Genomic DNA, 72,089 nt, shown 5'->3' on the forward strand with positions numbered 1-72,089 from the left:
AGTGTGTCTATTCCTGGAGCTCAGCTCTCATGTTATAGTCTGAAGCACAACAAAATACGATCAAAAAGAGACATGTCAAGATTTCAACATTAATCTGACAGTTTTAGTATGAAGCAAAGAGGGAATAGGTTTGTTTTTACGCTATAGCTGAGTGTTCATCACAGCATTACTTAGTTGTCAAAGGCTAAGTAATGAAAGTAGGAGTGAGAGGAATTCACAAACGATAATTTAACAGCAATGCTAAACTGATGAATTAACCCATATTTCAGTTAGTAAGTGCTTCTCCAACAGCCACTTTTGGCCCTGTGAAAAAAGAAAAAAGTAAACTTTCTTTTTACGCATTTTTTAAACACTTTTATAAGCACCACAGGAAAATACTGTATTTTTTTCCCCAACTTTTTTTCTAAAGATTTTTCCAACAAATATCTTTAACACTACTTATATTGGCCTACATATTATCATTTGATAGCATTCTGTGGTGGAATTTTGAAATGTCAGATGCCTTTCTCTTGCTACAGACTAATTTCATAGCAAGTATTTTACATGTATTATGTAAAGTACTATGCACAAAAACGTTTGCATAATTATATTCAAATTATTATTAAAGGTGACCTATAATTCAAAATTGAATTTACCTTGGTATAGTCAAATAACAAGAGTTCAGTGCATGGACATGACATAGAGTGAATCTCAAACTGGACTGTTTTCGCGTTCTCATTTAATTCACGTTTATGAAAAACACCCCTGAAAAACGGTCGGTTCTCCACACAATACCGACTGTGATGCAGTCGGGATCATTAATATGTACGCCTCCAAATATTTGCATAATGCCAGCTCTCAATGCCAGGCGGAACTGCGCAGCCGAAGCATGGCAGTTGCTCAGTGTGGATGTACACATGAACACAAAAGTATTTTTTAGTTCCTTCATCTGAGCCTCTGAAGAAACAATGAGTTAATTTTATTTTCTCTGGAAATTTCCAAACATTTCACCGACTGTTTCCTCAACTTGGGCCAATACAGAGCTGGCCTCGGATCGAGCTACCAAGCAACACTTTCTGATGTGTAATTGTTCAAGTTCAGACAGGTAATCTTTCTCTCAAAATCGTTCAATACTGTTTATGCATCAGTAAGTCAAGCCAGTGACTAAAATATCAGCTTCACATCGTTTCTTTTAGTAGGATGAAAATATTCGTATTTAAATTGTGAACAAATTATATACAGAAAGCGATCAAAGAACAATCTTTCCACACAGCGCGAGTTTATCTGGACACTTGCCAAACTCGTTATGAAATCAATGACGCACGTTACTGCACAACGAAGCTCTTACTGTATTTACATCATCGTGTTTGCATTGGTGAAAGCAGAGAGAGTGCAGAAACTGCTTTGCAATGATAAGATCTTCATTCTCGCGATCAACACACTGTCATCTGCTCAATGCTCATCACGGCAACATTTTATGTGATGGGAATAGATCTAAATACTTTAAAAACATCTCACGATTCGTTAATCTCGATAGCTGTTATGGTAAAAACGTATAATAGCAGTAGTAAAGGTATTCGGGAGAGAGTTTCACATGTAATGCGTAGCTATTTCATATGCAAGCATGTCAGCCAATCACAGCAGTGGCCGCGGTTACACTGAATCCCACAGCAGACACGCCCCTTCAAACAGAGTGTTCAAATCAGAGGCTAAAAGCAGGCTAGGAAAAATGCCATTTATTTCTAAATTATGATTATTTTTTATCTAAAAAACATACTAACATTATAAGGGTAACCCAGGAAACATTATAAAATAATTAAAAAAAAAACATTCTAGGGCACCTTTAAATCGTGCAGTTATTATTATAGACAGTTATGAACAGCACATTTTGCATGATTTGAGAAAAATCCAGCTTTGAAATGCACATAAAATATTTACCTTCATATTTCCTTACACATCACATTATATTTAACATATAATAAATTACTTTTTTACTTATATTTAATAATATTTTAAGATTTATATGTGTGGCTCTGGGACAAGGGACAAGGGTAAAACAATCAAATTAAAAATACAGTATGGCATTTGAAAAGAAGCCAAAAAAAAGTCTCCATGGCAGTTTTAAGTTTGAAATATGTTCATTTTAATAAAAATAAATCCTTGGGACATAAAAGTGCCTGACGTTGATAAAATACTTGAGTGCTAACGGACAGGGAATATTTACCATGTCCTACAGTAAATCATTCATCAAGACCAAGAGGGTCAGAAAAAAATCATTTTAAACATCATTATGTATAGTAAACTAAACATCATGAGAAATGCCAAATCCCCATGCTAATAAGGCATTTAAGCTTATATCTCGGTTCAGAGGTATAAGGCACGTCCTCTTTCTCAGCTCTGGTACTTTCCCCGTGGCATAGAGAAGGTGATTCGTTCCTAGTTCCCACAGTCTCATGATTTGGGAATTAAAAAGTCCCTAGCATCAGTAAAAAGCTCACTTCTCATCTGTGCTTAAGCCTGACATGCTTACATATTTCAAAACCAGAGCACAGACTACTGAAGTGATATATAGTTGTCTTGCTGTAAACAAGCAATCTTGCGACTAGCAATCAAACTATTCTGCGAAAGAACACAGAAGGTTCTTTTTTTAATCAAAAATACAACCCAGTTTTGAAAATGTGGCAGGACTACTTCCCTAGTGAAAAAAGCCTATGCCAAAATGTATTTAAAATATATTTCATGCATAGTACAAATAGGCAAGGCAAGGTTTATATAGCACATTTCATACACAATGGTAATTCAAAGTGCTTTACATAGAGGAAATTAAAATAATTAAAAGAAATAAGAATAATTAAAACAGATAAAAATTAAAAATAAAATAAAATACAGTACAAACAGTCAGACGAGAACAGTGGCACTGTGCTCATTCAGTGAATGCACAGCTAAACAGATGTATTTTGAGTCTGGGTTTGAATGCGACTACTGTAGGAGCACATCTGATCTCCTCTGGAAGCTGGTTCCAACTGTGGCTGGCATAATAGCTAAAAGCAGACTCTCCATGCTTAGAGTGAACCCTTGGTATTTCTAGCTGATGTGATCCTAATGATCTGAGTGATCTGTTAGGTTTATATTCAGTGAGCATATCTGCAATATATTGAGGTCCAGTAATAATACTTTAAACTCAATCCTAAATATAACTGGGAGCCAGTGTAAAGACCTGAGGACTGGTGTGATGTGTTCATATTTTCTTGTCCTGCTCAGAATCCTGGCAGCAGCGTTCTGTATGAGCTGCAACTGTCTTATGGTCTTTTTAGGAAGGCCAGTGAGGAGTCCATTACAATAATCCACCCTGCTGGTGATAAAAGCATGCACAAGTTTCTCTAAGTCTTGATTGGAAACAAAGCATCTAATTCTTGCAATATTTTTCAGATGATAGTATGCTGATTTAGTTATTGCTTTGACATGACTACAGAAACTACGGTCTGACTCTAGAGACACACCAAGATTCCTGACTTGATTTTTAGTTGTTTGACCCCTAGCATCAAGTTGCGCATTCACCTTGAGAACTTCATCTTTGTTTCCAAACGCAATGACTTCAGTTTAGTCTTTGTTTAACTGAAGAAAGTTTTGGCACATCCAACTGTTGACTTCATCAATGCATTGGCACAGGGAGTCAATGGGGCTGTAGTCGTTAGGCGATAGGGCTAAGTAGAGCTGTGTGTCGTCTGCATAGCTGTGGTAAGCAATTTGGTTCTTTCTCATTATTTGGCTCATTGGGAGCATATACAGGTTGAATAGGAGTGGCGCAAGAATTGAGCCTTGAGGGACTCCGCAAGTCATGGATGTCCACTCAGACTTATGGTCTCCTATACTCACATAATAACCTCTCCCTTCTAAGTATGACCTGAACCATTTTAGGACTATCCCAGAAAGCCCCACCCAGTTTTCCAGCCTGTCAAGTAGTATGTCGTGATCAACAGTGTCAAATGCAGCACTGAGGTCGAGTAGTACCAGCACTGATAATTTGCCTGTCTCAGTATTTAAGCGAATATCGTTTATTATCTGTATGAGCGCTGTCTCTGTGCTGTGATGCGATCGGAAACCAGATTGAAAATTGTCAAAGTATCCATTTGAGCTTAAGAATTTGTTCAGCTGATTGAAGACAACATTTTCAATGATCTTGCCTGTGAAAGGAAGATTTGAGATCGGTCTATTTTCGCTTAAGATTGCTCTTTTTCAGGAGGGGCTTGACAACTGCAGTTTTCAGGGAGTTTGGAAAACTCCCAGAGAGAAGTGAGGCATTTGCCACTTCTAGGAGATCTGCTTCTAAGCTGTTTAACACACTTTTGAAAAAAGATGTGGGAAGTGCGTCAAGGGTGCAGGTTGATGTTTTAAGGTGCTTTACAGTTTCTTTCAAAATTTTGCCATCAATTTATTCGAAATCAGACATAGTAACTACTTTCTCAGATTGTGGTCTGATCTGTCTGACCCCAGAGCAACTCAAGGATGTGGTGATCACCTTTCTGACATTATTGATTTTCTCAGAGAAGAAAGAAGCAAACTCACTGCACTTGCTGTCTGAGACCATTTCACTGGGAATCTGGCTTGAGGGGTGTGTCAGATTATCTACAGTAGCAAAAAGAGTGCGTGTTTGTTTAAGTTGCTGTTTATAGTATTTGTGAAGAAAGTCTGTCTAGCTTTGCCTAGTTCCATATTAAAAGCATAGATGCTGTCTTTGTAGATGTTATAATGGACTACACGTTTTGTCTTCCGCCACATGCGCTCTGCTCTTCTGCATTGTATTTTCATGTTTTGCACAGCTGTTGAGTTTCTCCAAGATGCTTTTTGTCTACCACTCTTCTTCCTGACTTTCACTGGAGCAATATCATCAATTACACTTTTAACTTTTGAGTTAAAAGAATCAAGGAGAAAATCAACAGAGTCAGCAGATATGCTTGTTTTTAAAGATATAGCCTTCATAAATAGTACACTAGTGTTCTCATTCACATTCAAGCATCTCTTCTTGACAGACACAGATCTAGCTTCAATGGTAGGAGAGATCAATATATCAAAGAAAATACAGAAATGATCAGACAGTGCTACATCCTTAATAACAATATAAATACATGATACTGATACTGTTTTTTGTCCCTTGGTCAGTATGAATTGTCACTAAAGATGAAAAATTAAAAAATAAATAAAGGTTTTGTGTCCCATGGACAAGTCACACGGCATAAGGGTGAGGAAATGAGGACAGGCTTTTCATTTTTTGGATAAACTATCCCTTGAAGAGTCCATGATTTGATGAAGAGACTACGATTTGATCAAAGTTTATTCTGTCCGTGCTGTCGTTCTCTCCTGAGGCTTTTAAGTCAGTCAGTCTATTTCCATTTAAAGCTACTCAATACCTGAACTCTATATAAGACTATGTTATGTGAGCAATGCTTAGAAAAAAGATTATTTTCAGAGTTCTCTCAAGGCATTGTAAACTGATTTTAAGTGGATGGATTTGTGTTCTTATTTCAGGGCACCAGCAGATGCCATTGGGTTTGATTAATAACCAGAAAGGTCAGGAGGTTGTAATGTTCCCTTGCTAAAGAAAACGCCTTCCAGGTGCTTGGACAACCAAAAAATCTCTATCTGACTATGTTCTCTGAAAAAGGACATACTGTGTACATGGACCCTCATGCCAAGCATCAAATGTACATGATAGTGTCTGGCTGCACATTAAGTTTAGTTGAAAATATTCTCTTATCAGGACTCAGATGCTTCATGTCTACTGAAACCCCCAAATCATAATAAAAGCACTGACATGAAGAACAACTGGAGCTTAATTAATATGTATGGGCAAGTTTCCTGGAAAAAGATTAACTCTCAGTATGGACTATTATTACACTGTCAAAGGAGATTATACACTAAAAACATCTCCGACTAGGATCAATCTGTATTAGAGAAACAGCTCTTTGTTTTATTCATCTCATTCCCAAGCGCTACGTTGAAAAGAAGAAGCAGAATCTCACCTGTCAAACTAGTCTCAATTTGGTGAACTAATATTATTGTTCTAGACAATTTACAACACAGCAGGCATGAATGGAGAATGGCAATTTGTCGACATTTCGAAAAGACTAATAATATTTAGCTAATGCTAGAGAAACAAAACCAGAAACATACACATAAGAGCTGACAAATAAACTTGAATGTGTGACAATGCATAAACAATGTAGCAGTAGGCCTACATGATTTCCATTACACGAGAGTAGATGTTAAACCTCATGCTGATTTGTACTCGGCTTTCGCCAAGATAAGCACAAACTAAGACGTAGCTTTACAGTAACCTATGCTTCTCTCTCTCCATCTCTCCATCCATTTACGCTTCTTTCCATATGGTGATGTGAATCTCCTTCTGTCCGGCGTTAACGGCTGCAGTATACTTGGCGCGTCGGTACACACAACGGCGGCAACTACAGTGTGGTCTCCCCAGTGGACCAGCACGACAACCATCTCTAGGGTCTTCAAGTGGGCACCTTCCGTCCTCAGTGTTTCGTCGACTAGCCCACGACACCTCAAGAGAGCTCGACAGTGACTCTGGCGTCCCAGAGTCACCCCCCTCCGTCCCCCACTCAACTCAGCCCAGCTTACTGACCTTTACATCCCTCCTGCTGCTGAGGTTGCTCCTTCCTCGGAGTTCACATGTGACCTAACCACAATCTCACAATCTCTCCGCAACCCAACCATACGCGCCAACCCGTTTGACTAAGGCTGTCGAGCCCCACTGTCTTCGTTAAAGTAGTTTCAGTGGCAACGGTTCCGTATGGCATACTACCAACCGCAAAACACAATATTTGCCCAAACACCAACCCTCATTCACGCAATATACACAGGAACGTAATAACTGTAATTACTATGCAAACTAAATAAACCAACAGACTCTTCGAGTTTTTCAAGAATTCTTCTAAACCGTAGCGTGGCGGCTTTTACCCAGCCAGCCAGAATCTTTCCGGCTCAACCACAGCCAGTTGCTGCTCCTCTCTGCTGCTTCAGATAAGTTCTTTACTGTGCGACGCTACTCTTGGCCACTGAATCCGACGTCTCTGAGGAACCGGGTTGTAGAGTGTGCCACAAATCCTCGACAACTCACTTACACTGGATAAACCTGGACCCTCCATCCTCGCTGTTCTGCTTCAGTGGCCAGATGAGCATACCGCAGTTTCTTCCTCTCATATGGCTCATCTACCGCATCCTCCCATGGCACTGTTAACTCTATCAGTTGAACAATGCGTGCTGATCCAGACCACAAAACAATATCTGGTCGGAGGTTAGTGGTGGCAATCTCAGGTGGAAAAATAAGCCGTTGATCAAGATCAGCCAGCATCTTCCAGTCCCTAGCAGCTTCCAGTTGTCCTGGGTGAGAATGGTGTTAACACCTTTTCTTGGTGGTTGCTCGCCTGGGCGGAGGAAAATTGTCTTCTGTGCGTAATGTTTTTCTAGAACAGGTGGCAACTTATTGGTCATGTTGCGCTTGCCTTCCAATGCTAAAGCCAAACATCGCAAGTACTTGGTCATGGCGCCAAGTAAACCGACCTTGGCTAAGAGCCACCTTACATCCTGTCAAAATGTGCCTTAATGTGGCAGGCGATGAACACAAAGGACAAGTGGGATCCTCTCCTACCCAGAGGTTTAGGTTATGTGGTGATGGGAGAACATCATATGTTGACCTGATAAGGAAACTGATCCTACTCTCTTCCATTGACCAAAGGTCTTGCCAGCCCATCGTGTGTTGTTCCACACTCTCCCATCTCATCCACTCTCTCTGCTTGGCCTGGGAAATGGCCTTTATACACCTAATCCTCTCCTCCTGCTTTCGCACCTCGTTGACTACCAGCTTCCTCCTTTGAGCTGGGCCTGCCTTGTGCCATTTAGGAGGAGCTAAACTGAGCCCAAAACCCCCTCTTCCATGCTGTACCTGTCCCACAATATCACCAATTTGAAGGGCAGCCTTTAAATAACTTGCCATAAGTGGCAAGTTATTATTGCAATTCTGGTGTAGGAAAATCATTATTAAATTGCATACAATCTACTATTATTTTTTTCTAATTACTGTTCAGCAGCCTGCTATTAGTGGTTTCTTTCTACCAAAGAAACTCACCCTTTAGTAGCTTTTTTTGCAACGCAGCTGCTAGTAACTCATTGCTTTCAACGGGAAAGCCTAGACCTAACCATTTCTCAATATAAAACACGATCAAGCACGTAAAAGTTAGATAAAAGTAGCCCACAGTTACAATAATTGACTTAAAAAATTACAAATCAAAAAAATTAATGCCTGAAGAACAACCATTATATTAGCGTTTGTCACGTATGGTTTTGGTTTCTGTTTTCATGTCTTTTATTTTGTAACTCTCACTGTCATGCTTCCTGTTTGTCATGTGCTTCCCTTGCCCTCATGTATCTTCTTCTTCTTTTGATTTTTATGGCGGTTGGCAAACCAACTTAACGGTGCATCACCGCCACCGACTGGGCTGGAGTGTGAATCAGGAGATATTGGAACTTACCTAAAAAAAAAAAAATAATAATAATAATAATGTATATATATATATTTTTTAAATGTAATCCTTTTGGCTAAGTCTGTGTCTCTCAGAAACTTAATAACAAAATGATAAATGTTACTGGATGTTTTCCCTAATAAACCTTGCATTGTAAAATTATTCTGATTGACCATTCTGAGAGACTGAAAAAGCTGGTTTCTTTCTTGGCTGTACTTTGCGCATTGAAATAAAATATGCTCTACAGTTTCTAAATGACTACAATGTTGGCATTTCCCTGTTGGATGTTTCCCTATTATATTCAATGAAGAATTGAGCCCTGTGTGTCCTATTCTTAACCGTGTAATTATACTTTCCTCTCTTCTACTCCTACACTCTATATATCCACTTCTGGTTGTATATTACATAAATGTCTCCCTTTATCATGATCCACCCAATACTCCTGCCATTTTGATCTTGCATATGCTTTAATTAATATTTTAGCTTCAGATTTGCTATATGGAACTTGTAATATTCTATTGTGTTTCAGTGTTTGTTTTGCAAGTTTATCAACCTCCTCATTCCCTTTCACTCCAACATGTGCAGGTACCCAAAGAAACCTGCTTTTTAAATCCTTTGCATTTAACTTATGCAAAACCATACACATTTTATGAATTACATCATTTCTTATAGATTTCCCAGATGTCATGCTTTCTAAAGCTGAATAACTGTCAGATATAATCATTATTTAAATAATTTCCCTCTACCCATTCCAAGGTCAACAAAATTGCAACCAGCTCTGTACTGATAAATTATCTGTTATTCTTTCCTGACATATTACCCCATTCTTTGGAATATATACTGCTGACCAAGCATGTCCTGTCTTTGGATCCTTGGAGCCATCTGTAAATATGAATGTATGGTTAAAAAAATGCATATCCATATAATATTTAACAATATCATTCACTGCTACGTCCTTTGATTTATTTTTGATTTCCTTATGAATGCCTAAATCTACATCTGGTATAGGGAAAAACCGAGGTAACCCTATATTCTCAGCTTTCACATCGGCAATCCACCCAAAACTACTGTAATTGGACTTACTGTGTTCCCAGCAGTCTTTTAAGATAGCTTTAGCTGGGTGGCTATCAACTTGTCCCTTCACATTAATCCAGTATGCTAACATCAGTTGTACCCTTCTGATCCTCAAAGGCATCTCACCCATTTCCACTTGCATTGAAGACACTGGGGATATTTTAAAAGATCCACTACATATCCTTAGAGCCTGAGCTTGCATGACCTCCAATGCTTTGATATTAGACTCTGCTGATGACATATATGCTATACACCCATAATCAAAGACAGACCTCATTAGTGCCCAATATACACTCACCTAAAGGATTATTAGGAACACATGTTCAATTTCTCATTAATGCAATTATCTAATCAACCAATCACATGGCAGTAGCTTCAATGCATTTAGGGGTGTGGTCCTGGTCAAGACAATCTCCTGAACTCCAAACTGAATGTCAGAATGGGAAAGAAAGGTGATTTGAGCAATTTTGAGCGTGGCATGGTTGTTGGTGCCAGACGGGCCGGTCTGAGTATTTCACAATCTGCTCAGTTACTGGGATTTTCACGCACAACCATTTCTAGGGTTTACAAAGAATGGTGTGAAAAGGGAAAAACATCCAGTATGCGGCAGTCCTGTGGGCGAAAATGCCTTGTTGATGCTAGAGGTCAGAGGAGAATGGGCCGACTGATTCAAGCTGATAGAAGAGCAACTTTGACTGAAATAACCACTCGTTACAACCGAGGTATGCAGCAAAGCATTTGTGAAGCCACAACACGCACCACCTTGAGGCGGATGGGCTACAACCAGTGTTGTGCAAGTTACTTCCAAACTGTAATACATTATATATTACTTGTTACTGTTATTTAAAAGTAATTCATTACCTTACAATATTACTGTCTCAGAATTGTAATGCGTTACATTACTTCTGTATTACTTTTGAGTTACTTTTACCAAAATAACTATACAGAATTAACATTCTAAATGACTAGGGCTGTAACGATATGCGATATGAAACCGAAATCGCGACACTCAGATCCACGAACCTGCAGAATCGCGACACACCTCTTCCAACTCCCAGCGTTATCCATACCGTCCAGATCCAATGCTACCACATCTTTAAATTACTATTAGTATTATTTGAAGTTAACTTAACATTATAAAATACGTAGACCTACACCACACAACTAGTTGAGGATAAATTATTTAAAATTTGGGAATTCCAGCGTTATGGACATGAGATTTGCAGTCAAAACTTGAAATATAAATTCTCAGAAAATGCATTAATACCAAAATATTGAAACGTCTGTTTATCCATAGGCTCCTCCCTGAAAGGAGTCCAGACATTAGAAAAATATCAGTCTACACATGCGTTTTATATTTAATATTAGGGAAATAGACAGTCATGCGTGACAAAAAAAATCTTTAACTTTTAGGAGGCAACGATTTTTTGTTGTTGTAATTCTGTGAATTACACTGCAAATCGGACGAAGAAGGGTTGGCTCTCCACAGAACATAAAATATTCATTTTATTTTATTTTCGTGTTCGCATTTATGAGGAAAAAAACAATGTTACAGACGTGACACAGTTCTCCATTACGGACGCGACCGCTGAAGCGGCACTAAAAGACTGCTTTAAAACTTTCACAGAGACCTTACACAGAAGACACAAAAGCCTTTCTTTAAAGTGAATTTCGTTTTGTATTAATTGTATCTTAATTGTAATCAATGTTTCATCAACCAATTACTTGGATAAGTTGGCCTATCTATAATTGTCTGCTATATTTAGCCTACTTCTTATTTATTAAATCCATCACGACACGGAGGTGAACTGGAGCGCGTCTCATAAATGAACCGAAAATCAGCGAATAAGGTAGTCTATTCACGGACCTGAAAGATATATCTATATTGAAATGTCTACTTGTAAACAGAACAATTCAAAACGAAAGAAAACAGACTCTGCTTATGAAATGAAATGTGCATTTCTCTCTGGTGCATTCACTAGCTGCGAAGATCGCGAGTTGGCATCGTCAACTTCATCTTGACTTTATTAATAAACAATTAAAATGTCTCTTTGCTATAGCCCATTTGACATATTCATAATCATTGCTTTTGCCGGTTCTTTGTGACAGCTTTTAGGTGCATTATCGGCAGCGCCGCCGCCCTTACATGAACGCGTCACCACCGCATCAAAAACATGATTGCGTGATGAAAACATGAAAAATACCACATAAACATTGCCTAACTGTTTAGAAAGGAAACACAGAACGAATAGCATAATGTGCATACGTCCATCTCGCGAATGTATAGTCTTCTTCATGATGAAGAAGACTATACATTCGCGAGATGGACGTTCATGCCATCTTCACCATTAACCGATTTTCCACTGGCCAGCGCAAGCACAGAGGCCGAAATCATACTTCACGGCACTCCTGTAAAAAATTAATCGCTATACAAATATATCAGACGCTGCCATTTAGTCTTTATTTACAGACTTGGAGACCACACGCGGCTATTGACTGACCACGAACAGGTAATTTAGCCTACTTGCATTTTTCATTCGTTAATGTCTCGCGGTCTTTTTTTTTTTTTTTTTTTTTTACAATTAAAACTAAAAGTCTGTTGTAACGCAAGCCTTACTGAACATGTACCGAGTAAAATATTACTGAAAATTGATTAGTAATGCCTTACACTACTGCGTTACAGCAAAAAGTAATATGTTACTGTAATGCATTACTTTTGTAACGCGTTACTCCCAACACTGGCTACAACAGCAGAAGACCCCACCGGGTACCACTCATCTCCACTACAAATAGGAAAAAGAGGCTACAATTTGCAAATCTTCACCAAAATTGGACTGTTGAAGACTGGAAAAATGTTGCCTGGTCTAATGAGTCTCGAGACATTCAGATGGTAGAGTCAGAATTTGGCGTAAACAGAATGAGAACATGGATCCATCATGCCTTGTTACCACTGTGCAGGCTGGTGGTGGTGGTGTAATGGTGTGGGGGATGTTTTCTTGGCACACTTTAGGCCCCTTAGTGCTAATTGGGCATCGTTTAAATGCCACGGCCTACCTGAGCATTGTTTCTGACCATGTCCATCCCTTTATGGCCACCATGTACCCATCCTCTGATGGCTACTTCCAGCAGGATAATGCACCATGTCACAAAGGTCGAATCATTTCAAATTGGTTTCTTGAACATGACAATGAGTTCACTGTACTAAAATGGCCCCCACAGTCACCAGATCTCAACCCATAGAGCATCTTTGGGATGTGGTGGAACGGGAGCTTCGTGCCCTGGATGTGCATCCCACAAATCTCCATCAACTGCATGATCCTATCCTATCAATATGGGCCAACATTTCTAAAGAATGCTTTCAGCACCTTGTTGAATCAATGCACGTAGAATTAAGGCAGGTCTGAAGGTGAAAGGGGGTCAAACACAGTATTAGTATGGTGTTCCTAATAATCCTTTAGGTGAGTGTATATTTTGTAAAGATGCCCTGCTTGCTCCCCATACTTGTCCTGATAGACAGCATAGGATATTAACAATCTTTTTAAATTTATTAACCATTTTTTTCAAACATCGCAGTACTTGGTCATGACGCCAAGTAAACCGACCTTGGCTAAGAGCCACCTTACATCCTGTCAAAATGTGCCTTAATGTGGCAGGTGATGAACACAAAGGACAAGAGGGATCCTCTCCTACCCAGAGGTTTAGGTTATGTGGTGATGGGAGAACATCATATGTTGACCTGATAAGGAAACTGATCCTACTCTCTTCCATTGACCAAAGGTCTTGCCAGCCCATCTTGTGTTGTTCCACACTCTCCCATCTCATCCACTCTCCCTGCTTGGCCTGGGAAATGGCCTTTATACACCTAATCCTCTCCTCCTGCTTTCGCACCTCGTTGACTACCAGCTTCCTCCTTTGAGCTGGGCCTGCCTTGTGCCATATAGGAGGAGCTAAACTGAGCCCAAAACCCCCTCTTCCATGCTGTACCTGTCCCACAATATCACCAATTTGAAGGGCAGCCTTTAAATAACTTGCCATAAGTGGCAAGTTATTGCAATTCTGGTGTAGGAAAATCATTATTAAATTGCATACAATCTACTATACTTTTTTAACATTACTGTTCAGCAGCCTGCTATTAGTGGTTTCTTTCTACCAAAGAAACTCACCCTTTAGTAGCTTTTTTTGCAACGCAGCTGCTAGTAACTCATTGCTTTCAACGGGAAAGCCTAGACCTAACCATTTCTCAATATAAAACACGATCAAGCACGTAAAAGTATTTTTTTTTTACAATTTTTTTCCAAATGAATCGTAAAAATGATTTTTTTTCCAAATGAATCTTCCATGTCAATTTTTCATCAAACCACATCCCAAGAAACCTAATAATCTTCGTTTGCTCAAGAGGCTGACTGTACAGTTTTAAGGATACAGGTGTGATCTTATGCTTTTTTGAAAAACATATGACTTGTGTTTTAGACACTGGTAATCTAAATCCCCATTTATTTGTCAATTTTCCCACTTCATCAATTGCATCTTGCATTTTTGATTTAACATAAGATTCATTACGGCCTCTAAACCATAATGCTCCATCATCAGCATACAAGGATTTCCCAATTTTCTGGTCTTACCTGTATATTTCTATTACACAAAAAATCCAAAATCCAATTGTATACTTTACCACCAATTCCTAATCGTTGTAATTTAATTAATGACCCTTCTTTCCAAATCATATCATATGCTTTCTCAACATCAAAAAATACTGCTATTACCACCTCCCTATTAGTCTGTGCTTTCCTAATATCTGATTCTAAACATAATAATGAATCCATTGTACTTTGGCCCTTACAAAACCCACTCTGATATGGGGAAAAAGGTCATTGCTTTCTAAATAATGAGTCATTCTATCTGTAATTATTCTTTCCATTATTTTACACAACTACGATGTTAAAGCAATTGGTCTATAACTAGACGGGTCAGATGGGTTTTTCCCTAGCTTTAAAATAGGTACTATAATTGCATGTTTCCACACTAATGGAAGCTGACCGATTTCCCAAATTTTATTAAAAAAAAATTAGTACTATTTCCAGTGTCTCATCTTTCATATTTGCTACCATTTTGTAACATACCATGTCTTTTCCTGGAGTAGTTTGTTTTGAATTAAGGACTGCTTTTTTCAACTCAAACATATTTAAAGGTACGTCTAATGGATTTCCTGAATGTCCTTTCTTTCCTAAAACATCTGATTCATTCTTGATTCATTCTTATCATTTACATTTATAATTTCATAGCTTAAACCATTTTGTATGAAAGTTACTAATCCTCCCCCTCTACCATTCTCTCTATCTCTTCTAACTGCTGAATATCCCTTAATAATAAAATTTAACTCTGATTTCAACCATGTTTCTTGCACACATATTATATTAGGTTTTTATTTTAACTCATCTACATATTTCTTAAATTCTTGGCCGTTTGCTTTCAAACTTCTAGCATTCCATTGTAGTATGCCTACATTTACCACCATTTAATCTACCAGCATTGTGCTGGGTAGACGCTGTACTTAAGTTATCCCTAACTGTTTCCCAAACCATTCCTTTTATCCACAAATATTTTTTAGCTGCTTTCACAATAATTTTAATCCTTTCGGTACGACCCATTGTCTGTGCAGAACAAGTGAAAATTTCAACCATAAAAATCACAAAATCATGTTTGCTGACAACTAAATTGTCTTTCCTTATCTTTCCATCCTTTTCATTTATTATGTCATTTCCAATGCCCTCATTTTGTTTTGGTATTACATTCACTCTGGGGACTAACTTTACTGCTTCAGAGTAATGCCTTCAGTTACCTTAATCCTTTGTACCTCTTTGGCTCTTTTACTAAATTCACAGCCCTGATATGCTGCACTGTGCTCTCATGTATCTTTCTTCTTCTATTAAAGTTTTTTGGCGGTTGGCACGCAATGAAATGGTGCATTACTGCCACCCTCATGTATCTTGCCATGTGCTTCCCTTTCTATGTGTCATTGTCTGATTGGTTGTTGTAGCCATGTGTCCTGTGTTCTCATTGGTTCATTGTTTGATTGTTCTCAGGTGTTTATTGTTAGTCATACTGTCTCTGTATAAATAGCCCTCATGTTCCCATTGTTCTCTGTCGAATTACTTGAAAAGAACTGGAGACATGGTTGGGAGAGATGTCGAGCGGGGATTCAAATGTTTCTTCCTAACCTAAAGACATTTATTTGGTAGTGGCGAAACGAAACACACAGGAATATTACGAGGAGATCAGTTGGTGTTCTTTGCTGTAAGGTCCTTGGTTTTTTCCCCATTTTCTTTTATTAGTAGTATAAGTAAATTATAATATTAGATTAGTGTTGGAAAAGGAGGGGGGTATTGGAGGCCCATGGCTTCAGGGAGTGGAGGGGATGAAGATGGTGGTGGGTGGCATATGGTGGTTAAGGAAAAAGGGGGCTCTAAGAGGGAAGCATCGAGTGAAAGACCTGAAATGTCAGGGGATGAAGGAAATAAAGTTAGGAGAACTGGACATTCTGAAGAGTTAGTTGTGCTGTTTAAAGTTAAGGGAGCTAATCAAGGAGATGCAGGATTTAGAGCAGTTAACCCATTAAAGATTACTAATGCTTTGGAGAGTCAGATTGGCAAGGATTTTCAGGCCAAGATATTATATAATGGAATGTTAAGAGTTTGTTGCAAAAATAGGAAACAGTATGATGATGCTAGAGGTGTTGGGAAGTTGGTGGTTAAGGTGGAGACTTTGGTCCCTAGAGGAAGCAATCAGGGAGTTAAGGGAGTAGTATATGGAATGTTTGCTGGCTTGTCTGAGAAGGAAATCTTAGAAAATGTTAAGGGGGCCCAAGTAACTGAGGTGGTAAGATTTAAGCGTAGAGATGGAGCAGGGGATCCACCCATCCTGTTAACGTTTAAAGATGGTGTACTACCACAGAGAGTGTTCCTAGGGAGTATGGTGTATCATGTGAGGGAGTACATTAAACCACCCTTGCGCTGCTATAATTGTCAGAAGTTTGGACATGTTGCTGGATCATGTCGGGGCAAAAGAAAGTGTGCAAAGTGTGGTGGAGATCATATCATACAAAACTGTAAGGCAGAGACTCCTAAGTGCCCTAACTGTGATGGGGATCATGCAGCAGGGTTTTATGGTTGTGAGCACTTTGTCCAAGCTAGGCGGGTGCAGGTTGTGAAGGATCAGAACAAAGTAACATATGCAGAGGCGGTTCAAAGAGTGACTAGAGAAAGCGGAAATGGAAGCTCTGGGGAAAGGCCGGTTCTAGGATGCAAGATCTCTGTACCAAATCTACCATTTGCATCTTCATCTTCATCTGACATGTTAATATTTAGTAAGGAGTCATTTTTGTCTTTTGTGTCTGATGTGTTGGTGGGAGCCAAGAAAACAACTAACCGGTCAGATGTCATTAGGTTAGTGGTGGGTGCAGCTGAAAGGTACCTGAGTATAAAGCAGTTGCCAGAAAAGTTACATCAATACATGATGGAGAGGCAGTGTATAGACAGATCACAGTTGTTAAAGACTAGCAGTATGGAGGACGTTAGTGAGGTGGATGATGAGGATCCTCATTAACATTTTAATGTGGTATATTCTTCAATGGAATGCCCGGAGTCTGATTGGAAATGGTCAGGAGTTAAAAAGGTTTGTAGATGATTTTAAAGAAGCACCAGCTTTGATATGTATTCAAGAGACATGGCTAAAGCCCTGTCTAGATTTTGTAATTCCAGGTTATGAATGTTTGAGATTAGATAGGCCTGATAGATCAGGAGGGGGTTGTGCAACCTTTGTTAAGACTGGGGTACAATATAGAAAAGTTGACATTAAATCTGATATTGAATGTTTGGCTGTGGAGGTTTGGAGCAGTCCCAGTTCTATTACTGTGATAAATTATTATAACCCCTGTCAACCTTTGGTATTATTAGATTTTGATGAGATAATGGAGAAGGTAAGGTGTCCTGTTATATGGATTGGGGATTTTAATGCGCACAATCCAATATGGGGGAGTGACCACAGGGATAAAAATGGTGCTATAGTAGAAGAATTTTTAGACAAGTACGAGTTGGTAGTGTTAAATGATGGAAGGCCGACTAGGTATAATATTGGGAGAAATACATGCAGCCATATAGACTTATCAATTGCATCATCAAATTTAGCCAGAATTGGTGAATGGCATGTTATAGATTCCTATACACTGGGTAGTGATCATTGTCCAATTTTATGCAGGTTTGGTAGAGATTTGAGGAGAGAAGTGGAAAAGAATGTTCCTAGATATAACTTTTCTCAGGCCAAATGGGATAAATACCAGGAGAAAGCTCAAAGCTTAGTAGGAGGTGTTGATAGTGAGGGTTCTGTAGATAACTGGAATACTTCAATTAGTCTCATGATGCATGAGGCTGCATGCTGTACCATTCCTGTGAAGCAGGAACCTAGGTCACGTAGGCTGGTTCCTTGGTGGAATAAAGAATGTGATGAAGCTGTAAGGAGTAGGAATAAAGCATATAGAAGATTAAGGAAGTATCCAATGTTGGTTAATGCAATGGAGTACAAGCGTCTAAGGGCAGTAGCAAGACGAGTTATAAAGGATGCAAAAAGAAATAGTTGGAGGAAGTTTTGTGGTACGTTAGGGCCTGAGACTCCAGTAAGGCATTTGTGGTCAGCAGTACGTAGAATGTCAGGGGTATATAAAAGAAGATTGATACCAGTGTTACAGAAGGGAGAGGTGGTAGCAGTTTCCAATAAAGAAAAAGCAGACATGTTTGTTGAAAGTTTTCAAGCTGTACATAGATCAGAGAGAATGGGGGTTGAGAGGTGTAAGAAGAGGGATGAATTGATTGAAGTTAATCAGTGGAAGCTGGAGAGGAGTTTAGAAAATGAAAATCCTATTAATCTGTTTTTTTCTTTAAAGGAGTTGAAGGATGCAATTATGTCTGGGGCAAATACTACCCCAGGGAGAGATAGGCTATCTTATGAGTTGTTTAAATATCTAGATGATTTTGTACTTGAAGAAATCTTAGCTTTGTTTAATACTGTGTGGGCAGAGGGTTATTTGCCCAAGGAGTGGAAACATGCAGTTGTGGTCCCTGTCTTGAAACCAGGGAAAGAGGCATCTGACCCTGGCTCATACCGTCCTATAGCGCTCACAGCAGTGATCTGTAAGATTATGGAGAGGATGGTAACTAACAGATTAGTATATTTTTTAGAAACAAGAGGACACTTTGTTGATGTACAGAATGGATTTAGGAATGGAAGGTCTACAATGGAGTCAGTTGCAGTTTTAGATCAAGATATTAAAAGGGCATTTAGCAATAAGGAAATAGTAGTGAGTGTATTTCTGGATATTGAGAAGGCTTATGATTCTTTGTGGAAGGAGGGATTGATGATTAAAATTTTTGACTTGGGAGTTAGGGGACGAATGTTTAATTGGATAAAGGATTTTTTAATGAAAAGAACAATTCAAGTAAAGGTTGGTAGTGTTTGTTCAAAGACTGTGGGCATAGAGAATGGAACCCCACAGGGAAGTGTAATTAGTCCAGTGTTATTTAATATAATGATTAATGATATATTTGGTAAAGTAGAGAGAGGTTTCGGGCTATCTTTATTTGCAGATGACGGGGCCATTTGGAAAAGAGGGCGTAATGTAGAGTTTGTTTTAAAACAGATTCAAAGAGTGTTAGTATCTATAGAGGAATGGGGGAATACATGGGGCTTCAAAATCTCTGCTTCTAAGACTAAATATATAATATTTGGTTTTAAAAGAAAGTTACCTAACATAGGGCTATATATGTATGGGTCTCCATTGGAGAAGGTAAAGGTTTTTAAATTTTTAGGTGTTTGGTTTGAAGAGCGTATGACTTGGGCTGTGCATGTAGATAAAATTGTGCTGAAGTGTGAAAAAGTTTTGAATGTAATGAGAAGTCTGGCTGGGTGTGAGTGGGGGGCTAATAGGGATACGATGCTGCTAATTTTTCAGGCCATGATTAGATCTGTCCTAGATTATGGGTGCTTTGTGTATGGGTCTGCTTCCAAAACTGTTCTGGCTAGGTTAGATGTGGTGCAGGCAAGGGCTTTGAGGCTTTGTTGTGGGGCCTTTAGAACTTCCCCAGTCCCTGCCCTACTCATTGAAATGGGAGAAATGCCCTTATGGTTAAGACGCATTAAGTTAGGGTTACAGTACTGGGTAAAACTTAGTGGGTGTAATCATACCTTTCCAGCAAGGTGTCTGTTGCAAGAGGTTGCTGGAGCTAATAGATATAATATATTTTTTGTCATAGTAAATCAGTGGGCAGGGAAGATGAGCATGGAACAGGGAGGTATTGTAGAGCACACAAGTTGGTTATCAATACCATATTGGGTGCTGCCTGAAATTAATATTGAGCTTGGTTTTCTTCAGGGAAAAGATAAGTGGGAAGTGGCACCAAAAGTAGAGGAATATCTTAATTCAGTTAGTGGGAGCACAATGATTGTTTTTACAGATGGATCTAGAGATCCAGTTAGTGGGAGAGCTGGATTTGGGGTGTATGTGGAGCAGCTAGGGTTGGAAATTGGTCGGCGTATTTCTAATGGAAGCTCTGTCCTCACTGCTGAATTAATGGCAATTTTATGGGCTCTATGGTGGATTGAGGAAGTCAAACCTGGAGAAGTCATTATCTGCTCTGATTCTGCAGGTGCTCTAGAAAATTTAAAAGTAGGAAAATCTAAAGCTCGTCCTGACATTGTCAATGACATCTTGAATGTGGTTTTTAGAACTAGGTTTATTTGCAGCATTAGTTTTTGCTGGGTTCCCGGGCATGCTGGGGTGAGGGGGAATGAATGGGTGGATAACATTGCAAAGGAGAGTTTAGGAAGAGAAGTAGATGTCCATGTATTATTAGGGAGAGTGGAATTGAGAGAAAGAATTAAAGAGAGTTTAATAAGAGAATGGCAGAGAGGGTGGGAAAAGGAAACTAGGGGTAGACACTACTTTTCTATACAACCTGAAGTTAGGAAAAGATGTTCATGCAACATTTTGTCCCGTAGGGACTCAGTTAAAATGTGCAGATTGAGGTTGGGACACTGTGGGTTAAATTATTCTTTGTGCATTGTAGGGAAGCATGTTTCTGGCTTGTGTGAATGTGGGAGTCTTGAGACAGTAGGGCATGTTTTCCTGGAATGCAGAAAGTATAGGGCAGAAAGAAATGTACTTTTTATTAAATTGTCAGGACTTGGTGTTAGGGCTTTTTCTGTTTTATCTTTGTTTGGACACAGTGACGAGCATAAACTGATCTCCAAGGCAGTTCTTCAATTCCTGCATGACACTGGACTGTATGTAAGACTTTAGTTCAAACTTTGACCTGTGGAGGGCAGTAATACGCTCAGCAGCGTCTACACTGCCGGAATCTTACAAGAAGAAGAAGAAGAAGAAAAGAACTGGATTAATTAACAGAATTTAAGGACTTTTTTTTTCCTATTCTATTTGGGAGGTAATGGGCGTCGGAAGGCAAAAAAATGTGGCTGGATCATCCTCCAGAATTTTTTTTACTGGAGTAGATTAGGGGTGTTCTCGAAGCCAAATACCTTATCTAAAATCTCTATGCAATAATGAGTGAAGGGAACGAGTGAGAGTAAAAATGAAACGAGCGCAAATTCGTCTATGCCTGCATCTCTCAGAAACCAGAGTTTGGCAAGAGTAATATCAACTCAAATAGGCTACATCATATACATGGTCTACGATATGATATTGTATATTATTGTATGTATATTTAAATGATTTAAGCCTTGCACAATATGATAGCCTACTCGAATGAATGGAATAAGCACAGCACGATCACAAATCAAACAGCGCGTTAATTTCCGTCTCTCAGCAAACAAACCAGCTCTAATAGCCTCAACTAAGATTCATATATATTAATTACTACTTGATGTCTATTTAAATGTTTTAAACTTCGTATGATGTGATAAACTACATGATATATTTCTTTGTCTCACTCTCTCTTGAAGCTGATCCTCGCTGTCTTCGTGCGTATTTGGCGCTCGAACTGTGAGTTTTTTTTCCACTGCAACTTTGCTGGCTGCGCAACGTCTCATTTTACGACTCTCAACTGTGTGGTTAAGTAGGCCTAGGCCCTAGGCTATATTACAATGGCATCGAACACCGCTCAGCCAATAATAATCAAGAACTGGAAGTGTCCGTTTTTATAACATGTTTTGACACCTTTGTACGGTGGCCGAGACAGCTCAACGCGCTGCAACTGAAGCAAACACATGCAAATGTACGTGTGCAAATAGAAAAAAACGCATGCAAATAGAAAAAAACACATGCAAATAGAAAAACACGTGTGCAAATAGAAAAAAACACCAGCAAATTAAAAAAAACATCTTCATCAGTTTCACAACACACGTGTGCTCCAAATAAGGAAACGCGCTGCAAAAGTTCACAACACAACCAAATACAGAAAACGCGCTGCAAATAACACAGACCACAACGGAAATGTTTCCAGGGGAACCAAATAAGTGACGAACCCGGCTGGGACGTGCTTATTGCTCGTGAGCTTCCCTATGCCATACTCCCTTCGAAGGGCAGATTGCAGAGCCCTTTTGGAGTGAGCGAGGCTCTAGTGTGCTGTTAGGCAGCCGTGTGGAACGCACTTGATGAAGGGAGCAACTAAAGACAACGTGGGATGTTCCCATGACAACGCAGCACGGTGTCCATCAGCTGGTCTTAACACAGAAATATGATGCTGTTAACATAACGGATGCAAATACATTTTTATTTTTAGTTTACAAAAAAAGCTTTTAAAATATGCGTTATATATCTGTGTCTCAACTTTAAAATTTTGGACCCTACATTACCTAACATTTCTTACGAAACTTTTCTTTATGAAAATGTAATAACATGAGACAATTTGTACAGTGTAACTGATGTATAGATAAATATCTTTCCTTAATGTTTTTCTTCTTTTTCTTTTTTATTTATTTATTTATTTTAGTTTCCAGCTCATTGTTCTTTTCTCATTTGTATTCTGATGACATTGAACATATTGTTAATACATTTTGTACATTGTATACAAGTTGTATGTCATAAAAAATGTAATCTCTGTATGTTTTGCACAAACAAATAAATAAATAAACAAATAAATAAAGTATAATTTTAAGCTGTAAGCACCAGCACGCATAGATTTATGGATATCTATGCCGGCACGTCCCAGCCGGGTTCGTCACTTATTTGGTTCCCCTGGAAACATTTCCGTTGTGCTCTGTGTTATTTGCAGCGTGTTTATGTATTTGGTGGTGTTGTGAGTATTTGGAGCACAAGTGTGTTGTGAAACTGATGAAGATGTTTTCTTAATTTGCAGGTGTTGTTTTTTTTTTTTTGCACGCGTTTTTTTCTATTTGCATGCGTTTTTTTTCTATTTGCATGCGTTTTATTTTATTTGCATGTGTTTTTTTTCTATTTGCACGCGTTGTTTTCTATTTACATGTGTTTTCTTCTATTTGCATGCGTTTTCTTCAGTTGCAGCGCGTTGAGCTCTCTCGGCCACCGTACCTTTGTCTGGCTATAGCATGAGTAAAAAAGTGAACAGACGTAAGTGGGTCCAACATCATTGTCTTGTTGTTCTTGTCCCACCCATAATGGTCTCCGACGCCCATGGGAGGTAGTTGACTCCGGCCCACACTGCAGTATAGTGACGGTAATGCACCTTATACTTGGATGCCAATCGCCATTAAAACAAAAGATGAAGATTGTTCTCTGTCTAGCTTTGATGATGTTTTCTTACTTCTGTTTGGTGAGGTTTATTTTTTGCTTGTCAGTCAAGTACAAGTCATTGTTTATTTTGTTCAAGTTTTGTTAATAAATGCTGCACATGGGTTCTCAAGTCAGTGGACTTCCATGACAGTGTTTTGAATACTTTTATACTGCCTGTTTTTTTTTTTTTTTTTTTTTTTTTTTTTACTTATTGTGCTTAAATTTTTTATATGTAATAGGCTACACCTTTCTTTAGATATAAACACAAGCATGGACACATTTTGCTTAGCAAAGTTATAGAGATAAATACATTAAGAAACTATAGTTTAGGATCATAAAAGAGATGCCATTTATGGCAGTCTATGTATCGGACTCAACTATAGCTATTCACAACAACTATAGCTCAAGCAGTAGAGCATAGTGCTAGCAACGCCAAGGTCATGGGTTCGACTCACAGGGAATTAATAAAGATGCGTACAATAACTTGAAGTCAGATTTAAAAAATATGTCTGCCAAATGTCATAGTAAAACAAAGTAAGATTGGGACCTAAAAAGCTCTCCAGTTCCTGGTGCACCTTGAGATTAAAACCTCATGTCTCTCCAATCCAATGAGCTCATCTTCAGACTCCACAGGAGACATGCTAATGAAGTCTTTGCATGAGACAAATTGGTGTAGCAAAAGTGGCATGGTTGTTATGTGGTCTGGTCTGGGTACAAGTGTAAGCCAGAAATAAACCTGTGATGTCACACTAGTTTACTGCATGATTCACAAAATGTTCTTGAAAACTTGATTTTTTTTCTTTCCTGGCTTAATTAAATAATTCAAACCTTAATTCAAAATTATTATTTTTTTTAAATCTAGTTGAACCAACATAAGAAAATTTATTTTAACAAATGTAATAATGTTAAGTTAAACATACTACAAATGAATTAAGTAAAAGTAAATTAATTTGACCCAAACCAACTAAACTGGTTTATTTTGAAATTGTGTGTAAAAACTTTCTTCAAATAAATGCATTTTTTGAATGTATATTTAACAATTAAAACAGATCCTCTCGTTTGCAGTGATCACCAATAACTTTGAAAGAATGGCCTTTTGATTTAAAAACAAAATTAATTATCTGTCTGTTACGTTTGTGGGGTTGTATCTATTTCTTTCCCATTTTCCCCTTTTTCAATTATTTGGATATATGGTGTCTTTCTAAAGTAATTTGAGGCAGACAAATATGGAAATGTTATTTAAAAGTTTAAGACACTCTCCAGTTCCTCCTATGGCTAGAGCATGTGCCTCTTCAGCACTCATCCCCCGTTTAAAAAAAAAAAATCGACATTCAGTTCGGAGAGACTGAAGCAGAGATGGGCGGTATTAAAGTCTTACCCCTGAGACAGAGACACTTATTTTCACATTACATGAGAGCATCAGAATGAAAACATGGCTCATTAGGCCTAACTCACGCAACGTTCTAATCATTCATTAGGAACCTGACTCAAGCGGCTAACCAACGTATCAGCAATGGAGAACATTTTTCGCCAAAATGAACCAACAAAATGAAGATGAAGTCACACTGTCCTGGGGAATCGGTTCTTTGGATGCGTATCAAGAGTCACCGGTGTTTTCAAACTCTTCCGAGTTAAATGGCACAGGACTCGAGCCTCTACTCCTGTCCCGTGCCGTCCCGCTCGGCTTGGCATTGGGGACTTTCATCATCTTCGCGGTGGCTGGAAACATCCTGGTGATACTGTCAGTTGTGTGCAATAGGCACCTGCGAACTCCAACTAATTATTTCATCGTAAATCTCGCTATTGCCGACCTGCTCCTGGGCACAACCGTGTTACCCGTATCAGCCACCTTGGAATTATTGGGTTACTGGGTGTTCGGGAGGATTTTCTGTGATGTTTGGGCCGCTGTGGATGTGTTATGTTGCACAGCATCCATCATGAGTCTGTGCGTAATATCCATTGACCGTTACATCGGAGTGAGCCATCCGTTGCAATACCCCAACATCGTGACGGGACCCAGAGCTTTGCTGGCCATGCTGGGAGTTTGGGTCCTGTCTTTGGTCATCTCTATCGGACCCCTGCTAGGATGGAAGGAGCCTCCGTCACCGGACCACACGGTGTGCGCAATAACAGAGGAACCCTTTTACGCGCTCTTCTCATCGCTCGGCTCATTTTATATCCCCTTAATTGTTATTCTAGTCATGTACTGCCGTGTTTACGTAGTGGCTAAACGGACGACGAAGAATCTAGAAGCTGGTGTGAAGACGGAAACGATGAATTCGGGTGAAATAACGCTGAGGATTCACAGGGGTTCGCAGGTGCACGAGGACACCAGCACTGCAGCCAGAAGTCGCGCTCATCAGGCGAGGAATTCTCTCACGGTCAAACTCCTGAAGTTTTCCAGGGAAAAGAAAGCAGCTAAGACCTTGGGGGTTGTGGTTGGAATGTTTACGCTGTGCTGGTTGCCATTCTTCCTCACTTTACCACTTGGTAGGTTTTTATTATACAGTTGCACAATTTGTCCCCCCTCTCCCATTCATGTTGTCACACTAAGTTGTCACAAAGAGAAGCTACAATGAAATAGATAGAACATTATGAACTTATTAATCAAAATTAAATCCATTAAATCCATCCACAGTGGTCTTGGTTTAAACTCTCTTCCAGCCTGATCATCAAAAAACCAGCAGGCAGTTGACAGACCAGCTAGGACTAGCAAAGCAGTTTAAGCTGCTTAAGTCTTTCTTTCTGTCTTTCTGTCTTTCTTTCTTTCTTTCTTCCTTTCTTTCTTTCTTTCTTTCTTTCTTTTACAGAACATATAAAGGTAACATAAAAATATCTAACCATTTTTGGCCAATTTCTTTTTTAATTAATGATTTGTATAACATGTAGCGACTTGCACCAAATAAACTGAATACTTGCTTCAATCAACTGTTAGATCTATTAAATATCCCCTTATATTTCTGAAAGCCCACATACAAAAATCTTTCTAGAGAAAACACACACACTGTATGTGGTATATGGGGACTTTCCATAGACTTAATGATTTATTATACTGCACAAACTGTATATTCTAGCCCCTTACACTAACCCTAAACGTACCCATCACATAAAACTTTCTGCATTTTTATATTTTCATATAATTATTTTCATATTAGTATGATTTATAAGCTGTTTTCCTCATGGGGACTAAAAAATGTCCCCACAAGGACAAAGACTTCAAATATTGCCATCTTTGTTTGGGGACATTTTGTCCCCATAATATAGGGTTTACCAGGCCACACAGACACAAACACACGAACATTACCATTATGCCAGTCTGAGATATTCTTGCTGGTCTTCCAGTCTGACCAGTAGAAATTTGGCCAAAACCTCTTTAAAACCAGCCAACAGATCAGCTCAGGAGACCAGCTAACCACCTTAGGCAAGTGATATATTATTTCAGCTAGTGTTAGTCGTAGTAATAATAATAAATTGTAGTTAAAATACTGACATTCATAAAATTGTAAATTCTTAATGACATTCCTGTCATTAAGTTTGACATTAAGTCTGGCATCCTTCATCCTGTTTGGCATTAAACATCTTGATGCCTTATATAATGCAATATGCCTGTCAATATTTGTTCTCATGTCATTACTTAGGATCTATGAAAGGTTACCAAACAGCAGTTAAGATGAAACAATCTTTACAAGAAGTAAACATTATTACTGTTTAAATTGAATGCAAATAATGATTCATTGTAATTGGTCTATTGATTCTATATGTCTTAAGAGTTTGGCAAGGTAAATGGAAAACTTTTTTTTTCAATTCTATTTTTATTTCATTTTGTTAGGCCTACTACAGGAACAACACAAAATACAGAATAACTTTATATTTTTAATAATAATAAACAAAAACATATATTAAAAAAATTGCATAAAAAAATAAATAATAATTTAACATATTAAGAAAATTGCTTAAATTACAGTGGAAGTGTCAATTCTGTGTTTTGTACTCACTTATTCTACTAAACAAATTTGCCTTACACTCACAGGAAATACGTACAATTGATTTATCCAACACAAAGCCTTCTGCTGCTGGACGCTTGAGGTCAGTGGGCAGACCGCAGAGTAGGGGTTAAGACAGAATAAATCTTTTTGCACTTTGTTTCCTGTTCCTCTCACGGGGCCCCCAGTGTGGGGTCCGCTGCATCCGTCGTTTGGCTGTCACAGCAGGGAGTATGAGAACGAGGCCCTGGACCGCAGCCATTCAGACTCAAAGGCAGGTTATTATTAATGAATTAGCATAGTAGTCATTCCTGTCCCAGACAGGGTTATCTCAGCAGGGCAGTGTGCTTCGAAGTTCAGCTGGCCTGGTTCTTAATTAGGCAACAGTGCTTTTCTTTGAATTTAACTTAAGTGGAAAACAGTAGCGTGTTTACTGGATCCTTACAGTGTATTACTGTAGATACAGAGGTCATATTAACATGAACACATCATGATACAATGTTTCAAGTTAATTTAGACAAGGTCACTTTGTGTTTAAATGAAAACTCTTTAAAACTTTGAATCTTTAAAAGAATTTCATTTCAAATTTTTAGTTGGTAAGTAACCGTGTAAGTGGGATACTGATATAGGTATTAAGCTTAAGAAGATCTGCTCATAATTTTGGCTCATTCATTGCTGAACACATGATATGCACATGCTAACAGGGTTTATGAGTCTTGTTACATAAATCTTTGATAAGTTTCCTAACCTGTCAAACTAGACAATGAAAGAAAAGCGAGCCACTTGACTGCATACAAGTTGTACAAAAACAGGATGCAAGGATGTGGACAGTAATCAACTTGTTTGCTTCCTCTGAATCCTATTGTTCTAGAACAGTTACATTCTAGAAGAGGTTTTTTCAAGAGCGGTTATCATAATGAGAGTATTTATTATTTAAGTGAGCTGCTTTGCTGTGTAACATTAATTAAGCTCTATTTAAAGTCCATTCATGATTCCTTTAAGGGATGAAGCCTAGATCTCACTTATACTCTCTTGGCCTTCATTCATGGAATCATTATTTCAGCCAAGTCTCATGGTTCCCATGGTGCTTTGAATGCAGTGGGTCAATGCACTGGTCATGAGGTGCACTGCAGCATAGAGGTGCTTCCGGTTTACACACCAGGGATCTCAGCCTAAAGCAGTTCATGGCACAGATCTACGGCTCTACCACTGAAATTTAAAGTTGGGAAAATTGAAAAATACACCTTTTCTACAAATCTTGCTAAATGTTGGTTTTGTGATAAACAGATGAAGCTTTTCATATTCAGGTTATCAACTCACAACTGGTTCAGCAGATACACATCTTTCACACATTCATATTTCAACAAGGGTTATGAGATGATGGAGCTAAGGTGGTTTTATCTTACTCTACTTATAGATAATCACTATTTTCTTTCTTTCTTTCTTTCTTTCTTTCTTTCTTTCTTTCTTTCTTTCTTTCTTTCTTTCTTTCTTTCTTTCTTTCTTTCTTTCTTTCTTTCTTTCTTTCTTTCTTTCTTTCTTATCCCTAAAGTAAATTTCATTTAATTTCAATTTTCAGAAATTCACATAAACATTTACAAAAGTTGAAATGTTACCTAAATCACAGAGTTGTGTTAGTGTTTTATAAATTATAATGTAAAAGAACACTTCAGTAGCATGTTATCTTTATTCACTTAGTTCTATGTGTCCTAAAAACATAAGCTTGATCATCCAAACTACTGCTGATTGATATGTTTAACCAGTGTCTAATGCACCACGTGCCCTTTCTTCCAAGTTCACATCAAAGAGTAAACACAATATATTCATTTGTTTAAACTTTGTTGTATGATAACTTCCTTCTTTATAAATGCTATGCACATCTGCCATTAAGTTTATTGTCAATGACACATTTTTAGTTTCATACCATCTTGAAAGCGGACAATTTTGCTAAGCAAGCGTTGCTGCCACCTGCTGGATGCTAAAGCAAATAACACATCTTTAAAACAAACAAACAGTTGTATGGCAGGGGGAATAATCACGAACAGTCACAAATTGTGCCAGCAGGGGGCACACCAGTCATGTGTTAAATGAGAGAGAGAACAAAACTAATCCCACTCACACAGCATGACCAAAAATTGACAAGTTTTCTCTGAAATTCACTTCATGGCTTATGCTTTCTCTGAAAATTGTGTCATTTTCAAATTCTTAACATGATTCCAAGTGCAATGTGATACTAGTTTGTAATGTGAATAACTCATGTCATATGGCTCATTTAATGACAATAGCTTTACCTTTACCGGTGTGCTTTCTCTTTGCAGTCGCATTCAACGCCAGCCTGAGGCCACCTGAAACTGTCTTCAAAATCATCTTCTGGCTTGGTTACTTCAACAGCTGCCTAAATCCCATCATCTATCCCTGCTACAGCCGGGAGTTCAAGCTAGCTTTCATCCGCATACTGAAATGCAGATGTCACCGCAGGAGACGGCCAGGTTGGAGAGCGTACAACTATCAGGGCTCACACATCAACTCCTTCTACTCACGGCAGGACTCAAAGGACTCTGTGAACTATGGTAGTTACCTAAATGGGAGCCAGAGAACCCTGTCCTCTGCCAGCCACAGCCCAAGTTATCATACCAAAGGCCTATCACATTTCCAGGAGGATGGACCCAGACATGCCCGGAGCAGGACACCATCTGTGTTATCTGAAAGTACTTTGGATCATCATCTTGAGCGTGTGGAGGAAGATCCAACCCAGTCTGTAGGCCAACCAGATCAAACTGGTATCAGAAACTGGCCTCAAGACTAGTTGAAAGAGTAAGGATGTCAAACATTTAAGTGGCACAAATTGTTTTGTTTTATTCGCCCAAAGTATTGCTCTGGTCATGAGTAAATACATTTAGATCTGACATACAATCCCATTTCCAGAAAAGTTGGGGGACATTTTATTGGGATTCTCTTTAACCTTTATTTAACAGACTAAAGTACAACAAACAAACAAAAGGATATCCAATGTTACAAAAAACTTTTCTGGAAATGGGCTTGTACAACCTGGCATTAATGTACATCACAGTGTGAATGGTATTCTTTAACAAACACAGCATTAAAGCAATTTTGCTCAATTATTTCCCATTCCAAATAATGCATTGATTTCTTTTAATTACTAGAATTATTTTTAATCACAAACGTCAATGTTGTTCTTGCAAAATTGATAAGGCTTTTTCCATCATAGTTTAAGTTATTCATACTGCTTAATTGTATAGACAGAAAAAAAAAAGTATTCATGAGCAAAGGGAAGGGCATACATTTAGCTAAAATGGTTACAAAATTCTAACCTCCTGTAATGAGAAAATGGTTCCCACATTTCAAGAATCTCAGAAAGGATTGTTTATTTATCATCAACATATGCATTTCAGTGGCTCTTCACTGGATATAGACAATGCACTGTACATTTTATTTACAGTCAATTTCCATACATTTTCATAAGCACCCATTTTCAAGAAAGGGGTTTCTATATATTTATTTTTTTATCAGGCTACTCAATGAAACCCCTTAGGAAAACGTTAGAACTGGAGATCAGTTTTCTCAATACTGCCTTGGAACACTTTACATGAGGAATGTAGAACAAGACTGCAAAAATACAAATTTATACAAGTCTTTAAACAGAATTAACCGTTGACATTCTCAAGCTGCAATACAAGAATTGTTTTAATAGTGTAATTAGAAATATCATGATCAGTCCACATCACTCGAACACTAAACCCAGAGCAGAAACAAATGGATTGAGTAAAAAAATATAAATAAATTACACTTAAGATTTAGTAACTGCAACTCAACATAAAAAGGCGAACAGAATATGAAAGAAAAACATTCATAAATTGAATACACTTCCCATCCCCACCAGCGAAATATCTGCTAATAGTATGTAGTAACATTTTTTTTAAAAGAACGTGGCTCTGTGTTTATACACTGTTGTTTTGTAAATATCTGAAGGCCTTTAATTTTCTAGTGTTTCCCCCACAGCATTCTGTGAAAAGGTCAGATCCCAGGACAGTTTTGTTTTAATTTTTCTGTCTCTTTCAATGAAGATTTGAATATGATACAAGATTCAGACTGTTGTTGCAGCATCTGAAATGAAATTATAGCATGAACAATCTTGCTAATATCTAGACTCTATCAAAAAATACCCACTGTTTAAAAGGCTCCTTAAGCAACAAACATATTCTTGGTGGTGGAACCACTTTTGGTGGCCGTGTCAGCATGTGACTGGAATCCAATGATGACCTTTGGTGGCACACCTAATCTTTCCTTGTACACACGCCTGTGAATAAACAGATAAAAATTTAGAAATTTACAGATGAAGGCAAGACATAATAATGTGTGTCTACTTTATAACCACAAATGAAAAGATTTGTAAAGATTAAAGTCACGATTAAACAAGTAGCGGCAGATCTTTTCTTCCATATTGGTGACGTACATCCGAGTACAACGAATTATTGGAAAAGAATAATAATAAAAAAATAAAGTAGGACGGGGACTTGGAGATGTGGGCATGGCCCTCAGGGTGTGTTCACACTTGCAGTTCGATTATCTTGGATCTTTTGGTCCAGACCAAAAAAAGAAAATAATACATTTAGTCCTGGTTGACTTGGCGTTCACACCGTAATTTTTAGACCGAAACTAAAACCTAAAAACTTTTCCGACAGAGCTTGACGAACATCCAAAACAATGCTGTGTTCTGGGCTAAATGAGCTTGCTGTAGGTGTGTACATAATGGTATTTTGACCAGGTGAGAACTCAAGAGTTTATAAAATGTGAGTCAAAACAGTTGCACACAAACGAAGATCTGCTGCAATGATGGTGTTGCTGAGCTCCTATGACAAGAAAAAACGGGTATGATTCAGCATTTGGTCTTTTTGGTTCGTTTAGATGTCTTTGTTCCGTGTTGCGTTCATATTTCAGTCGAACCGCACCAGATTTCACTTGGAAGTAGACCGAGATCCACCTTTTCAGGGGTCTCCGTCCGCTTGTTTGGTGCGCAACAGGGTTCGGATGGCAGCGTTCACACTTATTCAAATGAACTGTGCACCAGAGTTTGTTTTAATTTAACCAAAACTTCCAAGTGTGAACACACCCTTAAAAAGTCACCATGAAATCAAAATGCACAGTTTTTTTTTATTGAATACCGCAGTGTCATTGCAATAACAAACCACAATGACCCAATCATTTCCCGATGGGCAAAATCAAGTCCCGCCCTACCAATGTTCCCTCTAATTTTTTTTCTTGCTGAGCAAAACTTTTTTCTATTGGGCGGATATTTTTCGCCACCCGAGCAAAAATATTCTTACCTGATCTGTACAGCATACGTAGAAACACAGTGGTTTCAACATTCAGTTGTAACTTTTAACTTGAATGTGCCATTTCTATTTTATTTGACCCTTGATGTAACTTATTGGTATTAAATCATACTTTTGAAAAACAAGCAGTTAATTAAGAAGTCACTAAATGAAGAACATTTTAGGTTACCTGAGATTTGTTTTACAGTGCTGTTAACTGTACAGTCTTTACCAAGAAATCCTATGAAAAATAGAAAAAAAATCTTCTGCAGGACAGTTCAATTCTTTACAATAACATAGTTTGAAAGAAAATTAAGCTGTTACACTGAGATGGTTTGGGAAAACCATAAAGTGTTTTTGTACAGTCAATTAATTGTGCACAGGAACAAAGTTAAATGATTGTTTACTGCTTATGAATTTCCAATATTTTCTTTAGCAGGGGGTTTCAAACTTATTAATGGCAAGGAGCCCTAAACAATACCCTTGTGAGATTTCTTTATTTAGGCTTATAATATAATAAAATATAGGCCTAATATAATATAATATAAAAAACCCGAATTGAAGTATTTGAAGTGATATAATATATCCGTTTAAATGCTTCAATTTGTTTACATATTATATTATTATTTAAAAAGATCTAATAGCTAAACATTTTCAATAAAAGTGAATATGTGAACTTTTTTATAGTAATCTAACCATGCCTGAAACACACACACAAAAACATCTATTTAAACTAATGATGTATTTTGAGTTTGCACACGGGTGGGTGTGTAATTGTTACCGTTTTGTGTCCATCATCCGTTATTTCCACCACTTTAATCAAACCACTCTTCTTTAAAACATGACACTGCGTTTCTCGTCGTTGCCTCTCGTATAGAGCTATTTGGTCCGCACACACGACTCACTGCCAATCACACGTGCTCACATCATTCTCTTTCTATGAAACCTGTAAACTGCATTCACCAGTTTTCACTCTATAGCAGTTGACCAGAACACTGAAATTATTTCTCACTTAAACTACAAATCAAATGGATTTCCCCACACATTTCGCCTCAGTCCTCTGCATGGCATTTTATTCTTTTCTGCGCGGCCGAGGCATCAGAAGTGTGCGACCGCACACGCGCGCAGCTTAGAGGGAACATTGCGCCTTACATTTCTTCTTGTTTGAAAAGCCATTTCACTTGGATATACATCACAATACGGAGGAAAAGACTTCCATTTCATGCCGACTTTAAGAATGGAGGCAGATGAATTTGAGTTTGAAGGGGCGGGATTTAAGCGGACTAAATGAATGGAGAAGTACTGCAAACATCACCAGAGAGAAGTCTGCAGTTTCAACTGAAGATGAGGTTATGACCTTTTGAGGGTCAGAAATGAAATGTATGCACGGATGAATCGGTGAAAAATAAGAGAAATAACATGCATTTCAAAAATAGATAGGGTGAATTTTAACCTAGGTGTTCATATTGGTCAAAACTATTTTTTTACCCTATGTGTACAACAGCATCTTTGTTCTCGTAGTCTGTCGTCCATATCGCTATTTTGTCTCCCTTTGTTCGGATGTTGACGACTGCACCGCAGACATCATCACTGTGGTCATCAAATGCTTCTCCCACAAGGCACAAAAGCTAAAAATATATATATATATATTAAAAAAAAAACTGAATTGAGAGAGAGAGCATCTAAGCCTTCAGGTTCTATTAGCACACAATGAATTTTGCAGATAATGCAGTTAAACCGACTAGACAGAGTGCGGACTTACTGTCTCCAACCAGAAGCGGTCCAGGTCGGCTCTGCGCTGCTGTTTGGACAGGGTGATCAGCCAACGGCCGCCCTGCTTGTTTCTCTCATCTTCCCACATGGGCTCAATGCCATCCTGCTCCGAAAAGTGCAAAAGGATCAATTTAGATGGATTCAAAATACTATATATCTTGAAAATGCAATACTGTGCCTTACCTTGAAGAGGGAGTAGTCACATCCTGACATTAAGTTACTTGATAACTGAATGTGATTGTATAACCTGGGAACAGAACACCAAAACCTGCGTTAGTGCCACATTGCTGCTTACAACTAACTATCGGTTTATTTAACCAAAGGTCTTCTTTGGTTAATCATTCATCCTGTCCGTGTCGTTTCGATTCCCTCTTGTTAATACTTACGCCCAGAAGTCTTCCACTGTGTCAAACTTTGAGATGAGACGGAGATTAGCCTGCCATGTTTTGCTTTTGTCATTTTTAAAGAACCAAAGAGCCCATCTGTCCCCCAAAAACAAAACAAAAAATAGATCACTCTTCCAGATTTTTTTTTGCATTACAATGCACAAAAACCATGAAATGTGTGTGGCCTGGGTGACTTCACCTGTTCTGCAGAGGATGTTTAATGTAATCTTCCAGACTCACAATCTCTTGCGTATTTTCAGCGTTTTTTTCTTCTTCTGAATTTGGTGGATTTGTTGAATTTTCCTACAAAGAACATTTCCACTACATTATATATTTTTTTTTATTACAGTTCCACTATTTTATCTAAAGATTTACAAGCCGAATATTCAATATACATTTATCTTTAAATATTAGGGATTAACAAAACACTAAACTTGTTTAAGATATCTAACACTATAAAAATAAACAGACTGAACAGAATAAACCATTTTTGGTTCTTCAGGCTCTGAACCTGGCAGAACCTCCTGAAGAACCTCTAGGCACCCTTTCAATATCCTGCTGCATACTCAAATAACTTAAATATAATATTTAAAGTGTATCAAAGTCTTTCCTTTTTGACAGGGTTCCTGGAAGAATAATGGATATTCTTCAAAGTTCTTGCAGTAACTTCTTCAGAAAACTGTCCTTTTTTGAAAATGTAGCCTACATAAAGGTTCTCCAAAGGCTGTATGTGGATATGGTGCCTCAAGTATCCTTTCATTTTTACAATAACAAATATCTATGTTTATAAAGAAAAAGACAGAGAGACCAATAATCTTGTAACTAAACAAGTAACTGTGTTAACTGTATAAATTTTGACATTGACTAAAATTCCTTCTAAACATTACAAACTTAAAAACTAAACATCTAACAATTGGACTTATTTACTTATATTTTGTTTTAATAAAATATCTGTTTTTGAGCTACATGAAGCGTTGACCATAGAGACTAAAAACAAACCACACTATATTTTTAGTGACACATCAGCAAACCATAAGTCTAGATGGCAGAAACAGAGATGGTTTAACAACATGTTAAATTCACACAGAAAACATCAAATATGCTCACAGCCCCCCTTTCCAGATAAAAACATTAAATATTTAACACTTTTGCACAACATCCTTCAAACACATATGTGCGACAGTCAGACACATGAGCTCAATTGACTGTTTGCTTTAAGAGATATCCCTCTACACAAGCACTGACCAAAATAAAACACGTTTTTAATATTAATAACTACCACGACTATCATCACAATGTTTTAGGGGCACTTATATTGACTCACCGGTTCAGCAGTCGCCATCTTCTACAAATGTGAAGGGTCTTTCCGTGTGTGAAAACACCATTTGATTGGCCAAACTCAAGCGAACACATGTGAGTGAATGAGGAGCACGCGTTTAGACAGTGACCCCTAGAGGACACAGAGAGAAGAGGACTCCCGCCGTAAAGCTATGGTTGTTTATGATTCATTGCTTGAGCAAACACTAGTTTTTCAGTTAACTATTTCATTTATGTATATCAATATAATAGATTGATAAGTATAAATGTATTTCAATGTGTAATTTTACATTTTCTATAACTGAAAGTAGGGAAAATTGTAACCTATCTAAAGTCACCATGAAATCAAATTGGACAATTCTCTTTTACTCGGATATACGTCACAATAGGGAAGAAAAGACTATCACAACTTCCGTTTCATGCCGACTTTAAAGGCTTGTTCACGCCAAGAACAAAAAGTATGAAGATAACTATAAGGATAACTTTAGCATTCACACCTGTCCAGTGCCTGCATATTTGTTGTCTGCTGCTTTAAATGGTTGAGGCTTCCAGCTCTTTAAAGCAGGATGGATTCTGATTGGCTGTCAATGTTTTTTTATTGTCCATTAGCTGAAAAAAAAAAAATCATTCTGAAAGTGATTTTCAACAATATCGTTCCTCTGTGCCATAAACTCTGCTATTCTTATCACATTTGTTACAAATGTGAATTTTTCTAAAGCTATTCCTTTATCTTCATAGTTATTGTGTTTGGTGTGAAGAGGCCATTAGAATTTCACCATTATTTGAAAAAAAAAATGAACATAAGTCTTTTTGAATACATTGATTTATTTTATACATCTATCATATAATTTATTTGGATATTTTATATAGTTGTAATGTACATTCAAGATTTATAACAGAGCAGATTTACACAATAGAATTTGATGCCAAGCCATTAATATTTCAACATTTTAACTATAAAAAATAGAATAAAAAAAGAGGAGGCACAAAATGTTTTCTGTTTGGTACATTTATTCAGTGTGTAACTGGAACTATACACACAAATAACCATTCATTAACAACAGCCAACACTGTAACTATTGAGACAAGGATGTTGATGATTAGTATGTCTTCTTCATGGCAGGACTCACGTTTGAACCCGAGGCTCAAAGCTGCAGGACGGTTCGGATACTGTGGAAGACGCACAAGGGAAAAGTTTGCATTAAGATATCAGTTTGTTTCCCACATTGCATTAATATGATATTACCAAACAGCACCAGATAAAAACAGGCATTTTATAAGGCATGTACCTCTTCCCAGCATGCATCAGGTCAAAGGCCTCATTGATCTGGGTAAAGGGCAATGTGTGAGTAACAAACTCATCCACCATCAGCTTCTTACTCATGTAGTCATTCACCAGCTTAGGAACACTCTCCACACTCTTCCAACCTTAAAAGCAAAGAGAAAATACTTCTGTTATGAAGTTAATTACCTAATATGTTATATTTATGCTACATGCTAAAAGCATATATCATATGCTATTTGAAAATGTAAATGGTAACAAAAATATATAATAAAGTTATATATCTTATTAAAAAATAAGATAAAATAGTAACAATATAAAAAACTAAATAAAATTATTCAATTAATAATATTATACAAAACTAAGAAAAATCATATCTAATAATTAATATAATATTAATTATAACATTTATATTAAAATAAAATATCCATACAACAATAATATAAAATCATATCACAATTAATATATGATTTAAATAAATAAAAAATACTTTTTTTTTCTTTTTTTTTTATACACCCACCACCAAAAGCTGTGCCTTTCCATGTACGCCCTGTGACCAGCTGGAAAGGGCGGGTGGAGATTTCTTGCCCTGCCCCTGCCACACCAATGATGACACTGGTTCCCCAGCCTTTGTGACAAGCCTCAAGAGCAGCTCTCTGAATTCAAAAGAAAAGTGACAATAATAATGGTCATCCTGAGCATCCTAAGCCATATACAACAACTGGGCAATTATGCACTTCACATAAGCACAATAGTGGTAAATATACGGACTCTAATTATGAGTTACCATGGCAGCAAATATTTTGAGGAACAATGACGAATTCAACTAAGCGGAGATCTACAGTTCTGCTGTAACCATCTGGATGGCTGTATTAGTCAGCTTTCGTTCATCCCTATCTAAACAGCTGCTGTTTCTGCAGTTTACCATAATGCCAACATTGCCGATGCATTCGAAGGAGTAGTCAACCCCTCCATCTGTCAGCTCCACCAGCACTTCCTGAATGGGCTTGCTGTGGTCCTTGGGGTTCACAAACTCAGTGGCTCCGAACTTCTTGGCAGTTTCAAACTTGTCTGGGTTGATGTCAATGCCAATGATCCTGGTGGCACCGACTGACTTGCAGCCCATTATGACTGCGAGCCCAACTGCTCCCAAACCGAACACAGCGCAAGTAGAGCCGGCTTCAACCTACCAGGGTGAATATGTGTCTATTGACCATGTGACATTAAGACCGAAGGAAACATTCTAGTAATTATAAAGACATGCACATTAATTAAATGAAGCAGACTTTAGCAGTATTGATGGCCGCTCCGTATCCAGTAGAGATGCCACAGCCCAGCAGACACACTTTGTCCAGGGGGGCATGTTCATCCACTTTGGCCAAAGAGATTTCTGCCACCACAGTGTATTCGGAGAAGGTGCTGGTACCCATGAAGTGGAAGAGCTGCTTGCCTTTACAGCTGAACCTGGAGGTGCTATCGGGCATCAGACCCTGACCTTGGGTCACCCTAAAAGAATTGCATCACAACTGAGCATCTATAAACCAAATGACAGTTAGTATGAACAATAACAAGACCAACACAACCATTCAAAAGTCTGATGTTTACCAAGACATGATATATTATTACAATTTAAAATAACTTTTCTATTTTAATATATCTTAAAACGTGATGCAGCCATTACTCCAGTCTTCAGAGTCACATGATATTACTGCTGCTCAAGAAACATTTTATCAATGTTGAAAACAGTCGTGCTGCTTAATATTTTTGTGGAAACGTGATCTTTTTTTCAGGATTATTTGATGGATAAAATTAAGTTAAAAAGAACCGCATGTTTAAAAATATTTTAAAGTCTCTTTACTGTCATTTTTGATCACTTTATTAATCATGCTGACCCCAAACTTTTGAATGCTAGCGTATTTTCATAAAGGAGATAATGATGATGGAAAATAGATTCATAATTACCTGATTTTCTGACACAGGTTGGTTTTAGGATTTTTACAAAACTTGCACTCTCCACATTGGGGCACATACAGTGGAATAACAGTATCACCTTCACAAAAAGTGAAAGAGCTTCAGGATTTCAGCCGATCTTCCAAAATTGCTCACATTTTACACATTAAATGTCACTGAAGTGAGGGTAAATAGCCCGTTTTGACACACCTGGTTTGAATTTGGTGACCCCTTCGCCAACACTCTCAACAGTGCCTGCCCCCTCATGGCCCAGGATGACAGGAAACAAGCCCTCAGGGTCACTTCCACTCAGGGTGTAGGCGTCAGTGTGACACACACCTGTAGCATGAATCTGAAACACACAACCACACAAGACTTCTCACCATTATATTTGAATTGAATATATATTATTATTAATATTCATAGCACAATACATTTTTCTCTATACATGAGTTGATTGCTTAATTATTTGTAATAAAAAGAACACAATCATAAACACAACACTTCTACATAATCATGCATGACACAAGACACTGAAGACAGCAGGGTCAAAACTGAACGTGCTCGGTGTAAATCTGTCAGAAAACATGGTGCTTTGACAGGGTGCAGCTGCAAGCCGGTTTGTTACAGCTTTAGCAGAGCTGGTGCAATTAAAAAGAGAAATCTTGTCAAGTCAAGTCATCTTCATTTATATAGCGCTTTTAACAATGTAGATTGTTCCAAAGCGGCTTTAGAGTGATAATAGGTAAATAATAAATTAAAGTAACAGATTGTTTTGGCTTTATGGCAGCTCTAGAATAGAGTTATTTTCCAGTTAAAGTTAGTTTTGATTGATTCTCTTCCAGAAAAATAGAGAAATCTTGTCTATATCAATTATACAAAGATCTCATAATGTCCCGATATGTCATTTTAAAATGTTATAGGCAGCCTGAAACGGATGTTGCGATAGTCTTTTTTCCCCTTTGTGTATATCTGAGTGAAACGGCTTTTCAACCAATGATTGGATGGTTGTGGTTTGCTATTGCTATGATCTCATGGGAGTGACAGGTTGTCTCTCCCTCACGCCAGTAAACACATCATCAGAGAACAGATGCTGTTCCAAGAGGGAGGGGAAGTTTTTGTTATTAAAGATTATGAGGGCACATGACTTTAAAAAAAAAAGATGCCGTGCACGGATAAATCATTTATACTTAACACTGCAATATTCCAAAAAAAAAAAAAACAAGAATTGTCCATTTTGATTTCATGGTGACTTTAAAAACAAAGATTTTACGGAGGACCAAAGTACTCTGTGTCATCTACAATCTATGCACATCAAATAACCTATTGCTTTTGTCAAAAGGTACAATGTTCAGATTAATGGTTTACCTTCACTCGAACTTCATGGGCTTTAGGTGGAGCAACCTCCACCTCCTCAATGGAAAGAGGCTTACCAGCCTCCCAGGCCACTGCTGCCTTACATTTGATCACCTGAGGATGAATCAAAGAAGCTGTTAGCTCATAAACACTGTTAGAAGAGATGCTTCTGTAACTATTTTTCACCTAAAATTAAGGTTATGCAAATCACTGCTTTAGATGACTTTATGTAGATGGTGTGCAGGACCAGATGCAGTTAAACACAAAACCAAGTTATGTTTAATACAGTTTATGTATAGCAAAATTAGCAAAAACTTAGCAAAAAAAAATTAGCATTGTGAATCTCTATTCACATGCTGTAAAAGTAGAATCTGTGGTGAAGGAGGGCCGTTGAATGCAACAAGATTAGAATAACATGTTTCTGATCTTTTATGCATGCATTGTCACAAAGCTGAATACAAAAAACAAGGGCAACGGAAAACAGGTCAAAGCAGCACAATGGATCTTTGTATACCTAGATCTGCACTCCTGTCATGCAAGTGCTGCTACATATGAGAGCGTTTTTGATTGAACTGCATTGGCTTGACACTCGATGTTTTTTTTTACAAATGTTGCACATGTGTGTACAGTACATTAAACGCGCACAAATGTATACTATTTATAATTTACGTAGCTGTAGTGTGAAGGCAAATTTCGCTGCTAACTTACTTTCCCAGTTGTGTCCATGCTTTTATTCCACCACGGGAGAGAAAAGGAAGGAGAGGTGTGGCAAACTAAAGAACTCTTTCTTCCACCAATGAGAGACCAGGATGTGGTTACGCTTGAGCAAAGTACGTTGTTTTTCTCAGCGCATGCAGCGCTTTTTGACCTGATAAATAATGAATCAAAGAGCAGTATTCACTCGAACTAGAAATAGCCTGTCAAAGCATTTAAGATGCTTTCTACACTGTAAATATGAAACTGATTAGCTTACACACTTTACGGAGAAAATGTTATTCAACAAGGACCTACATGTATGCTAAAACACAAACAAGTTTTTTTTTTTTCTTAGGGAAGAGGTTTAATCTTATTTATGCGAGGAAAGGTGGATTTTTCAGAATGTCTTACAAAAGGAACAAGTGGCGAATTATACTTCCGGGTTCTGACGTCATACCAGCACCACATATCATTATATATGCAGTTAGGAACTTTTAAATATACAGTCACCAAAAACACACCACTGTTTTTACAATAAAGCTCTGGCAATCCTTTTCCATTTACTTCCATTTCCAATTTCTTTACATTTTTATTTGTTACTTTAAGCTGTAGTCAGCATAGTATTGCTTTTCAAAGAAAAATCTAGACAATTCTCACTTTTGTCTGGTTCTACACTGAAGATCTGGAAAATCCCTGTCTAAACACTCAGTCTAACTCTTGATAACAATACACATTGCCTTTAATAAACAATCTCTGATTGGTTTGCAGACTTAATCTCTCCTATTCAGATGTCACAACCCAATATCTACACTTTAGCAATAGAAAACATGTTGGTGCATCACAAAATAATTAAAAACAAAACTACAGTCATGCACATAACAGATTTTATTTTGCAAGTCCATGGTGGCATCTGGAGGTCAACTGAAACAATTTGCAATTCTGTAAATGCAGACATCCATTATTATCCAACAATGAAAGTGTTTTACATCATTATTTGTGGAGTTAGCTTCACCATTTTGTCACTACATAACACAACCTGTTACGTTACGTTGTTCAAGCAGATACTGGTCCAACCTCCAGCGAATGTAAAAACGCAAGTGGATGAAAACCAACCACGTAAGGTTGTGGAGACTCCCGTCCTCTTGTACACAGACATGTGGCAACTTAAAACATTAGTCCTATCAGTAGATCAAATAAAAAAAATCCACTGCTGAGAAAATACATTTATAATACAAAAAGTTCAGCTGTACAAGAGTGGCATTAATTAACAGTCAAAAGACTCTGGCAAGGCCCCAAATGCTGCTTCTGGCTTCTCACCGGAGGTTTCCACAGCAGATGAAAGGACAGATCCCACCCTATGAGTCCTTCATCATCTTCCACCTGCAAAGAAAGTAGAAAAAACATGATGTGTTACTCCTACTACAATGGAACTGGAAAAGAGCAGCTCAGATGCATTCATATTTTATAAAGTACCATTATTCAGCAAGGATGAATAAAATGATCAAAAGTGACAGCATAAAAACATTTACAAAATTACAAAACATTCCTATTTCAAATACATTGTTCAATTGAACTTTCTATTCATTGTAGAATACTGCTAAAATAAATACATCACAGTTTCCACACAAATATTAAGCAGAACAATATTGATCAAATTAATAAGAAATGTTTAAGCACAAAATCAGCATATTAGAATGATTTCTAAAAGATCATGTGACATCACAGGAACGAATTATATTATAAAATATATTAAAACAAAAAAAGTTTTGTATTGTAATCATTTCACAATATTACTGTACTATTTTTGAACAAATATGCATGTATTGGTGCAGCATGAGATATTTTTAAAAAACATTATTTAAAATCTTTTGAACGGTAACCAAGGAATGTGTTTGAAAATACATGAAGGGGAGCAAATGATGGAATTTGCATTTTTGGATAAAATATTCCATTTACATGAATTAAGTACTTTCATCCAATTTCATTATTAATTTCTGAGGATCAGCATTGCTAACTTACCTCTGAATCCACGTCCACCGCCTCCACCTCGGCCTCCTCTGAACCCTCCACCACCACCTCCTCTGCCACCTCCACGTCCGCCAAATCCTCCACGACCTCCACGGAAGCCTCCTACAAATACGACACTCGTTTTAGGATTCATTGTGTAGAGCACAATGTGAATGCTACACACTGCTGGGTCCATTAAATAGGTGTTATTACCAGAGATAATGATAAAACCGAACCAATCAGCATATGTATATTGTTTTCTTGTGTGGTCTTACCTCCTCTTCCACCTCTTCCTCCTCCTCTACCTCCACGGGGCGGCCCCTTCTCACCTGGAGGCCTGGGGAGGAATCTCTGGAGGGGCAGGAGCTTCATGGGGTCGATGTAGAACTGATGCAAGGGGAGAGAAAGTTAATTAAAATATTCTTCATCATAATACTGTTAGTCACATCCTAGTGTATTGATAAGATGCAGAACAGCCGAAGGAAGCCGCTAAAACTGCTTAAAGGCTCATAAGAATCCCTTTGATATTCTGGAGCAATATCCGCTTCTAAATTATGGAAATCCTAAAAGAACACTGATTGTTGTCTAATATTTTAAATAAAACTGATAAGCAGTGGGGTGTATTTAAAAAAAATATTAGAGAAGACCGCTTAAAAAGGAAAAAGTTATGTGGTGTTACATCATGCTATATATATATATATATATATATATATATATATATATATAGCTCAACAGCAAATGTTTCAAGTGGTTTCCCCAAAAGTTAAAAATTGCAATTTTTATTGACTTCTGCACTCAAAATTATTCAACCCACTGAATAGAATCCCCCACAACAACATAAATCTGCAAAATGTGTGTTGTCTAATCAAGCCCTTTATTAGCTGCACCAGGTGCTAGAACACATGAAATATCTGAACTGGCTAGGTTTGTGGAGTGTTGCATTTGACTGCATGTTAGAAATATGTCACTAGAATGGTCCAAAAAGTTGAGAGAAGATTGGACCTTCCAACAGCACAATGAAGACTTGGTTGCAGAAGAAGCCCTGGAGATTCTACAGTGGCCATCACCTGACTTGAACCCCATAAAAAATCTCTGGTGGGATTTGAAGAATGCGGTTGCAGCACGCAAACCCAAGAACATTACTGAACTAGAGGCCATTGCTCATGAGGAATGGGCTACGATTCCACAGAAATGCTGCCAGAAGCTGGTGTCTGGTTATACGTCTCGTTTGCAGCAGGTCATAACAACAATAGGGTGTTCTACTAAGTCAGGGAATCCCAAAGTGTGGTACACATACCGCTGCCACCAGGGGGTGCGCGAGAGGAAAAATGTAATGGCAGTCTGTTTTTTTAAGTGGGATTTTTCCATACAATAAAATAAAAAAACATGAACAGTAAAAATTTCCTTTGTAATCGCTTTTATTTTAAATAAAAAAAAACTATAATTTATTCGTTTTTGATAGATGCTGTCTTCTACGCACTGCAGCTGCTAGGCTATATGTCACGTGATCAACTTCTAAATTCAAATGTGCTTTCGCGCGTTGGCTGGGCCAGTGCTGTCATATATCACAACTATTGAGTGTTTTCAACCACATAATGTTTATTTTAGATTTCAGACATGTAAATACACATAAGTACTAGCAAAACAATGATTTTGATTTTGCTGATTTCTATGAAAGCAGCAATAATAATCTTTTTCATTATAATAAGACGACACGTATTATTCATATCAGATACACATTGTGTAAGTAGCTTCACATTTAACCCTATTCTTCATCCAGTTCACCGGCCTCTTACTTTCATGTATTTCGTGAGAAGTGGAGGAATTGACGTGCTGTAAATCCAACAGATCCGATTCTCTGAACTGTGAAACACACTAACATGGCGCCGCCCATCGCGCATACAGCTCAACTAACGCGATCGTTATGAAGGTGTTTAAACAACAAAACACATCGACTTACACATATTTGACAATCGGAATCAGTGTTTTATGCTACAGCTAATACATTTGTGAATATTTTTGACAAAAGGAAAAATGAGATAAAAGCAGATCTGTTGTGGTTGCGCTGTGTCACGTGACAAGCAATGACGCATCACCATGGAAACATTAAAGTGACAAGTTCTAAATAACGGTCGCCTTGGAAAAACTCACGCTGGGGAGTCAGTTAAAATATTTTAAACTTACATGTGAAAGGGTTAAAAGTGGAAGCTTGTGAGTAGCTTTGTTGCATTATATTGAAATTTTGTTGATGTTGTTATTGTCATGCGTGTTCTGGTAATTTGAGCATGATTAAACATGAGTCTTTATATGGCGATAAAACAAAGCTTTGTTGCGGGTTTTTTTTTAAGTGGGGATTGGGGGTGCGCCAACCCGGTTGGGACATAGAAGGGGGTGTGCAGGAAAAAAAGTTTGGGAACTGCTGTACTAAGTAGTAGCCTAAATATGCTCACCATAAAGGGGTTGAATAATTTTGAGACTGTAAAAGTCATTAAAAGTCAAATTTTCAGTTGAATTTTGGGAAAGCGATTGAAACATTTGTTGTGTTGAGCTTTTCAATTACTCTTGTTTGATTTGTTTATTGCAAACAGCTGAAAGTCTGTAAATTATGCCAATAAACCTGATTTGCATTGGGGGTTGAATAATTTTGATTACAACAGTGTTGTGCGTGTGTGTGTATATGTATATGTATATATATATATATATATATATATATAAATAAAGTTAAAAAGTACCATAAAAATAGGGTTCAAAAACATTACACATCCAGAAAAATAAAAGACTGAGCTTACCTTCTGTAACTTTTTGAAGGAGGATGCCTTCATATTTTCAGAAAGTTTGACTGAAAAATACTGAGGAATGTGTTAAGGAAACAATTTAGCTCATTAATCCTGTAAAGCCTGACATATGAAATAACATTCAGAAAAATCATATTTTAGTGGAAATGTATTAAACCTTTAGAAAAAAAAAATAATTTTGACAGCAAACACAAGTGTACCACATTTTTTAACATTTATACTAAAAGGCTTTTTACTTGCTAATATAATATAATATATATACATATACGTGGTATATATATATGCACACACATAACCTATCAATTGTGTGCAACAGTTTCTCAGCAAGGTTTTGATCATGTTGATAATAATTGGCCTTAGACATTCATGTGTCAAATACAATACAGTAGGCTTTCCAAGATAGCAACATAGTGGCTCTCATCTTGTACGATTTCCACTACACGAGAGTAGATGTGGGCCGACACTATGTTGCTGTCTGGATTTATAGTTTTAATTGTACAAGAACACTTCACCTAACTATCACTATTAAGTTTTGAAGTCGCTGTAAAATTTAACAGCACTGTTAACATCACATGCAAAAACATGTAAGGATACAAAATCACGAATCTGCCCAAAGATCTCGTCCACTTTTCCAATCTGTTCTTTGTTTTCCAGATATATAGGAGCGTTGAAGTAGGGGACTTTGTTTTCCTCCGTCACACATTTACAGACAATTTCATCCTCACAAGGGTGCAGGAACTCTCCCACAGCTGAGACACGAGGAGCATAAATACAATGTATAGCATGAGACAAGCAGTCGCAAGAGAATGCAAACAAACAGAGGGATGAAAGAAAGCAAATATACCTTACCGATAACATATTCCGGTGGACCAAAGTCTTGATATCTGTTAAATCCACCTCGACCTCCACCTCCACGACCCCCTCCAAATCCACCTCCACGACCCCCTCCGAATCCACCTCCACGACCACCTCCGAATCCACCTCCACGACCACCACCTCTGTTAAAACCACCGCCACGACCCCCACCTCGACCACCACCCCCGCGGAATGACATGATAAAGATCCTGTAAAACACATAAACGAATCGCTGATTACATTGGGCAACGTGGTATTTAATTACGAGAAAGTCAGCGTGAAGTTTAATCATCATGATGATCCAGACAAATCCTGGAGGAAAAGACTGACGTTACATATCCAGACCTGATGCAAATTTTGGAGATTTTAAAACTTTCCTTATCATATTATCATATCTTACATGAAAGAAATAACAGTTGTTGTAACTGAGTAACGTTACTGTCGATCATGGTGAACCAGGGAGGTTAGCCTTTTAGCACATCAAATACCTCCCGATTGCAAAAATATTATAGACAAATAACACCAGTCGGTATTCTACATAAACATGTTATTCTAAAACGTGCACTGAAAAGTGAAAAGCACAATTTACCTTTAAATGTGCCCGGTTGGACTAACAATGAGCACGCTGTTGACTCTGGAAACACATGTGCCTTCTGCCACACTGCCTGCCGTAAGTGAAAACCGGCTCACAGACTGTCGTGAACAAGGAAGTCATGACCATGTTTGGACGATAGGGGCGTTCGTGTCAAGTAAAAGCAAAACTTACGGTTTACAACATTCTTTAGAAAAAAGTTAACATATTACAATAGCACACATTTCAAATGTTTATGTTTATTTTTAAGACTTATACATGCATTTTTTTTCTCATTTAGGGCATATGTTAAATTAATTATTCTGATCTAATAGTTTTGGCACATTTTTACTGTTTACATTTCTAACATTTGTTTCACATTTTTGTTACTGTTTGATGTTAATTTAATGTAAAAGTAGGTTTCATTCATATATCACTTTTCTAGAACTCACTTTCCAGAGCCTGTAAAATATAAACACAACTAGATGACAAAAAGTTTTTGAAGAAGCACGTCTCAGATTCTAAATGACTCGTCACCCATGTCAAGTCAAGTCACCTTTATTTATATAGGCCTAGCGCTTAATAAAATACAGATTATTTCAAAGCAGCTACAGTGATAACAGGAAAATTATTCAATGATGCGAACAGAGTTCGTTTCGGGTGTATACAGCATCTCTAAAAGAAAATAGTGTCATTGTTCAGCTGAAGTCAGTTCAGAGTTGATTCAGTTCCATTGTAAATATCATCAATTATTAATCTATAAAACAGTTCTGCAGACAAACAGTTATGTGGTAGTGCAGTCAAATCAATAATATTGTTGAATATTAAGTGAATATTAAGCAACCCAGAAACGTGACATTGACAAGGATCCCAAACTCCATCAGGTGACAAAATGGAGAGAAAAAAAATCCTTGAGAGAAATCAGGCTCAGTCTGGGGGCCAGTTCTCCTCTGGCCAATAAACGAACACAGTGTCATTATGATTAAGGCTGCATCACAAGTCAGAAATCAGATTCTGGATTGGTAGCATTAGAATATTCATCCAGTTCGTTTTGCTTGAAGATCGGATTCAAATCACACAGGTAGAGGACAGGGTCTGTGAAAAGGACCTGTCTCGTTGTTGTGGTCTTTGTTGAGGATCTGTGCTGACGGCTGTCACGTCGACGAGGCCTTCACAGACGACTGTCTAGTTGAGGATCTCTGCTGACATTCAGGGCTGCATTGTGGTCTGACCGGATAAGACTGACATACAGTAACCTCTGGATAAATAGAGATTAATATTATCATATAACAGTATATACAGTGTATATAATATATATATATATATGCAACCCTATATACTGTATGAATGCATGCACTGAGGTAACAGCAGAGGTCAGTCTTGACACATGATGAGCTGAGCGGTAGATTACAGTTTCTCTGAAGGGGCTGTGATGATTGTGAGGGACCGGAACATTTGGATTCTGATCAGGGAACTGCTGGCTCTCCTGGGTCTACACACTAGAAGGCGATATCTGTAAATAGAAGTCAGTTTCCCCCAAATCTCTCAACCTGTTTTTTTTTTTGTTTTTTTTTAGTTTTTCTTGAATGCCGCAGGCAACTGTCAGCATCCAGCATGGGAACTTGAGTAGTGTACTGAAAAAGAGGGAGAGAGAGCGCTAGACAGCTAGAGAGAGAGAGAGTACCCTACATCAAGAGGAGTGCCGCACTTTATGTGGAGCTTATTATAACCTTGTGTTGTATATCTTGTACCACAAAAACCTTTACACTTTCCCTTAAACCTTTTAGAGAATAAATCCTGCCTTTATACCTGCACCTAACTTGACAGTGACTGGAATTTTGACTTTATCTCTTCTTGGCTGACTGAGAGACACAACATCTGAAAGTTGATGTTAGGCTATAGCACATGCACAGAAGCTGTGCTACTTTTCATTGAGGAGATGGAAGAAATACCCAGACAATGCTTTATATGTGCAAAGCATGTGTCTGAATGGACAGTTTCAAAACAGAACTGAAAAAATGAATTTTGTTCCTAATATATTATGTATTTAACATATATGAATGCACTTGATGAAACCTTCATAACGTGTGAAATATTAAATAATGTTTAATATTAGAAGAGCCAAAAATTCAGTTCATCAAGGACAATAGCATTCAAAACCGCGTCTAAAATGCTTTGCAGTTCAAATTCCCCATTGCAAGGCTCACAAGTTCTTTACCTCCACAAATTCCTTTTGTGCATTTCAGGACATGAACCATGTGATTTAATTGCACAAATGTGGAGTGGTTCCTATCCTAATGTATCGATTTCGTGGTTGGGTAATCCGTGATTGTCACACTGGTCAGTCAGAATACGGGGTAGAGCATGTGGCCTTGTAGATTGTAATGGGGGGAAAAGTCTGTTAATTGCCCCTGAATGCTGAAAGTAAATTAATTATTGATCGCTTACGCGCTCTTTTTCTGTACTTACATAGCTTTACAAATATCTCCCGTAAGTGTAAGTACATTTCCACTCCGGCATAATTACACATGGAGGGAACCCCCTTGTCTATTCTGGATTTGTTTGTGAATCTGAAAATGTCTCTCACAATTTTTGAAATCGCAATTTTTTTTGTGCAAAATCTATCAATCAGTTTGAACTTAAATTTATTCTAATTTTAGTATAAAATATATATATATATAGTATTTATAAAAATATTTTTCATATATTTATATTAAAATTATACACTAAAATTCATAACAATTTGTGTTCAGTAATACTTTTATTTAGCAAAGACACATTTAACTGATCAAAAGTGACATTTAGGATAATGTTACAAATATTCATATTTCAAATAAACAAAGGTTCTTTGTAACTTTCTATTTATCAAGAAATCCTGAAAAATCACATTTTTCAACATTGAAAGAAGTGTTCTTCAGCACCATGAATCAGCATAATGATTTCTGAAGGATCATAAGACACTCAAATTACATTTTAAAGCTGCAGTTCGTAGTTTTTGCTCTTTGTCGCCATCTCTGTTCGAAATTTGCCATTGCAGTTATTCTCGAAATTATCCACTTTACGTGGGTTGTGCCTCGGCACGGCACAGTGCAGATGAATCCAATGTTTTGAGGAGAATGTGCGGCTGTCAGTCACTGCGCCGGATACTGTCTTTCGGAATCACAGATTCTACTTTTTGGAAGTATGACCAACATCTCATGTCATCTGAACAAATAAGTAACATCCACTTTTGTTCTGACCAACTAAGGGGAAAAAAGCATTGCAGTAAATCGCGCAGATTAAATCTAACAATCGCTTATCATATCACGTTCAAACCATGCAAATTATACTTTGTTCTCAAATTGTTAATGTGAACAACATCACCATTGCGTGACTACATGTAATGCCCTTCAGATATTTATCCTTGTTTTCGCATGGGCCCGGTTTTTTCTGTAGCCACTCCGAAGTCCAAAGTCTTTTGCATTTTACAACGGGTGAGTCTCCAGTTGTCACTGGTGATTGTCGTTTGAACCTTTCTGGATCCGTCATCAAATTAATAAGTTTAATTATATCAAGTGCTGTGAGAAAAGGCTATAAATCTCCACCTCCAGCATCCTCACACTCACAGCCTACTAGCCGAGACTCCTTCTGTATGTGTACAGATGTGACGTAATGACTCAATATAGCCTACTAGCCGAGACTCCTTCTTTATGTGTACAGCTGTGACGTAATGACTCAATATAGCTTCTACTAGCCGAGACTTCTTCTTTATGTGTACAGATGTGACGTAATGACGCAAATAAATGCTTGAATTTCCCGCGGAAATCCACCAGTACCACTGGAATTAAAAACATTATTACAAGCTTACCGCTTTGATTCGAGCTAAGGCAAGCAGATAGTTTTGAACACTGGCTGGTTATGCACTTGCTCAAAAAATTATTTTAGATAATTTTTAACCCAAAAAAGTTACGGACTGGAGCTTTAAGCTACTGCAAAAAAAGAATACAGTAATTTAAGTAATAGTATTTCACAATTTTGCTGTTTTTACTGAATTATATAACAGTATATATATAGTATATATATATATATCGAGATCCTTTTCACTGAACATAATAAGCAACTTATTATTTACACAATTAACATAATTATGAATGAAACTCGATGTCATTGGCTCTTTTTTTGTCCTCCCTAGTGCTTCTGTGCACAAACTAGCCATAACATCATTACCTGGATATACGTGGAGAGACAGAAGAAGAGAGTAGGAAAAAAGAACGTAACTGAATGAAATTACTTAATGTGGGTGAGGGAGGTCTCTCATCCAATCTGTGTTCAGGATGACACTGAATGCAAAGCACAGATCCAAGCCAACACAAGCCTGCATCATTATTCTGGCCATTGATTTTCCACTGGGCTTCCAAAGGGCCTTGTGCTCTTTGAAATGAAGTATAAACAAAGTACCAGCATGATATAACAGCATTTTTATTCTGCTTCGGGAGGCAGCAAGCCCTGTGGATTAGAGGTTTCGCTCAAAGAAACACAAGTGGTATGCATGTGTGTGTCCATTTCAAATGGCACACTGTTCTCTCAGCCCGTGTAAATGACACATGTTCTCTGATCAGGTTGAGTCAGTGCATTCTGAGTGGGTGAGGAGAACTGAGCGTTCAGGGACATCTGAGACAGGTCATCTGATGCTTAGAGCCAGCCTGTGATGCATTCTGAGTTGGCATTTCACCTCTTGAGATGAGAGACGATAAGAGCTGGCATTATGTTTGGTTTTCTTTAATGCTTTGACAGGCTGAGTCTGATTTAACCAAACTGAGTGAAGTGTCAGGACCAAGGGTGGGAAGAACAGCAGTGATAAAGATCATATCTGTTAAGATCCCAGAGTTATTTCTTGGTTTTGTGTCGGCAGACGAGTATAGGTTATAGTTAAAAAAGGAAAAGAAAAATAAAGAAACTAAAAAAGAAATAGTGGTCAGCTTTTTGAGTGTTTCTTCAAATTCAATGTCTATATCCAATCCATAGTCAAGAATTTCAATGCATTTTCATATTCATGTTTTCTCAGGCGGCAGATGGACTCTTTTATTACATTAAGAGAATATAACCATACTGGTTCTGTACAGCTACAAATGGGAAACCCAAAAGTCCATGGCACCAGGTCAGATAATTGTTAGTTACAAGCAGGAAAATCTCTTGTTTGGTACTTTGATGTTAGTAAATCAAATACTTTCATGTATTGTAATTGGTTCCCTTTGATATTGCCCAGTTTTACACATTCCATCTCGCTTTGCCTTCTCCGTTCCATTCAGAGCAGCATTGATGACCAAGATTATACCCTGAAAGCATACATACAAATAGCAGTGTCATTAGAGCTGAGAGGTTTTCCATGCTCTCCCTGCCCCTACTGTTCATCCACACTATCCTTTCAACAAAATCAGAGAAGATAATGTGTATTATTAGGTTTCTCATTCTCTTTAATAAGTGATGGGTGAGTGCATTTCTTTTCCATGTATCAAACCGGTCTGCAGGGGATTCCCGGGTGCCATCACTGGATGAACTGGACCGAGGGACTTTTGAAGTCTGGTCGTGATAGAGTAGTGGTTATAGGAATCGTTAAACCATAAATGATCATTCTTTCTTTTACTCACCCTCGTGTCATTTCAAACTTGTATGATTTTGTTTCTTTCTTCTGTGTAAAATAAAAAAAAGGTGAATTGACTGGGGCTTCGATCTTCAAATAGGACACAAAGAAGTCTCATAAAAGTGATTCATACGACTTGTGCGGTATATTCCAAGTCTTCTGAAGATGATAGATTTGTGTGATGAAAAAGACTGAAATTTAAATAATTTAGATAATGAAACTTGACAACTAAATCTCTCCGATTTGTTTCTGATCTGTTTATTTATTTATTGTAATTCTTGGAGCTTGTTCCCCCATTTTCTGTTGCATTATACTTTCATCATACAAAATAATAATAATGTGTGTTCCATGGAAGTTGTGGCACGAGGGTAGTAGGCTAATGGCATAACTTTCAGTGTTGGGTGAACTATCCGTTTAAGAAGCATAAAGGTTGTTGGATTAATCACAGATATAGGTGAGCCATAACAGGCCATGAGGTAGCTATATCACGGTTGAGGCCTCGAGCAAGGCACTTTACCTGTAATTATATTTGCTACAGTGTAAGCCACTTGAGAAAGAGTCATCTGCTAAATGTCAAGGAACTGCATGATGTTTGCACTGAGGAGATCACTAACATTTAAAGAGACTGTTAAGTGCCAGTGTAGGAGCCATGTTCATTTTTGTTTCAAATACAAAAATTAAATTAAAAAAAAAATATTAAAGTTTTCTGTTTAGTTATTATGTTTTCTCAGTGTGTGCTCCTCCTGCAGGTATTGGGAGAAAATTCGTAATAAAGGCTGTCATTCAGTTCTGCATGAGGTGCTGATACCAGCCTAAAAATCATTAACCGCAAGATGAGAAAGTGCGGATGAGCATTTGACAGCGTGTGTTGGAGTGACAAGCTTATAGGGCTCAGCATTTGTGTTTTGTTATATTTATATTCAACAATAAATATCAATGAACGTCATTTAAAGGGATACTCCACCCAAAAATGAGAATTCTGTCATCACCCTCAAGTTGTTGCAAACCTGTATGAGTTTATTTCTTCTGCTGAACACAAAGGAATATATTTTGAAGAACGATTGGAACCAAACAGTTGTTTGGCACCATTGACTTCCATAGTAGAAAAAAAAAATACTATGGAAGTCAATGGTGCCAAAGTTCCAATCGTTCTTCAACATATCTTCCTTTGTGTTCATCAGAAGAAAGAAACTACTTGAGGGTGAGTAAATGATGACAGAATTTTCATTTTTGGGTGGGGTATCCCTTTAACTTGAGTATCTTCGCAATCTTATGAGTCAAGACGGATCTGCATCTCTGCAAAGTGAACAAGAACATCATCAACAAAACACAAAGGGTGTTTACAAACCAGGTTTCTTGAAACATAGGCTAGTTCTTAAATTGTGTGGCTGGTCCTCTCAGGCAATTTGGGGAAAATATCCTATTTCCCCTCCACAAATCCACCTCACTTTTCCATTATATGTCACATCAATGTTTCAATAGCCACTGTGTTTGTGACCAATATGATTCCATTTATATTTAATATCTGCTTTATCCAAAATATTCTGCTGACCATAGCAGTGCTGATTCATGCAGTGTCAAGAGCAGACACAGCAAGACTAGATATGTCCTTATGCTGATGGGGTATTGTTTCTGTACCATTGAGAGCTTTCTAGTTGTCAACAAAGAAGAATCCAAAGCTGTGTATTTCAAAGTCATGCCACCAATGACACATTAAAGAATTGCTAACAGTGCTACAAGACAAAGTCATCATTCAGCATGACAGATGTGTGACAGATGCTGGAATAAAATGGTAAGCATTTTACAAGCATTATTTTTCACAGCTGACTGTGTGGCCATTGTAATAATGCAATTAGATTTTTTAAAGCAATTTAATAAATCAATGTTACTAATTTTTGAATTCATTTATTTACTTTTTTTAAATTAAAATAATTAATTCATTAAATCAAACTTATATTAAGTTCTCATGTTACTCACCTTAGGATGATACACTTTGTTTTGTAAGTCACCTTGGATAGTAGTGTCTGGTAAATATATAAGAAAATGTAATTATATTAAAATTAGCATAATTTTATAAACTCCACCCCACTAATATAGGAATAATTTAACCAAAATATGTATTTCACCAGCATGCTGTTGTTGTTATCAACACAAAAGGATATATATATATATATATATATATACTGTATACTGTATACTGTATACTGTATATATATATATATATATATACACGTATATACTGTATATACGTATAGTAAAATATGGAGAATTGAGACCAGGTTCTGAGTTCTGCAGTAGGGGAGAGGAATTTCTCCGTTTGTTTCTCACACAAAGCTCTAGAAGGTTCGGCAAGTACTGTAACATACATGTCATATGGAACTTTATGGTTCTTTTATGGTGCTTTTTGTTATTTTTGGAGTTTGACAGTCATCATCACTATAAACTGTTGAAAGTGTCTGAAAGATTATTTAGAAGTCCTCCTTTGCGTTTGACACGAAAATGAACAGCATATAGGGTTGGATCAACACGGAGGTGAGGAAATGATGACAGAATATTTATTTTCTTCTGATGCATGAGCAATGGTCTCTCATGTCACCTATAGCAAAAGCTGCATGGACCTGGATTGGGAAGAATGTTTCAAGGGCCAAGAAGCTAAACAGCTAAAGAAGTACCCCAGACCAGACCTGAAAAAATCCTGGCTCCAGAACTGAGCACCTATGAGCAAAGATGGCAGATTTCGGATCAATTGAGATGAATGGGAATGTAAGTGGATGGCTTTCTGCAGGTATTACAGACCTCCTTATAGCTGGACTGGGTAAATTTGTCTAAGAAAGAGATAAAAAGGTGGGGGTGAACAGAGTGGGAGAAGATGGGAGTCATTTAAGCACTGCCTCTTCCACCCACACTGATACTGCAGCAGCTCCTCATCCGCAGTTCCATGTTAAATACCATCATCCTTCCCCTTTTCCACTCTCTCTCTCTCTCTGCTTCTCTGAATTCTGCTTGTTGTGTCCACAGCTTTTATTGCAGTACCCCTCAAGTGTCCTACAGTCTCTGCCTCATGTTTGAGGAAGAAAAAGATGGACATTTCATAGAAAACAGTGTTCTTTGTGTCAAGTATTCCCATTACATATTATCTAACAATGCGTTACTGTTACATGTGTATACTATATTCCTTAACGGGGTACTTTACTGCTGGCAAAATGGGCTTTCAACAAAACTCAGCTGCCTATACAATAGAAAGATGTTTTTTTTTATGCTACATGAATAGAGAAAACCAAGAAGAAAAGGCTGTTGTCTTCCCTTTTGCCAAATAGGTATGAAAACTTCAACACCCTGTCACGGGTCTATGATGGAGGACTCAAATGCAGAACGAGTGTTAACAGGTTTTATTGACAAACAGTAGACAGAAGACAGGATGTGTTGGGAGAGGTGAACAGTCCAAACAATAGGCAGGGATGAGACACAATGACAGCCGTAGTAACTAGCCGAGCAGCACTTGTAACTAGCAAGATGACTGGAAGCTCGAGAGTAGAAATGGCAGAGCAGAATGAGACCTCAGAATACTAGCAGTAGCCAGACAGGAACTTGTAAGTACTCCAGCAAGGCACTCAGGGATCTCAGGCTCAGCACCAGGCTTCCTCCAAAGCCAAGAGTGTAAGCAGTCAGGGACACTCTGCTAGCAGGACTGGAACTAGAGACACAGAAGACAAGACAGACAGTACCGATGGCAGAACTAAAGAACAAAATACTTCTACAAATAAAACACTGTAGACTTTAGTCACAAGAAACAAACTATGTAGCACAGTAGTACAACATCTAACGAACTGGCAACACATGAGGGAAAGAGCACACACATAAAGGGAGTTAACAAGAGTAACAGGTGAGAACACTTAGACAAGGAACAGGTGAACACTCACGTAAACGAGGACTGAAACAAGGGAGCAGAGAACATGAGGAACAGGTGACAACACTCAGACAAACGAGGACTCAACTAGACAAGAGGGCGTGGTACAGGGAAACAAGGAGGCAGGAACAGAGGAGCACATGGCCAACACAAACACAACCATATGTTCAAGCACAACACAAACATAGAGACATGAAACAAAGACAACACAGACAAAGCTGCCAGAGCAAGACCCTGACAGTACCCCCCATCTAATGGACGCCTCCAGGCGTCCAAAACAGGCATAGAAGTCCAAGGAGGCAACAACTGGGGAGGCGGGTGTGGCATAAACATAGAAGTCCCAAACTGACCAGGAAACACAGAGGGAGGGATGGGGCGGGTGGGAACAGAACCGGGTAAAAAGTTCAAGGCTGACAAAGGAGGTGCCGGCTTAGGGGAACCATAACCAGGAAACGCAGAGGGTGAGACGGGAGGAATGGGAACTTGATAGGAGGTACTCTTGGACACAGGAACTGGCCTAACTGGTCTGGACTTCCAACTGGGCTTGACAGACTTGGGGGCAAAGACATGACTAGCAGGATTGGTGAAGGTCTTGGAATCAGGTACAGGGACTGACTCAGGAGTGCCCTCCTGGGCTGCACTGACGTGCTCTGGGACGGACTCGTGAGCGCCCTCCTGGGCAGCGCTGGCTTGCTCGGAGACTGACTCATTAGCGTGCTCTGGGACTGCGCTCTCTGGAGCAACGCTCACCTCAGCGGGCTCGGGGACCGCCTTCACAGCAGCGGGCTCGGGGACCGCCTTCACAGCAGCGGGCTCGGGGACCGCCTTCACAGCAGCGGGCTCGGGGACCGCCTTCACAGCAGCGGGCTCGGGGACCGCCTTCACAGCAGCGGGCTCGGGGACCGCCTTCACAGCAGCGGGCTCGGGGGCCGCCTTCACAGCAGCGGGCTCGGGGGCCGCCTTCACAGCAGCGGGCTCGGGGGCCGCCTTCACAGCAGCGGGCTCGGGGGCCGCCTTCACAGCAGCGGGCTCGGGGGCCGCCTTCACAGCAGCGGGCTCGGGGGCCGCCTTCACAGCAGCGGGCTCGGGGGCCGCCTTCACAGCAGCGGGCTCGTGGGCCGCCTTCACAGCAGCGGGCTCGCATTCTGCAGTCTTGACAGGCTTGGCAGAAATGTCTAGGGACTTGACAAGACTTGTAAGACATTCAGAGAAGGCCTCTGCGGCAATGACAACAGGCAGCTTGGGAATGACCTCTGTGAACATGACAGGACTGGGAGAAATTGTCTCTGAGGGAATGACATTACTAGTCAATGGCTTAGAAAATGGTTCTACTGGAATTGATACCTCAGGAACCACTGGACCTGGAGCTTGAGAATGGAGAATTGTAGACTGTTCTGCACAGGCCTTTCTCTTCTTCCTCCTTCGACGGGCTGATACTGTGTGCTGGACAGCCTCTGTAGTATCTACAGCTAACTCAGCCAAACCAGGCAGAATAGCAGTGACCGTTGACTCAGCAGTGACTGAAACAGACCTAGCAGACTCAGAAGTAACAGGAACACTCTGGGTAGTTACTGGGAAAACAGAGGTTAAGTCAGCAGACTCAGAGGTGGCTGGAACTGCCTTAATTGTCTGAGAGATGACAGCGGTTGACTTGACTGGGTCTTGAATAACAGAAAATGACGTGACTGGGACTGACCTGGATGCCTGAGAGATGATGGTGATAGGTTTGACTGACTCTGGGGTAGCTGTGGTGGACTGAACTGTCCTATTCCGTCTGAATCTTAGTTTCTTAGTGGAAGCCAGAGGAGGATCATAAATGTGACGAGACAGGCGAGGAAGGGCAGGGTGGTTGTTGAAAGCAGATTCCGGTGGACTTGGCGGCATTCCCCACTTACTGCGATTACCAAGGTACCTAGAGAAACCCCAGAAATCCAGAATATGGAGAGAATCCATCTCCCATGCAGGCAAGGGGTCATCCAGGCAGGAGTTAAAAATGTCCTTGAGAGCAGCATCATTATAATCTAGCCCCACAGACATGGTCCAAAAGAATTGGGCAAAACCCCCCACCTCAAAACCATCCTGGCGAAGAGCAGTGAGACCACGATGACGAGCCATTCTCTCCTGGATGTTAGCAGGTGGCAGGATCTTGATGCTCATTCTGCTGAGTCCTGAACTGGCCAGCTCGTTCTGTCACGGGTCTATGATGGAGGACTCAAATGCAGAACGAGTGTTAACAGGTTTTATTGACAAACAGTAGACAGAAGACAGGATGTGTTGGGAGAGGTGAACAGTCCAAACAATAGGCAGGGATGAGACACAATGACAGCCGTAGTAACTAGCCGAGCAGCACTTGTAACTAGCAAGATGACTGGAAGCTGGAGAGTAGAAATGGCAGAGCAGAATGAGACCTCAGAATACTAGCAGTAGCCAGACAGGAACTTGTAAGTACTCCAGCAAGGCACTCAGGGATCTCAGGCTCAGCACCAGGCTTCCTCCAAAGCCAAGAGTGTAAGCAGTCAGGGACACTCTGCTAGCAGGACTGGAACTAGAGACACAGAAGACAAGACAGACAGTACCGATGGCAGAACTAAAGAACAAAATACTTCTACAAATAAAACACTGTAGACTTTAGTCACAAGAAACAAACTATGTAGCACAGTAGTACAACATCTAACGAACTGGCAACACATGAGGGAAAGAGCACACACATAAAGGGAGTTAACAAGAGTAACAGGTGAGAACACTTAGACAAGGAATAGGTGAACACTCACGTAAACGAGGACTGAAACAAGGGAGCAGAGAACATGAGGAACAGGTGACAACACTCAGACAAACGAGGACTCAACTAGACAAGAGGGCGTGGTACAGGGAAACAAGGAGGCAGGAACAGAGGAGCACATGGCCAACACAAACACAACCATATGTTCAAGCACAACACAAACATAGAGACATGAAACAAAGACAACACAGACAAAGCTGCCAGAGCAAGACCCTGACACACCCATACTGCATGTTGCCACTCCTACCAGTCTGCTATGGACTTACCAGAGTAAAAAAAAAAAAAACGCCTTGCTTTAGTTGGAAATAGTTCAAACTTTTAGTCATAATGGCGTCTTGTTTCCAAGAATGGATGCAAGAATTCAAAGAGTAATCGTTTAGCGGGAGTGATTGAAGGAACCAGCGCATTATAGGCAGTGGCTGAAGGCTGCAGAGAATTGTAAATACAGAGAGAACGCTGCAACGGAAAATCTGAAAAATCCTCTGTTTGTTGTCAACAATTCAAATTTCATGCCCATTTTTAGCGTCATGCTGTTTATAGAGTAGACATGGTGCGATCATTTTTTTGTGATAAACCTACTCTTAGGCCATGTTTACACGGAAACGATCTGAAGAGAAAACGCAAAAGTGGCGTTTCGTTTTCACTTTTTATTCTGCGTTTAGACGAGCGTTATGGGGGGGAAATCTGCGTGCATATGGAGACGCAAAAGTGTTAGAAATGCGATGTAGTATGCACTCCAGGCGGCTAGGTGGCAATGTGAAGCACTGCCACACAACAACAACAAGTCCGTGCGCCTGCGTACAACCTTCCTTCTACTTCTCTCCCTAGTAGCGCGAAATTGAAAAGACTCTTGGACGTTTATCAGAGCTGCTAGGGCAACTTGAAGGTCCGACGTGTGGAAATAATCCGACATGTTGGTTGTTATTTTCCTGTACTGGCGCATGCCTGTGACGTAAATGCGTACGCGACGAGAGCCGCCATGAGCAGATTTGTGTTTTTACCCGTTTAGACGGAAACGCGACGGTGGAGCGTTTTTAAGATTTCCACTTTGGAGGGTGGTTTCACTTTTTTTAAGCCCCAAAAACGCCGTCGCCGTGTAAACGAAAGGCACATCCGATAAAATATTATTACGTTTTCACCCGGAATCGTTTTCGTGTAAACAGGGCCTTACAGTAACTGCTCTGTTAATAACCCTCTGTCGATCAGACTGTCCGTGGGCAGGACAACAAAAATGCAGAAGTATAATCTAGTTTTCACGAAAGCCCTGAGAGCTGTCAAAAGTCAGCCAGCTGACTTTTGCTGACAAATAAACACAAATTTCTCAGTGCAGGTAACATGGAGAACGAGTAAACATTTGGTCATTTACATATACTACTGACATCGATTTGTAACAATATAAAGCGGGTTCAAAGTTACACTTGAAAGTTACACCAATCAGCTTTTTGATCAAACTTTATTTTTCTTTTGAACTCTTAAAATATGCAAATGCGTTACCTACAACAGAAAAAATATCATTAAAGCATAGTTTATATTTGACATGCTATTGAACAAAGTTTTGCTTAATGATTCACATAAAGTACTGCAATAACCTTTAAAGTTTCAAAATGTATTGTCCACTCACATGTACTCCTACCCCTGTTCTTCTCAAACCTGTATACTATTTTTTTTAACATAGCACCACTGGTTGTCTCTATAAAGAAAATGTTTAACTATGTCTTTTTTTTCTTCCCCCATTCAAGTATACGTATTGGAGCTTGTATGGCTATTTCACATAGATAACAGCTGTTCAAGCCGTTTCCAAGATGGCCGCTGAGTGCTATGCTGTATGTACACATACAATGTACATATATAAATAGTTAAAACATTCAACATACAGCTTCTCACACGCACACTCTCCAACACATCCGCTGTGCACTTCAACATCTTCCACTCCTTTTACCCTGCCTCACATTTTTCCTCTGTGCAATCCCTTTGCATAATTCATCTGTTTTATCGCCGCACAAGGGTCTCGTCAACACCAGCTAATTTTAGCGAGGGACAAGAGGAGGCTTTGTGATAAAGCTGAGAAGTGTCTTTTTCTGCTCCGACTTCAAGTACATGTGGATATGTGTGTGTATGTTTGTGGCTAAGCACTGTTCCTCTCAACATCCTATCACTTCAATGAACCAGTTTTATGCCGCGTGCTTTTATATTATCTCTGCCTCACTCTTATTTTTTCTTTATTTCCCCTCTTTTTACAACTTTCAATTTCTCTTTACATTTCACTTTCTCTTGTTTTCGAAGGATATTTCAGTTCATCAATGCTCATTCGAGCTAGCATGTGCTGTTGCGGGTTGTCTTTACAGCAGGGGTCTCAAACTCGCGGCCCGCGGGCCATTTGCGGCCCGCGGGGTGATATTTTGTGGCCCCCTACTTGACATTAAAGTTTAATGTTAGTGCGGCCCGTCGTTGCGTGTGCCGCGAAAAAAAAAAAAAAATGTATCACTTATGAGCTACCATAGATAGTCTCGTGACAGCTTACGGAGGGTTTGTTGTCAATAGTTGTCATAGACAACCGCGAAGTACAAACATACTGCGCCTGGAAAAAATGAGCGCGTCGCTTCAATTATGAGCGCGCTTGCCGCGCGCCTACATTTGAAATTACGAACTTGAGCGCGCAAAATATGTGAGCGCGATATGTGAACGGCCCCTTGGCGAGCTACCACCAATCAGGCCACGAGCTACTGGTAGCTCGCGAGCGACGTGTTGGAGAGAGACCCTGCTCTAAAACAATGTGAGAATAATCACTTTGAGCTTGTAATATGTGTCCAACAGGTTCATAAGAAGGTTTGCTTTGATTTGTGCAGTCAGTAATTTGAGACACTATACAAAGAATTCAATAAGACGGGCAGACATGACTGCAAATATTTGTATTTCAAAAGCAATAATTGTTTTTCTAAGTATAATAAAAGGAAATGTGCCTTCCAAAAAAAACATTCAATATCATTAATGTGTTGTATAAAGAAAATAAAAAGGCCATAAGCAAATATAAATATCACAAATATGTGTTATAGACAAAGAAAGTTTGTAAAATGAACTTCAACTGTCAGAAGGACAGCTCATAAAGAACCAATCATGTACAGAAAGGAATGTTCAAATTCAGAGGAACTGTTCAGAAGAAACGTTAATAAATATTGAGAAGATTGGATCAGTTGTGCTCCTTTTTTGGAATACTTGAATACTATTTTTTTGTGGAATACTTGATGCGGCCCAGCCTGACCCAGACTCTACCTCTAGCGGCCCCCAGTTAATTTGAGTTTGAGACCCCTGCTTTACAGTGACAGGCATGTCAGTGCATAACAGTAGGGTTTCTTGTTTCTTTGTCTTCCCAATTATGCCCTGCCTAGCTGTCTCCCTTTCTACTGAAGATAGCGGTAGCTTCATATCCTATGGGCTATGTTTTATTAATTGGAAACTCTGCAAAATATTGACCCCGGTATTTGTCCAACCTAATCGTGTTTACTGTGCTTCCCAGCAGCATGTAAATAATCCCAAATCAGCTTTAATGAGTTAGGAGAGAGTTTGAACTGCCTGCGAGCATGAAGCGTGGATGATTCAAGCTTTCGGAAAGGGGAGCGGTTGGTTTCTGTCGCTTTAGCGCCAGTGCTATAGAGTGTGTTTTTGTAAAAGAAGGGAAAATGGTTGAGAAAGATGAAAGGGTTGCAATGAATATGTGATTGCCACTTTGCATGCTTGTGTGTTGCATGCTGGGGCAATGTGGATATAAGTGTTTGATGACAAACTCATTTGCTCTATGATGTGATCATTAGCATTGACGTTTGATTTGGTCAGCAGAAAGAGAGAGACATGAAGAGAATCTGTATGTGTGGGTGTGTGCATATGCAATTTGTGTGTATACACACTCACCTAAAGGATTATTAGGAATACCTGTTCAATTTCTCATTAATGCAATTATCTAATCAACCAATCACATGGCAGTTGCTTCAATGCATTTAGGGGTGTGGTCCTGGTCAAGACAATCTCCTGAACTCCAAACTGAATATCAGAATGGGAAAGAAAGGTGATTTAAGCAATTTTGAGTGTGGCATGGTGGTTGGTGCCAGACGGCCCGGTCTGAGTATTTCACAATCTGCTCAGTTACTGGGATTTTCACGCACAACCATTTCTAGGGTTTACAAAGAATGGTGTGAAAAGGGAAAAACATCCAGTATGCGGCAGTCCTGTGGGCAAAAATGCCTTCTTGATGCTAGAGGTCAGAAGAGAATGGGCCGACTGATTCAAGCTGATAGAAGAGCAACTTTGATTGAAATAACCACTCGTTACAACCAAGGTATGCAGCAAAGCATTTGTGAAGCCACAACACGCACAACCTTGAGGTGGATAGGCTACAACAGCAGAAACCCAACCGGGTACCACTCATCTCCACGACAAATAGGAAAAAGAGGCTACAATTTGCAAGAGCTCACCAAAATTGGACAGTTGAAGACTGGAAAAATGTTGCCTGGTCTGATGAGTCTCGATTTCTGTTGAGACATTCAGATGGTAGAGTCAGAATTTGGCGTAAACAGAATGAGAACATGGATCCATCATGCCTTGTTACCACTGTGCAGGCTGGTGGTGGTGGTGTAATGGTGTGGGGGATGTTTTCTTGGCACACTTTAGGCCCCTTAGTTCCAATTGGGCATCGCTTAAATGCCACGGCCTACCTGAGCATTGTTTCTGACCATGTCCATCCCTTTATGGCCACCATGTACCCATCCTCTGATGGCTACTTCCAGCAGGATAATGCACCATGTCACAAAGCTCGAATCATTTCAAATTGGTTTCTTGAACATGACAATGAGTTCACTGTACTAAAATGGCCCCCACAGTCACCAGATCTCAACCCAATAGAGCATCTTTGGGATGTGGTGGAACGGGAGCTTCGTGCCCTGGATGTGCATCCCACAAATCTCCATCAACTGGAAGATGCTATCCTATCAATATGGGCCAACATTTCTAAAGAATGCTTTCAGCACCTTGTTGAATCAATGCCACGTAGAATTAAGGCAGTTCTGAAGGCGAAAGGGGGTCAAACACAGTATTAGTATGGTGTTCCTAATAATCCTTTAGGTGAGTGTATGTTCATATATGTTAATTAGCTTGAGGGTCATCTTGAATAATATTTAAAGATTAACCCAGCTGATTCTTAGAAAATTGATGGAGTTACTTTTCTGTGAACATGTTGGAGAATATAATTTCTGCTGGTTCTTAGAAAAAAATTGCAGTTGGCAGAACTTTAACTTATGACTCTTAATTCAATGCATCGATGACCTTTTTTTCTGCTCTTTTGAAAAATGATCTTTCCATGTCAATGACATATTAACATTATAATGCGGCTAATGATCTAGGTGATCATATTTATATATGGGTTTATCGTTCATCTCTCTCACTGACAGCTTCTTAAAATTGCATTCTAAACACAGACTCAGCAAATCTATGAATACCCGGGCACATAAGATTCATGACCACATTAGGGCGATCACTAATGTGTGGGATGAGAAAAGGAAGAGAGAGGAAACGCATTGGCAGTTGAAATGTAATTTGAAAAATATAATGCATCCTTTAACACAAGCTTGGTTTGAGGAAAAAAAAATAGTATGGTGATGTATCATTTCAGTCACTCTGATGTACAAAACCTAGAGCACTTTATATGCAGTAACACATAGATGTGAATTGAATAAAGAGTCTATTTAGCGAATTCTGACTGACATGTAAACGTTGACATCAGTGTGATGTCAGTGTATACAGTGCCATTCATACGTTTGGAATATTGTGATGACTTTGCATTTGACTTTGCATCTTCACAGTTGCTAAAGTGGCATATTTTTTATATTTTGAAGTGGAAAGTGAGATTCCCCCCACTCAAGGATCTCCATGGAATTGATAAATAACACAAATGAATGAAGTTTTTATAAATTCCATATTACATTTCAAATTACTCATCATTACCTACACTACCAATCAAAATTTTGGATTTTGGAGTTGGTAAGAATTTTTTTTTTTTTTTTTTTTTTAAAGAAGTCTCTTATCCTCACCAAAGCTGCATTTATTTGATTAAACAATAATTAGTGGATTAAAAATTATACTTTTTTTTAGGATTCTATGAATAAAAGTTAAAAACAGCATTTATTTGAAATAGACATTTTGTACCCTACTTTACTGTAAATTTTGATCAATTTAATGTGCACACACACACACACACACACACACACACACACACACTATGCCAATCTAAATTGTAAAAATCCATGAATTTATATAGAAAATCTGATGCAGCAATTTACAATAACACAAAAGAATTTAAATACAGTCATAAACAATATCTAAATTATAGCATTTGTGAATCAAGCACTAAAACAATGTGTATATAACATTAACTGCACTATCAGCAGCCCCATTTCATTTTAGTGAATTCCCCTCCAACTTCAAAACCAGTGCTGTATTAGAAACCGCCTTTTTCCAATGTGCCATGTGACCTATGAAATGAACTGTGACCTTTAATTTCCCTTTTTCATCTCTGAATAAAGACTTGACCCCATCTGCAGCCACTGCTGACACTTATTGCTGTCCTCCGTAAGGGAAATGGCCTCTCTGAGGAACATGGACCCGAGGTGGCGAGGCCTCACTTCAGTCTGCCATTGCGGCGACCCATGTGAGTGTGTTTATAAGTGGCGGGTGTATTAGCGGGTAGGTGGATTTGAGCGATGACTGTATTTTAAACAGCCCCGTGGACGAGTACGCATGTGGGCTGAGAGGTTACGAGGTACAATTCAGGTGAGATGAAGCTATACATTGTGTGCTAGTGTGTGTTTTGTGTGTATCAGCAGTACTGAAAGCACCTTTCAATGGAAAGCGGTAAGCAGTGTAGTGATGAACTACGCTGGAGCAGCCGGTGGCATTCACCTTCAGACAGGGGTCACACACAGCCTCCGTAAAGAGCCTGTAATAACTGTTCTCCCAGCCCGAGCTTACTGGTACAAAACATAGCTAGAAAACAAACCACGCGGGTGCTTAAACATAAAAACACCGAACCGCACGAATCTCTTTGTGTATGTGAAGAAAGCGCTCATTGATCAGATTTTAATTGTTTTTTTGCTTCTTCCCTTCCAGCTTTTGTGAAGAGAGATTCAGGCAGATGTCAATTAAACTGCAGTAAGCTGGCACAAAGTGGGCAAGTGTGACGTTCTGGAGATGATACCCTCTTGACCTCTCCAGGAACAGCTGGCCGTTGTCAAAAACATCGTTAGGCGAGTGGCGTGATGCAGAGCTGTTCCAGGTAGGTCAATGTGACGCATCAACACTCACAGTATCTCGCGCCTCTACCTCCTTCAGCTAACAACTCATCGTGCTGACTGATCCCTTTTGATCTCTGGTAAACAGGCCTAAATTAATCTCATTGTCAGACTGCGTAACACATTCCATATTTAACTATAGAAAGATCTTTTAATGCCTGTTTATAAACAAGGATTGAAAGCAGAATATGTGCCTGCAGTGTTAAGCTGGAGAGTCTGTGTTCTTTCTCGCTACAAATCTAAATTACGTGTGTAACACATCAACCCATAATGCAATTACAAGTCAGCAAGAATTATTTTCCATGTGACAAAAACCCTGCTAATAGACTATTAGCTCTCATAATTTGTAAAATGATGTTAGAAATACGCTTTGTGAAAATTAGAAAAAAAAGATTGAAATTTGAATAGAGATGGGTCAAGAAAAACATGACAAAGTGTTAATTTTGGTAACACTTCCTTTTACAGTCCTGTTACCCATGTACTTACAATGTACTTACTATAGTAATTATAATTACTGGGTAATAACTAGGTACTAACCCTGAACCAACCCCTAAACCTACCCCTAACCCATGTACTTACCTTATATTAGCCAGTACTTTCTAGGTAAGTACACTGTAAGTACACGTAAGTACTGTACTGTAAAAGGAAGCGTTACCTTATTTTCACATATGAAAAATGTGAAGTGTATATTCCCCATGTCTTGTCTGGACTTTTGTTGCATTTCCTTGCCTAGTGCCATGTTTTGTAGTCTTTTGTAGTTTTTCTTGTTGATTGGTTCTCAGATTGTTCCCAGGTGTGTCTTGTTTGAGATGTCTTGTGTCTTGTTTGTGCCCTTTGTGTAGATATATACCCCAGTGTTTCTCATGTTCTTTGTCTGGTGTTGTCCTATGTGGATGTTATGTGTGCTCTGTTTAGTGCTGTTTGGAAGTGCTATTCATTTCTGTGGTAAACATCATTAACTTAGGGGCCGCTTACACGACACCATTTTCAACCGAAAACTTTTAATGCGTTCTGGGCATTCAATTACACGACGATGGCGTTTTGGTGGCCTGAGAATGCAAACTGTAAAGTAGGTTTCAAAGTGCAAGTTTTTGAAAATGAGTTTTGAAAGCGATACCATTATCATCTCTGTATGAATATACTTTAAATATTCCAGAATGCATATAAAATCACTACTGGAGAAGCAAACAACAACAACTTTGCTTAAATGGACACATGTAAGATGTAATGATGCATAAATCTGCAGCATGAACTGCAAATTCAAACAATTCATTGAATTTTAATTATCAGAGTGATGCATCAATGCATAACATCCCAAGCATTTATATCATCATACTAATCGTTTGATATTTTCATACTAATAACTATGGAGGAACAGTAACTGGGTGCAAATTATCAGCAATTATCTCACCAATGAGCGTGGAATGGAAATCCCAGATTGGAGTTGGAGTGGAGTGATTACAAAACTCTGATTGAAAGTATAGGTACTGAGAAAGAATGGAAGGCTTAAAGTTAATCTCACTGCAGAACTTCCCTCTAGCCTCTTCCCTATTTGTCCGACATAATGATCCCTCAATCCCATTGAGCATACTAACCCAAACAACATTTCATTTAATCATCCACATCCCCGCCTCCTCTTTCGCTCTACTTTGTCTTCTTGAGGAATACACATGTGGCTTGTGCAGACAAGGAAGGAGTTTTCCATTCCCAAAATGTAATCCCATCAGTTGTGGTGGACTAGAAGACCAAGGATGCCCCACCGTTGGCATCCGCTTCATCAAAACTCTTCCCTCGTCCTGCTCCCTACCTTTGTAGTGAAAGTGCTTGTCAAGAACAAAGCCACTGTAATGGCGTATTCAGAGGTGTGGATGGGGAAAACGGACAGAATGACATCTCAATGTCACTATGCTGGAAAAACTTTCAAAAGCCTTTTGCTCCCGCTTGTCTCTGAGGTTTGGATCATGTCCAGACGTGTCGCCCGCTTATTCTTTTATGTCATTGTGGGTTCACGCATCGTCCATCCATATGCAATCATTTAACTTTTTTGGTATGCATCAGCCATCGATGCGGTTGCCATGTTCAATCTTTTTTTTTTTTCACACACCCTCAATGTCAGGGAAATAACTTAAAATGATAGGTTCAATCCAGAGAGGCCTGCTGTAACACCAGCTGAGTATTACTTTCACATCTGAGCTTGAGAGCCATGAAATGGCTTCCCTCTTGCCTTCCAGCTTTACAATCTAACATTACACCAGGTCCTGGAACACAGTCCCGTGGGGCGGTGCACCTCACGGTGGATACATCACAGGGAAAAACAGACAAAATCAACAAGACCACGGGCCCCTTGGGGCCAAATGCAGGCTCGATTGCATCGAAGAAAGAGGCCACCCTCACCTCGCTGCTCTTCTCCACCACAGAAGTGTGTGAAGTGTATCCACTTGTTGGCTTCTATTAAATCCTTCTGCCTCTGACAGAGGTAGGCTAGTTGTCGTTTTACATGACACTGACACTACCCCCAACAGGTGAAACCACACAGCAGCTTGGAGATCCACCTCAATACAGCTGTCGTTAATGTAAAAGAAAGGACAATCATTACCGAAACCTGCTATCAATTGTTATTTCAAGTGTGGGCATTGTGTTATTTTAACACTTTAGAATACTGTCCTGTCATTAATGAATAACTACACAGGAACAAATGAGTAATGCAATATTAGCATTCTAGTAACTGCTATTAACTAACAAGAAACTCTGATTAATTAATAAGCAAGTAATAGCGCTCAATTAAATGAGGTAGTTCACTATATAGCTAATAAATAACTATTTTTTCATACCTCCCAGAGGACTATAAGAACTACTGTACTGTATGTGAATAATGCATAATGTTAAATTAATTCTAAAGTGAAAATCATGTTAACCCACTAGTAATGACTGAAGTGTTACTATATACTTCTAAAGGTATTACTAATTATTTGCAACAGTATTCTTAAGTAAAAAGCATGATAACGTACTCGGTTACTAACGTAACCTCGGTTCTCTCTAGAAGAGGGAACGAGTACTGTGTAATATCTTACGCTACGGGAAAACCTCTTTTCCACGAGATATTGAAGCCAAAAATTATCCTTTATTTTGAATTAATGTAAAAAGCGTTGCGGCAGCATCCAGACATAGGCAAGGCGGCTCGCGTGCCTATTGGCTGTCCTGCGGCAACTGCAGCAGCCTATTGAGAGAGGCCCTTGGTGAAGTCAGATCCAATGGGGGCGCTTCGCGCCCACTATGTCACGTTCCGCCAAAGCGGGCGTGGCCTGGGCCTATAAATATAGCTCCATGGGCTGATATAATCTTGTTTTTCATAGCCAAAGCGAACCAGAGCGTGTTGCAGGCACGGCAAAGATACGTAGTACTCGTTCCCTCTTCTAGAAAGAACCGAGGTTACGTTAGTAACCGAGTACGTTCTCTTACGAGAGGTTCTCTCGTACCGCGTAATATCTTACGCTAGGGGAACACAGTGTAAAACGCCGTGCATGCTGGGATCCAACTCCAAAGTCCCAAGGGCAGGTGCCCGGGGCTCATATAGTGCATAATCACCAGGGACTCACAAAGAGTCTGAGAAGAGAGGCTAGAAGCGTCATTCCCAATAAGTTAGCATCCTAAGGGAGCTAATCACATGAACAGTGTTCCACACAGTCAGGGTGAAAATGTTCGGCCTGAACTGTGTAACGGTATGGGTCTTACTTTTGCCCATGGAGTAATTTTATCGATCAGCGAGCGGTGCTCAAGCGGTTGTAGTATTCTGAGCCGAAGCAACGGGGCAGACAATACTGATTTTAGACCGAAAGTAGTTTAGCCTGTAAGGCGGGAACCTCTAGGTTATAAAACCTCATAAATGTAGCCGGGGAGGCCCAGCCTGCCGCCATACAGGTATCCTGCAAGGTAATCCTGCTAGACCAAGCCCACAACGAGGCCATGCCTCTTGTGGAGTGCGCTCTAACAGCTAAAGGACACTTCAAGCCTTTAGACGTGTATGCCAGCGCTATGGCATCAACTATCCATCTGGATAGGCTCTGTTTCGATGCGGCTAGTCCCTTAGCACGTCCGCTGAACGAAACGAAGAGCTGCTCAGTCTGTCTGAAAACAGACGAGCGAGACACATAAGCTCTTGATGCCCTGACTGGGTAAAGGAAGCTCACGTCCTTTTCCTCGTTGTAAACCGGCAGGGCAGACAGGGAAATAACCTGAGCCCTGAAAGGTGTGTTGAGGGATTTAGGCACGTATCCGTGTCTTGGTTTGAGTATGACTTTCAAGTAGGGGTGTAACGGTTCACAAAATTCACGGTTCGGTTGGATACGATACACTTGTGTCACGGTTCGATACGTTTTCGATACAGCAAAAAGAAAGAAATGCAAGAGAAATTTTCCTTGATTTTAATTTTATTAAAACTAACATCATAAAGTATGCTATTTTTTTTTTTACTTTGAGCAATGATGGAGCTATATTTGAATTTTCTTAGGAGCATATAAAACTGTCACGACAGACTGATGGAAGCAAGTGCAGTTTAACTCTTTATTTAAAGGTAGTAACAGTGAGAGAGTCCAACACAGGCAAACAGGTGAGTGGCACAGGAACTCCGATGGTCAGATGAAAGGTGAAGAAGCAGAGGTGCGGTGAAAGGTGTCCAATACGCGATAATGTCCAGAAAATCCACAGAACGAGAACCGGAACAAGGAAGGCAAGAGACTGGAACGCGACAGGAACACAGACACACCGGGGAAACCACATACAACGATCTGACAGGGAAGATG

At 39.0% G+C, this 72,089-nt stretch overlaps 4 protein-coding genes across 4 annotated transcripts; 1 reads left to right on the forward strand and 3 right to left on the reverse strand.

Annotated features, from left to right (window-relative positions):
• The first annotated feature begins 24,802 nt into the window (after nt 1–24,802).
• On the forward strand, nt 24,803–30,141 carry adra1bb (adrenoceptor alpha 1Bb). The gene is made up of 2 exons (XM_056240768.1): nt 24,803–25,836; nt 29,648–30,141. Exons 1-2 carry the CDS (start codon nt 24,882–24,884, stop codon nt 30,133–30,135), a joined length of 1,443 nt encoding a protein of 480 aa, XP_056096743.1. The 5' UTR covers nt 24,803–24,881; the 3' UTR covers nt 30,136–30,141.
• Nucleotides 30,142–31,363: 1,222 nt separating this feature from the next.
• eif4ea (eukaryotic translation initiation factor 4ea) lies at nt 31,364–36,263 on the reverse strand. The gene is made up of 7 exons (XM_056240772.1): nt 36,146–36,263; nt 35,021–35,124; nt 34,822–34,917; nt 34,619–34,682; nt 34,425–34,538; nt 34,151–34,290; nt 31,364–31,647 (listed from the first exon to the last, which is right to left on the reverse strand). Exons 1-7 carry the CDS (start codon nt 36,161–36,163, stop codon nt 31,533–31,535), a joined length of 651 nt encoding a protein of 216 aa, XP_056096747.1. The 5' UTR covers nt 36,164–36,263; the 3' UTR covers nt 31,364–31,532.
• Nucleotides 36,264–37,131: 868 nt separating this feature from the next.
• Nucleotides 37,132–41,584, reverse strand: adh5 (alcohol dehydrogenase 5). Its single transcript, XM_056240770.1, has 9 exons — nt 41,435–41,584; nt 40,739–40,840; nt 39,581–39,722; nt 39,383–39,470; nt 38,707–38,926; nt 38,346–38,606; nt 37,941–38,076; nt 37,428–37,566; nt 37,132–37,308 (listed from the first exon to the last, which is right to left on the reverse strand). The coding sequence occupies exons 1-9, from the start codon at nt 41,450–41,452 to the stop codon at nt 37,284–37,286; spliced, it is 1,131 nt and encodes a 376-aa protein (XP_056096745.1). The 5' UTR covers nt 41,453–41,584; the 3' UTR covers nt 37,132–37,283.
• Nucleotides 41,585–42,310: 726 nt separating this feature from the next.
• On the reverse strand, nt 42,311–47,748 carry gar1 (GAR1 homolog, ribonucleoprotein). Its single transcript, XM_056240771.1, has 7 exons — nt 47,669–47,748; nt 47,074–47,288; nt 46,819–46,973; nt 46,219–46,278; nt 43,705–43,816; nt 43,442–43,552; nt 42,311–42,802 (listed from the first exon to the last, which is right to left on the reverse strand). Exons 2-7 carry the CDS (start codon nt 47,276–47,278, stop codon nt 42,792–42,794), a joined length of 654 nt encoding a protein of 217 aa, XP_056096746.1. The 5' UTR covers nt 47,279–47,288; nt 47,669–47,748; the 3' UTR covers nt 42,311–42,791.
• Between the last annotated feature and the right edge of the window lie 24,341 nt (nt 47,749–72,089).

Source organism: Rhinichthys klamathensis, unplaced genomic scaffold, assembly GCF_029890125.1.
Source record: "Rhinichthys klamathensis goyatoka isolate OS25496 unplaced genomic scaffold, OSU_Roscu_1.1 h1tg000612l_1, whole genome shotgun sequence".
Lineage (NCBI taxonomy): Eukaryota > Metazoa > Chordata > Actinopteri > Cypriniformes > Leuciscidae > Rhinichthys > Rhinichthys klamathensis.

Bases quoted from the DNA above. Each gene is read 5' to 3' on its own strand.
- adh5 (XM_056240770.1), bottom strand. The intron at 39,723-40,738 runs GTAAACCATTAA...TGTGTGTTTCAG, and splicing joins CCCATGAAGTTCGAGTGAAG to ATTCATGCTACAGGTGTGTG. The intron at 37,309-37,427 runs GTACATGCCTTA...CGTCTTCCACAG, and splicing joins CTGATGCATGCTGGGAAGAG to TATCCGAACCGTCCTGCAGC.
- eif4ea (XM_056240772.1), bottom strand. The intron at 34,918-35,020 runs GTGAAGTCACCC...TTTGGGGGACAG, and splicing joins AAACATCCTCTGCAGAACAG to ATGGGCTCTTTGGTTCTTTA. The intron at 31,648-34,150 runs GTAAAAAAATAG...GTTTATTCACAG, and splicing joins GATGCTGTTGTACACATAGG to GCGTGTGTACAAGGAAAGAT.
- gar1 (XM_056240771.1), bottom strand. From the start codon at position 47,278: ATGTCATTCCGCGGGGGTGGTGGTCGAGGTGGGGGTCGTGGCGGTGGT. The intron at 46,974-47,073 runs GTAAGGTATATT...CTCGTGTCTCAG, and splicing joins TCCACCGGAATATGTTATCG to CTGTGGGAGAGTTCCTGCAC. The intron at 46,279-46,818 runs GTATCCTTACAT...CACATTCCTCAG, and splicing joins TTGGGCAGATTCGTGATTTT to TATTTTTCAGTCAAACTTTC.
- adra1bb (XM_056240768.1), top strand. From the start codon at position 24,882: ATGAACCAACAAAATGAAGATGAAGTCACACTGTCCTGGGGAATCGGT. The intron at 25,837-29,647 runs GTAGGTTTTTAT...TTCTCTTTGCAG, and splicing joins CTTCCTCACTTTACCACTTG to TCGCATTCAACGCCAGCCTG.